This window comes from Camellia sinensis, chromosome 11 (genome assembly GCF_055761805.1).
Source record: "Camellia sinensis isolate YWXY chromosome 11, ASM5576180v1, whole genome shotgun sequence".
Taxonomy (NCBI): Eukaryota; Viridiplantae; Streptophyta; class Magnoliopsida; order Ericales; family Theaceae; genus Camellia; species Camellia sinensis.
Genome location: NC_138971.1, coordinates 138952648 through 139024736, shown reverse-complemented (window position 1 = coordinate 139024736; position 72089 = coordinate 138952648). Strand labels below are relative to the sequence as shown.

At 37.0% G+C, this 72089-nt stretch overlaps 1 protein-coding gene and 1 long non-coding RNA gene across 16 annotated transcripts; one reads left to right on the top strand and one right to left on the bottom strand.

Annotated features, from left to right (window-relative positions):
- Nucleotides 1-12490: 12490 nt before the first annotated feature.
- LOC145802903 (putative disease resistance RPP13-like protein 1) lies at nt 12491-15076 on the bottom strand. Of its 3 annotated transcripts, none has more exons than XM_082895719.1 (2): nt 13600-15076; nt 12491-12940 (listed from the first exon to the last, which is right to left on the bottom strand). In XM_082895719.1, exon 1 carries the CDS (start codon nt 14998-15000, stop codon nt 14011-14013), a length of 990 nt encoding a protein of 329 aa, XP_082751845.1. In that variant the 5' UTR covers nt 15001-15076; the 3' UTR covers nt 12491-12940; nt 13600-14010. The 3 variants fall into 3 exon arrangements, with proteins under 3 accessions (XP_082751845.1, XP_082751847.1, XP_082751846.1); XM_082895721.1 differs by having other exon boundaries at nt 13628-15076; XM_082895720.1 differs by lacking the exon at nt 12491-12940 and adding an exon at nt 13210-13536 and having other exon boundaries at nt 13628-15076.
- A 3621-nt stretch (nt 15077-18697) lies between these two features.
- Nucleotides 18698-43029, top strand: LOC114303914 (uncharacterized). Of its 13 annotated transcripts, XR_003643885.2 has the most exons (7): nt 18698-18747; nt 18875-19084; nt 22150-22210; nt 22362-22443; nt 30362-30505; nt 31082-31132; nt 32404-33382. It is a non-coding gene; the product is annotated as an uncharacterized LOC114303914 (long non-coding RNA). The 13 variants fall into 13 exon arrangements; XR_014344667.1 differs by lacking the exons at nt 31082-31132; nt 32404-33382 and adding an exon at nt 42720-43029; XR_014344668.1 differs by lacking the exons at nt 31082-31132; nt 32404-33382 and adding an exon at nt 40160-40559.
- Nucleotides 43030-72089: the final 29060 nt, after the last annotated feature.

The window sequence follows — 72089 nt, the reverse complement described above, 5'->3', positions numbered from 1 at the left end:
TTACCTAGTTGGGTATAAACCTTTAAAACTTGTCTTCAAGAACTCACACATTAGGATGATTGGAATTAGTTTATGACATTGGTCATGAACCGGTGGCTTATTATACTTAATCACATTAATAAGAAGATGCATGGATGTTTTGAGTAGGCCCTCTTGGGCCCACTAGCTTGTGACATCCTATTCTCATATGAATGTATAACTTTGTTCGTAATGGTTGCGCACAAGTAAGTAGGAAAGTCGTAGAAGGTCATTTGTATTGACGCATTTAGTCCACTATGATATTTGTGACTAGATATGTATAAGGGTATGATAGCTAAGCCTCAATCTCAACACATTTATAGATTACGATACACATCTAAGTCAATATTATTTGATCTCCCATAAGTCAAAAGTTTTAAAGATGATTTTTGACATTGCATATATGAGATCTAGATCAATTAGATAAAAGCTTTCGTGCTTTTAGTTTTGACCAAGGTGGCGAGTATCTATTTGAGTTATTTTTTAGAAAGCTCTGTGAAGAGAAATGGATACTTAGAAAATTGATTATTCCTAGTACAAAACAACACAATGGTGTAGTAGAGATAAGGAATTAAATATTGTTAATGTTAGGTAGATAATGGCTCAAAATGTTTCCCAATTGGGAATTGCACTAGTTTGTTGCCTATATCCCTAAGTGCCCTCCATATCAGATTTTACACTCTATTTGGGTAATGGATTAGTGGAGAGTCATCTATGGGTGATCTGTAACCGTTAAGCAGCTTATCTTTATTTTACTTCTCATAGGGTTGTGAAGTTAAGACCTAGGTTCTATAGCGCATTATTGTATGCTGTCTTGTAAACACATAGGGTCATGTGGAGCATTATTGTATGTGGTCATGTAAACCCTCCGGGTCATGTGCATATAGGTAAGCAGCTTTGTGGTAGTGTAACTAAGTCACATAAAGTTTTCTTAGTAAATGTGACGTGAATAGAGTTTTGAAACTCCATAAGATAGAGAATTCTAATCATAGCGCTTTATGTAGCCTAGTTGAGAATGGAGAGAAATTTCTAATCCTAGGGACAGTGGGAGTGATGTGCCTACCAGTGGATTACTCCATTAGAGAAGAAAACTCTACATTCTTTGTTGCGTGGTAGCAAATGTGAAAATTTTTCACGTCATCACTCGGTGATTGAGAGGGAAACATTCATGATTGCTCCGCTAGATGATAAAGAGCCTAAGCTAATGCCAAATGCTTTAGTCCCCTGTTTTTAGAAAGTGGATTAATGTTGCGCAGTTTAAGATAAAGTCTTTGAGGATTAGCCATTTCTATAATTTGGTTGACTTTCCATTATGACGCGAAATTGTTCTAAAGTTATGTGTAATTTGGATAGTCATTGTTGAGGCATAAGGCTCGCTAGATACCGAAAAGTCGCACCATTGAGGAAGGTGTAAACCATGAGAAGACTTCCTCCTGGGGAGTGAAGTTATTTCGACTTAGGCTATGATTGACATAAGTTCGGAACATTGATTTATGGACGTTGTGACCTAACTTCTCGTTGGAGAATTGGATAAGTAGATCCGTAGGAATTTACATTCTGTTTTTATGGGGAAAAGTTAGGAGCGCAAAAAGGTTGCTAGTTCCAATAAATCTTTTATAGCCTAAAACAGTTATCCAAATAGTGGTTCTTAGATTTCGTCAAGCCATGATAGGCCAATGATGATCAATGAAGACCACTGAGGCATGATCAATGGTCCAAAAGAAGTTTTTCCTTACTTAGTCATTATGAGGCAGGAATTTATAAGGTTGTCGCCACCTAGGGTGGGCAGTCCTCTATTTTAGAAATGATGGACATGGTGATATAATTTATATGCTCGGATGTACGATCCTTAGGGATTGTTTTGGGAGAATTCCTGGTTTGTCTTTGATGACTTACATAAGGAATATCCTAGAATGATTCTAGATGCAAAATTGCAAACCTATTGACTTACCTATTGGTAAAAGTCAAAGCCTTAGCTATTGAGTAAATCCTCAGATTGTCTTTGGGAGAAACAGATGACCTATATTCCTTGATCTTTTCTTGTTGTGGGAGTCTAAAGTACACTATGTGGGCGTATTCGGCATGATAAGTGTTATCCTTGGTAAATGATCAATTGAGTTGTTTAGATATTGACCTTGCTCATTAGACTGTGGATATAATGCTTTCCTAGTAGTATATCAATTTGCCCATTGTAAGATTCAATGCGCTAGTTGGGCGCATCTGGAATGGAAGCAGATTAGTCACCAAAATATCTTTAGAGAGGTAATTGCGCAAGAAGTAGTAATCTTGAACCACTTCATGTGAGGCGCAAATGGTGGATTCCCTTGTATATGCTTATCGCAAGAGGTGCTGATAAGGCTTATGCTTGGAATCTAGAATTACGCAGATTGTGGTCGTAAAATCGATCACTTATTTGTTATGAGATGATGGGATGTTGACACTATTATGATTTGTGTCATAATGATTAGCAAATGATGATGTCAACAGGCAAGATTGGCTCACTCACACGAGCAATCGCCCTTGGCGCTTGGGAGCGAGCAAGGATGAGACTAGTTGTTTATTTTTATTGGGAGCCAAGAGGGGTTTAAATTATCCACTATGTATGTCACCTTGGTTATAACCAAGATGAGGTCATGTTAAGGACCAAACATGGATATTATTACCCACTTTCCATGTTATGCCTATTATGATTAGCCAGATGCGAGATCTCATTTAGCGCCTGGAAGGCGAGCAAATAGAGAATTCGGGTTAGGCGCTAGAAAGCGACTAGACTAAGATCTGTACGGTGTATTGAGTATGACGTCACTCTTTTGGAAGAGTTACTCCACCGTAACATGTATTCATACTACATGTGTTTGGCGACCGAGTAATGAGGTGAGAGAATGGATCTCTGTTTCCTTACCGTGTGAGTCTTACGTGTCATTATTGATACGACTTTCATTTATGTACCTTTTTGTGACTTTTGACTATGTCATAAGGTAAGGGGTTGATGTTCTACTACTTTGGTATGTTGCCTGCTGTCATGTATGATTCGGCCTTAAGGGACATCACTGGGAAAACGGTCAATCCTAAACTAAATGGCATGAGGGCAAAGGGAAGATCATCTAGTATTACACCACTATTGTATATTCACTGCTGGCAACTCACATCGCTCTGTATGAGACGCGGAATGAGTGTGAATATATTGCAAGAATGAGAGGGTCGAACATGCTCTTTTTTTTTTTGAGGGATTAGAGATATTTTTTGGACCGGTGTAATTAGATGGGTCTAGGGTATATGAGACACTATTTCTGTTCTTTTTGGGTTGATGTCTTTATGCTGGCTCATTTTGAGTTTCTAGTATAGAGCTCCCACATGCAAATGTTCTCATCAGTCGCATGGTGCATTTGCTAGTATGAGATTGTTTATTTTTTGGGAGATTGAGATAGAGATGTGACAGTATCATGCCAACTCATGTGCGAGTGGGAGATGTTAGAATTTGGGTGCCCATGTGGCATGACCCTTTAAACCTGAACCTTTTGAACCTTATCCATGTAAGTTTGAATTTGAATTCAAAACTTATTTGGATAATCATTCAGGATATCTATATCTATCATATCAATAGATATGGATAGATGAATAGATAGATATTGGTTGATATATATTTAATAATATACATCTGATATGATGAGAGATGCGTATATCAGATACGTTATGTGGTTTTTTACCCATAACCTTTTTTCCCAGACTCTCTCTCTCTAACTCTCTCCCATATTAGAACAATCCAGCCTCTGCACTGTGACTTGTGTGGGTGATACTCATATTGTAGTATCACTCTACAGCTGGGTTTGTTGTTCGCATTTTAGAAGCACGTGATTTACCCACGAGATTCTTCTCTAAAAGGTACGATTCTGATATTTTATCCGCTGCATTATAATACTTTATGATTTACATATATAAATAGAGAGAGAGAGAGAGAGAGAGAGAGAGTTATAGAGATAGGATAGACGTCGCCTTTAGTGCCAAAGGCCATGAAGAGAGCCACCGGTTGAGTCCTCCTGGTACTCTCGCTCTTCATCTCCATAACTCTCATTCCCTTCAACAATTTCGTTTGTGATATATTGGTGTGGGAGTTGAGAGACCTTAGACATTACAAAATAATATTGTGGATTTTTTTCATTATTAAACATGGGAGAGAGATTTTAGACTAATTTTCCCAAATAAAAAAGGTGAGAAGTGTTTTTTAGAAATCAAAACCAAACAAGCTGAATATTATCTTAATTAACAAAAATATGTTAATCTTTTAAGGAGCAATGACACAGTTCTTAGAAAATCTCTTTATTTGCTTATTTTTGATTTAACAATTAGGTGTTCGGGTCAGCTTACACACGTCTTGATTAATTTCTCCATTTTTTGAGTAATAGGGCTATTCATGGACATTTGATTAATCTCTCTATCCATCATATTTTTTCTAAATCTCAAAAGAAATTAGTGTAATTTACCCTTTAAAATTTGTGGCATTTGTTCAGAAATCACCTACTTATGTTTCACTTAGTCTAAATTATTTTCTTATATTTTTATAAATCCTATAGGTGATATAGTTACCAAAATACCCCTAATAATAATATTTACATTGACAATGTAAATATTAACATATTCCGTGATGTGAACATTCACGCTGTCAATGTGAATGTTCACACCGTTAATGTGAACATTCACACGTCAATGTGTCACACTGTAAAATATGAATATTCATATTACCAAGTTGCTAACCGTTCTAAAAATATTTGTAAAGATAAAATTGTTTATAAAATCTTTTAATTATGAGAATTAGGATTTTGTGGATCAAATGTCCAAATAATAGGACTTATTGGAATACAAGAATATGTTATGACTAATTAGGATATAAGTACTTGAAAAAGAATTTCCTAATACATCTTTATAGCAGAATCCTACAATACACATCCCATATCATATACACCTTCAGTTATGTTATTTTTTTCTTTAATTATGATATTATTTTGTGATATTTAGTTATGCCTCATGTAGTATTTGGTTATGATTTTTTTTTTATTATTATTATAATTATCACTCAGAAAATATGAAATTGTATCATTTTCTTCTTTAGCTATAAGGTGCATATGGTACAATACACCATTTGAAGGGTGTGTACCACCATATTTCTCATTTTTATATTTATTTACTAGGGAGAGGCTTCTCTCCAGTTTATTGTGTGAACTAAAGCATACTGTTAGGTCTGTAGGGCCCACCACGGGTCTTATTTCAATGATCCAAACCGTGCAATGTGTAAAACTCATCAAGTAATTCATGGTTGTAAAAATCACGTTGATTCGATATTGGTAGCCCTTTCATTGCAACACATTTTGTTAATAATTTATTTTTAAAATCATATTTACCATTGACAAAAATGTGTTTCGATCAGCGAGCTACCGATATCTGATCAATATTATTTCTAAATATAAAATATTCGATGAATTCTATACATCGAACAATTCAAATTATTAAAACAAAACTTATAATATACCTTACAAACCTAAGAATACGTTCCAATTTAGGCAATAAACTAGAGCGAAGCCTCCCCAATTTATTAAGATGACATTAAAGTGTCATACACCTCAAATCACATAAAAGATTGCAAACATAAATATCTGAGGTTATAAAATAATAATAATAATAAAAAAAAAAGGAGATCACGCGCAGAATAAAGAACTAAGCAACTTGTTTTAACGGTTCCCCATTCATTCTCATGATTTGCATGCCATGTGTATGTAATCTTTAACACCCCCACATCAAGCGCACGTGCTGTTACTGTATATCCACGCCTACCCCTCTCCCCTCACTTTCATCACTTCTCAAAATTTTCCAGTCTATTATATGAATTTTGTAAATAAATAAAAAAAATTAAGAATAAATTATTAATACACTTTTTAAAATTTATTTAAAATACAAATTACTCATTTTTACCCGTTAAAATTTTTAATCTCATAACAAATAGTTCATTTTATAAATAATTTTTAAAGTCAATTAACAGTTTTTAATAATGTCTTAAATATATTTTAATTAATAATTCAAGTAATTTTATTATCGTATAGAAAAACAGTTGGAAATTTAATTTTTTTAGTTAATTCTATTAAATGAAGAATTCCAACAAGGGAGTATTTGTAATTTTTTGAATCACATAGAACAATTCGTATTTTAAGTAAATCTCAAAGGTGTATTTGTAATTTATCATTTTTTAAAAAGTAAATTACACTTTTAACTCTTATAGTTTGATTTAAATTTCACTTTTAATTTTTATTATTTTAAATTGAGCAATTTGTTTTTTACACTTTAAAGTTTAATTTTAATTTTGTCATTCTGTTTAAATTAGACATTAAATTTAATTGTTTTGTAACACGTGTTGATCTCCATCAATGTGCGCATAGAAAAAAAATGATTGTGATTTAGACGAAATGACTAAATTGAAACTGATCTTAAAGTGAAACAATAGGAATTAAAAGTAAAATTTAAATCAAATTATAGGAGTGATAATTGTAATTTACACTCTTTTTTCCCACTTAATGATGTACATTAGAATAAAAGTATACATTTAATTAAGAATAAATTTTTAAAAATAAATTAATAACATTTATTTAACATATATATATATATATATATCATTCTTATATTAAAAAGAATGCAAGAGAAAATTTAATTTTGTTTTATTTTAAAAATTTCCACTGCTTTCATTGACCACTCTTGAGCTCTAAAAAAATGTAATTAATTTTATAAATTTGATATAATTATTGATTTGCAAATAATATGACACACACAGATATACAAAGTAAAATATATAATTTTATATAAAAAATTTATTTTTACATTCATACAATTCATGAATTAATTTTTTTAAAATTTAATATAATATATTAAATTTGTCATATTGATTATATTATTTTTTTAACTTTCAAACTTCAAGTGAGTTTATAGTAATTTACTCAAAATAGTTATACATACAAATAAATTTAACAGCAGTGTCATATCTACACAAAATTTTTCCCACAAATTTCCCGAATGACGTGATAAGGTTGGCCGGAAGATTTTGAGAAAATAGAAGACTGTAGGAGTCATTAATTTGCTTTTTTTTTTTCTTTTTTTTTTTTTGGTCACATCATTCAAAGGGATTTGTGGTGAAAAATTGTGTGGATGAAATATTTTTCTAAATTTAATAAAGAGAATTTTATTAATGAAATAATGCTAGAGACCCACATTTAAGACCCTCAAAATACACCTCCAATTAGGAGTGTGCGCAGTACTATTTGAACGGTTTGAGAGTAAAATTACAAATTAAATGACAAATTGCGATTTGAATGATTTTGGACAAATTGACGGATTGAAGAATATTTTAACAAATTATCAAGTCTTTGCATAATATATAACACTAATTTGCATTATATTTTTCATATATAACACAAACTAATTTTATATAATATTTTTCATATATATAACTATTAATTTCTAATAAATTTCAAATATTAAATCTCTCTCACACTCATTTTTACTTTGATATTTCATTATAGGTTAAAAAATATATATGTATTAACTGTAGTGAAGTAGAACGGTTTCGAATGCGAATTAGAAATTTTAAAGTTTGTAAGAGGGGCTAATTTGAGCCCACTAAATTATTTAGGCCCAATAGCCCAAGATTAGTGGGCCCGAATTTATCGCAAGTCCAAGAATCGGTGGGCCCAGATTTATCGCCATCAAACGGATTGAATCGCTCTAAGCCTCGAAAGGGTTCGGATCCACGAACCTAGAGACTTACTCGGGCCCGGACTCGAAAAGGTATTAAGCAAGCCTAGAGATCCGAGGCACTCGGACTCGAAAGGATTCGGATCCACGAATCTAGAGATCCGAAGTACTTGGCTTCGAACGGATTCAAACGCAATCTAGAAGTCGCTCCGTTAATGAGTCCCAGAACACTTGCGGGCTCGGAGCTTTCCGGGATCTACGCACCAGAACCATGGGCGTAATGGAGTTCGAACAAAGGACCCGATCCCGAGGACGGTGAGTGGAGATAAATTCACTCTTCGGTTAAACTAGCCTATACCCGGGTCGAGGTGGCACGACCCCGGGGGGTCCATGAGACTCGGCAATATTTTGCGGCAGGACGTCCTCTGGGACTACCCCTGACCCTTTGGGATGATTGGGGATCATTGGTTAGGTGTGGCTAAGAAGAAGGGTTCGCCGAGGGATTGATCTCCTCTTCGGGGTTTTCTCATCCTCGGAGAAGTCACCTACTCGGAGAGGTCACCTCCTCGGACAAGGTGGTTAGAGAGAATATCCCCCATGTGCCTTGCACATGGGCTCCATCCTACATCATGAGGTGCCTATAAATAGCACCCACCCATAGCTTTACAAAAAATGGATTTTGGAGATTTTTGAACTCTTGGGAAAGAACTAATTTCCCTTCTCCATTATCAACCTTGAGAGTGAAAGTGGGAGATCAATGGGAGAGCCTTGCCATTATTCTATTCTCTAGCCATTTTGCCTTCTTCTTCACCCAATCTCTTATCTCCATCATCTCCTTTGTTGTTGTGTTCCTAAGTTGAGATTATTGAAGAATCTAAGCCTCTCATCATATTCTAGAGAATTCGAAATTGTTCTTCAAGGATCTTCGAAGATCTTCGAATTTTCCAACTCCTTTCTTGAACCCTCTCCTACATTTTGGCGACTCCACTGGGGAGGCGGATTGGTTAATGGTCTCAACGAGATCTGGAATCCACACAACTCCAACAAGGATGGCGGGAGAAGATGAAGTTCACCAACAAGGATCCTCTAATGGTGGTGATGACAGAACCATGACTCCAGATCAACCACTTTTGCTTGAAGCCATTCAAGGACTTCAGGATACTCAGCAAGAGATTCTTACCACCCTTCAGAATCTCACTCACACCATGTTGGTGATGAGTTCTAACTTTGCACCGGCGCCAAACGGGAATCAAACTGGTGGTGGAGTTATTCTCGCCGGAGCGCAAAATCAAATCCAAGGAGAAGTAGGCCCCAATCAGCCTATGGCTCATGGCAACACGGCCACAGTAACACATGCTCAAACCACAGTAGGCGGCGGCAGTTTGCCCATACCCGGGCTCCATGGCGTGCCAAGCCAAGATCCAATGGTGACTAGGGGAGTTTCTAGTGTAATGAATGGTGCTCCGGCGACTGTTGGTGTCCAGGAAAACATAAGGAGCGTGATGGCGCAAAAGGGAGCTCTGCCCGTACCTAATCTTGTCACGCCACCAGTAAATGTTACCCAAACACCAAGCGGGCCTCCTTTGGTGCCGACAACAAATCTGCAAGCACAACCCGGTATAGCGGCGCCGTACGGTGGACTTTACGGGCCTCAATTCAATATCCCATCACCAACTGGCTTGTCTATAGGCGCTGATGGCCAGTATCGTCAAATGTCCTCACCAATGATGAATTCGCAGCACCAGAATGGCCAAGACGCCCCTAGCTCAGTCTTCGGGTACATAAGCCAAGTCCCGGGAATACCACCATCAAACTCTCTCCCTCAACAGTTTCTCACTCTCGCCGATGTGCAGGCCATGTTCGATCTCGAACGGGGCAAGAGGACCTTACCTTCCTTGCCTGATCCAGACATCAAGCCGCCTTACCCCATTGAGATGCTGAGCTATCCATACCCTGAGGGGTATACAGTGCCGAAGTTCATCAAGTTCGACGGCAAACAAGGAAATGCCCGAGAACATGTTGTGCGATTCATCGAGACTCTGGGTATTCATGGTTCAAACCACGTCCTCCGACTGAGAGAATTCTCTAAGTCCCTCACCGACCGAGCATATAGTTGGTATGTTAATTTGGCCCCAAACTCTGTCCGAAGTTGGGAGGAAATGGTTAACAAATTCCACTCCAAGTTCTTTCAAGTGGTGGAGAAGGTGACCACACTTACATTGTGTAAAGAGAAGCAACAAGAAAGTGAAGACATCATTGACTACGTCAAAAGGTTTCAGGACAAGGCCGTGGATTGTCATGAAGCAGTTGAGGAGAGTTATCTGGTTCAAATTTGTCTAGAAGGGGCATTGAGCAGGTACAAAATGTTTCTAGTTAATCACAAGCTACCCACCTTCTCGGCATTAATAGAAGCAGCTCGGAACATTAGCATTCCTCAGGCTCAGGAGTCCGGATTTAAAGCCAGTTACAAGACTAGTTTCAAATCGTCTCGTGGACCTATTGTTGCTGCTGCCTCTGCCCCAGATACCCGAAATTCACAAGGAGGAGGTCATAGAGGCCAGAAGAGAAAGCAATATAATGGTGAAAAGGGGAATGTTTCTTATCCATGTGGAGTCGAGGAAGTGAAAGCTCTAGTTAAGGAATGGGTGGCTGACGGAGAGTTAAAATTGCCTTATGTTGAAGAAATGCCATCAAAAAAGGACCGTGAGAGCCCTGAATTCTGTGTCTACCATCGTACATTGAAACATCCGACAGAGAAGTGTTGGACTCTCAGGAAAATCTTCAGAGATAAAGTCGAGGCAGACGAATTAAGGTTCAAAAAGCAAGGGACTCAAGACATCCGAGAACAACCATATCCTCAACACCGAGGCAAGGGCAAGAATGTTGCTATGATAGCTTATGAAGGCCCGATGATCGAGGCTATCGCCAATCTCGATGACGATGATTGTTATCTGGACGACATCCTCGAGCCAGAGGGTGAGCAAGTTTGCTATGGAAGTGCTCTCGATCCAGAGGGCAGAACATTTACGACTCATGGCGAAGATCCCTTTGATCCAGAAGGAGGAGCAGAGTACTACGGAAGAGGAGGACACCATGTTTATGTGGCATCTTATTTTGAAGAGACCGAGGAGATGGTTAACTACGAGCCTCCAAGAGTGGAAAAAGATCCGGATCACTATGCCAAAACCTTGCAAGACTGTGTAAAGTTCAAGCAGTTCTTTGACCAGCTTGGACTTTCCAAGGTGGCAAGAACAGAAATCACCAAGTCTATCATTAATATAGCCGAGGCACACCATGAGGAATGCATGTCGACTGAGGGATCTATCCCGAGGAAGGCAAAAGAGCAATCTAGTGCCATTACTTTCTCCGAGGTTGATCGAAAGTATCCTTTTTCTCACAATCGCCCGCTTTATGTGACTGCTTTTATTAACGGGGTTGAGTTCAAAAGGGCCTTTCTAGATAGTGGAGCCTCTATCAACATTATGACTCGCGCTACTCTAGAAAAGGCCGGAATCTCTGAAGAACGCATTGTGAAGCAGCCGATAGTCATCACTGGCTTCGGTGGAGAAAGGAGAGTTACTATCGGATGCGTAACAGTTGATTTAGCCGTTGGAGAGATTCGCTCGGTCACCAAGTTCCATATTATCGATTCTGAGACAAATTATCACATCATTCTAGGGAGGACCTGGATGCATAGATATGGGGCTGTACCATCGAGTTATCATCAGTGTGTTAAGGCAAAATGGGGAAAGAAGACGGTGACGATTCAGGCTACAGAAAGGCCTTTCGAGATCCATGAAGCTCATTATTCTGATGCCATCTACTTCACCGAACTGGCTGTCGAAGAAGCTCCCACCACCTCTAGGCCTCGAGGGGTCAAAATTCCTCGTTGGGAGGATATCAAAGATGACAAGGAGCTGATGGCAGAGTCAAGTAAGCGGGCAATGTCTAGACCAGAAAGTCCGCCTATTCCTCGGAAGGTGATGAAAGTTCGAGAAGGAGGCAAGATGGTGTACTATTTATGATGGTGCATGATGGCCACAACCCGAGCAGCTGGTGAAAGCTTTCCAAATGATCTTGCAACTCTAGGGGCAAATTTCAACATTCCGTAGAAGAAGTCTATCTATGACATTTACAGTTTGCATTTACTACATTGTCCAAGAAGTTCTATCTTTCTTATGTCATGAAGAAATTTATTTCCTCCATATTATGTATCTCCATTAGAAGTTATTTTCTCTACATTGTATATCTTCATTGTGTTATGTTGCTTGAAACAGTTTTCAATTTTTGTTGCCCCTCAAAGAAGAAAGAGAAATAGTAGACTCAGTTACCAACCTGAAGGGAGTTTTCTTGACATAATAGAAGTACACTTCCACTCGGACTTCCGAGAGATAGACTTGTTTCTGCTCGGACTTCTGAGGGAGAGCCTTCCGAGGGACAACTCTTGCTCTCATTAGTGCGGGTCCGAAGAACAGCCCTTGATTTCATCAATACGAGCTCCGAGGATCTTTCTTTTCAAAGTAGAGTGGACTCTTACTCGAACTCCCGAGGGATAGCCTTTGCTTCCATTAGCTGCCGAAGTAGAAGTGCACATCCACTCGGACTTCCGAGGGACAGCCTCGTTTCTGCTCGGACTTCTAAAGGAGAGCCTTGTCTCCTGCTCGAACTCCCGAGGGATAGCCTTTGCTTCCATTAGCTGCCGAAGTAGAAGTGCGCATCCACTCGGACTCCCGAGGGACAGCCTCGTTTCTGCTCGGACTTCTAAAGGAGAGCCTTGTCTCCTGCTCGAACTCCCGAGGGATAGCCTTTGCTTCCATTAGCTGCCGAAGTAGAAGTGCGCATCCACTCGGACTCCCGAGGGACAGCCTTGTTTCTGCTCGGACTTCCGAGGGACAGCCTTGTTTCTGCTTGGACTTCCGAGGGACAGCCTTGTTTCTGCTCGGACTTCTGAGAGACAGTCTTTACTTCTGTTGGTAGAAGCTTGGTAGACTCGGTTATCTTCCAGAGGAATCTTTCTTGCCAAAGTAGGGTGTGTGCTACTTTCGGACTCCCGAGGGACAGTCTTGCTTCTGTTCGGACTTCCGAGGGACAGTCTTGCTTCTGTTCGGACTTCCGAGGAACAGCCCTTGCTCTCATTAGTGTGGGTTCTAAGGGCCCCGAGGTCGTGGATCTCAATCAAGAATTTATTTGCCTGAAATAGTAAAACCGACAAATGAGATGAGCAATATCAATTTCATATCCTGATTCAGGCATTATCAGAATGAGGCAATATCAACAAGTCCTACGATGAATTCTACATCAGGAGGTCGAGCATGATATCTAATATTCTCGGGGTTGCAACAATCAGTCATTTTTTTTATAATTAGATTTACATGATGGGTTTATCAACAGATTCAACCCCAGAAGTCATCAACAATTCTTTTTCTCGGGTATTCTTCAGGTTCAACAAATAGCAATATCAATGTGGATATCATCAACAACAACGGCACATTTGTTCCTTTCTCTTCAACAGAGCAAAGTGTCATTTTGTCTACATTCAAACCAAGCTTCTCAGCAAAGTTTCAATTTCCGGAATTACAATATTCAAACATGCAATATTGTGATTTTAGCAACATCAGATTTTGAGTCAACCAAAAGTGCTTCAAGCCTTGTTTCTATTTTAGAACAAGTTCAACAATAGGAGTTCAGAATCCAGATCTGGGATCGAAATATAAAATTAAAATTATACAAATCCTGTATTATCTACCTCAAGCTGAAATTGCAAATTCTCAGTGTATAAATCAAGTTCTGCAAGCGTCAAAAAAAAAAAAAAAATCAAGAGAAGAAGATTTTGAGCTTATATTTACAAACCTGAGGCAGAGGAATTTCAGAAGCTTACCCACAGATCCAAAAATATAAGAAGAATGAGAAGAGGGTTTCAGCGAGCACTTGTCAATCTGAAATAGCAACACAAAGAGGATGGGCCGATGACCGATGCCGCGTTGAGAGGGCGGCATGATCGGCATTGGCTAGAGGCAGTGGCAAGGCCGCAAGTGTGAGACGCACAAGCACGGGCTGTAGATATGAAACAAGCACACTCGAGGCCAACGACAAGCTGTGCAGTGCTAGGCAAGACCACACACGTCGCGTTGAGTGGGCGGACGTGTGTGGTCAATGTCGGACAATCCGAAGCCGGAGGCAACAGTGGTGTCGCAGAGGAGTTGGCAACCACACGCGTCACGTTGAATGGGCAACGGTGTGGTCGGCTCTGGGCAGTCGGGATCAATGGCGAAGTTGCAGCAGAGAGGCCAACAGTGGTTGAGCTCGGCTGTCGAAGGCCAGAGTTGTCACCACAACTTTACTCCCTGGGGCTCCATCATTGAAAAGGCTCTTCAGAACATTCCAATCACTGTATTTTTTGTTCCAAACATCATCTAAAACAATTAAGAACTTCTTTCTAGCCAAAATCTGCTTTAGTTGAACTTGAACATCATCTAAGTTCTTAAAATTACATGTCTGGGAAGTCACTGACTTGATAATTGCTTTTATTATCATCACAACATCGAACTCATCGGACACACAAACCAAGGCTTTCAGATCAAAATGTTCCTTCACGGTTTTATCATTGTATATCATCTGAACAAGGGTGGTCTTACCAATCCCACCCATACCCACAATGGGAATTACATCAACATTGTTGCGAATTGATTCATTCCCCCTTACAAGCAACTCAATTATCTTACTCTGATCATGTTCTCGGCCATAAACGCAAGGTTCATATAACAAAGATGTAGAGTGTGGTCTTTGCCAAGTGTTAACAGATGTGGTTCCAACAATCTTTACCAAACCAAGTTTTGAACATTGTTCTAAACTATTGTGCAATCTGATAGTGATCTCGTCAATATAGGACCTCATTTTGAAATTAAACTTAACATCTTTTGGCTTGAAATTAGGGACGGGATTCCATACCTTGCTGGAACTAGCTTGGGGCAGCTTTGACTTGAGACTCTGTGGCCAAGCTTCGGTAGCGAACTCATCCACGACATCATCCAAATCATATATCAGATCCTGGAGATCGTCAAGCCATAGGCGCACGGCTCGATCTGTCAGTTGCTTCTCCTCCGCGTCAATCAGAACAGCTTGAATTTCGCCCATCATTTCGGTCCAATTGGTAATAATATCTTCAAAGGCGGGTAATTTGGAGGACGCAAGAGAGGACAGCTTCTCAAACAGCACCTGGACGAAGGCAGCGAGAAAGATCTCTAGAACCATTGTTTCCGATTACAACAGTGGGTAGTGAACAAACAGCGATGGTCCTCCGGAATTGCAGAAGCAGAACTTTGTTGAAGAAGATGTCGATCTGGGTCTGGTCTCTTAGTTTAGAGAGGAAGAGCGCCGCAACAGCTGCACAACAAAAAATAAAAATAATAAGAAGCTATGCATTAGGGTTTTTGAGCCTTTCTTTAATAAAAAAAAAAGGTTTGATGCTTAGAATATTCTTTCATATTCTGGATATATTATATATATACATATATACAAGGGCTTGCCGTATTTCCAAAAAAAAAAAAAAAAAAAAAAAAAAAAAAAAAAAAAAAAAAAAAAAAAAAAAAAAAAAAAAAGAGTACAAAAAAATAAAATTTTTGCTTGTTAATTTTTTCTGTAAATTGAAGTGCGTCATCAATTTTATCCATAGGCTCTGTCGTGACAACATGTTTTTTTTTTTTTTTTTGGAAAACGTGACGCGAAGCAGGGTCGAAGAAATGACAGTATGCGTGTCTGAGAAATTTAAAATTTCTCATACACGCAAGGGGCAAATGTAAGAGGGGCTAATTTGAGCCCACTAAATTATTTAGGCCCAATAGCCCAAGATTAGTGGGCCCGAATTTATCGCAAGTCCAAGAATCGGTGGGCCCAGATTTATCGCCATCAAACGGATTGAATCGCTCTAAGCCTCGAAAGGGTTCGGATCCACGAACCTAGAGACTTACTCGGGCCCGGACTCGAAAAGGTATTAAGCAAGCCTAGAGATCCGAGGCACTCGGACTCGAAAGGATTCGGATCCACGAATCTAGAGATCCGAAGTACTTGGCTTCGAACGGATTCAAACGCAATCTAGAAGTCGCTCCGTTAATGAGTCCCAGAACACTTGCGGGCTCGGAGCTTTCCGGGATCTACGCACCAGAACCATGGGCGTAATGGAGTTCGAACAAAGGACCCGATCCCGAGGACGGTGAGTGGAGATAAATTCACTCTTCGGTTAAACTAGCCTATACCCGGGTCGAGGTGGCACGACCCCGGGGGGTCCATGAGACTCGGCAATATTTTGCGGCAGGACGTCCTCTGGGACTACCCCTGACCCTTTGGGATGATTGGGGATCATTGGTTAGGTGTGGCTAAGAAGAAGGGTTCGCCGAGGGATTGATCTCCTCTTCGGGGTTTTCTCATCCTCGGAGAAGTCACCTACTCGGAGAGGTCACCTCCTCGGACAAGGTGGTTAGAGAGAATATCCCCCATGTGCCTTGCACATGGGCTCCATCCTACATCATGAGGTGCCTATAAATAGCACCCACCCATAGCTTTACAAAAAATGGATTTTGGAGATTTTTGAACTCTTGGGAAAGAACTAATTTCCCTTCTCCATTATCAACCTTGAGAGTGAAAGTGGGAGATCAATGGGAGAGCCTTGCCATTATTCTATTCTCTAGCCATTTTGCCTTCTTCTTCACCCAATCTCTTATCTCCATCATCTCCTTTGTTGTTGTGTTCCTAAGTTGAGATTATTGAAGAATCTAAGCCTCTCATCATATTCTAGAGAATTCGAAATTGTTCTTCAAGGATCTTCGAAGATCTTCGAATTTTCCAACTCCTTTCTTGAACCCTCTCCTACAAAGTTTAAACCGCAGTTAGCGGATAGAGCAGTACAAATTGATACGGATCAGTGCGGTTTTAGTGGATTGAGCGTTATTTTACACAGCTCTACCTCCAATGATGTAACAAGGAAGTAAAGTCCCACATAAGAATAATGGTGGTGCTACATGCACAATTAGTGTACCAACAAATGCTATGACATTATTACTGATCTCACCCATTAAACAAATTATAAATACTCAAAACTTCTAAAATTATGTCACAACATCTATTAATACACTAATTAATATATCAATTAATACATATAACATTATTCTAATAATAATGCTTCATCCAGTCTGTCTTTAAAAAAAAAAATGCTTCATCCACACAAAATTAGCCTTACGAACCCCCCAAAACGAAGTGGCCACACAGTAACATAAAAAAAAATGACCATTGCGCCAGTAGTTTTTCCTTTATCTCAAACTCTCTATCTCTTTCTCTCTCTCTCTTTTTGGCCATCATATCCTTCACCAACAAGCTGTGCAAAACCCATAACCCCAACGGCGGCCAAGCCTTTTTGACCATCATATCCTTCACCTACAAGCCGTGCAAAACCCATAACCCCAACGGCGGCCAAGCCAATGTCGACATCGAATCTGATTTCCCTCCTTTGTCTAGTCTCAAAATCATGAATCTTTCACTCAACAATTTCAATAACCACGTGGATCGAAATTGGAAAACTTTGCTTTTCGTTATCTAACAACTTCAATTTTAATACTTCAAATACCCAAAATTTCATAAACCCACCTTACAAAAAGCACCCAAAAAACAAAAACCCACACACAAACAAAAACACAGATAAAAAAAATAAAGTTTTAGTTTCGGTTTTGTCAATTTCATCATCATCAACTATTGTTTTGGCCGTGGTTGTATGTACTGCATATGTACAAAAAAGACAAAGATGACTTGAATGAAGAACAAATGGTTAATCTCGGTATACCTATTTAATTACCTTTCAAGATAGACAAATTAGGGTCGTTTAGTTTCGAGTTCGAGTTAGGACCATCACGGGTTGTGGATATTTAGATAATCATTATCAGCACCAATCACAGGTGAAACTAGAAGCTCCGGTGCAATATATTTCCTTGGAGGAAAAAAAAGAAGAAGAGTTGTGGGTCAAATTGAGCATCTGGTGACGATAATGGTGAAAGGTAATTGTCGATGGTGGTTAAAGATGATCATTGGTGGGTGATTGCCGCTTTGAAGAAAGAGAAGAATTGTCATTTGAGAGAGAGAGGAGTCGTCATTTGTGTGAATGGAAGAGACAAAAGTTTAGATTTTATTTTACGTATTTTATTTTACGTATGTTTCACATACAACATATAGTAATTGACGCTGAGGAGTAGTTTAGGATGTTTTAAATAATTGTATTTTTTGAATTTTTATTAAAAAAATTGTGTAGAAAAAATAGAAAGAAAATGTTAATAAATATTGATTGATATGATCTATATAAATGTATATATATAATAAAAAAATAAAAAATAAAAAATAATAATATATGCCAACAAACACTCAATTTGTAATAAGCGTCGACACCTCATTCGGTGTTTGGAGGGTCTTATTTTGTGTAAATGTATCACTTCCCATATAATTAAGCCTATGTTTGGGAAGTGAGTTGACTTTTTGATTTTTTAGCTATTTTAGCTTGGGGTTAAAAAGCCTAGTTTGAGAATGATTTTTTGACTTTTTGACTTTTTTGATTTTTTTTGTGGGAGAGAAGTGTAATGATTATGAATTAGATTTGATGTATTATTTTTTGTGACTAAAATAACTTATTTTGTTATTTGTGACTATTTTAACCCCTAACCCACCAAAATCAACTTCCCAAACTATGCCTAAATAAGTAATAAATTAAAAATTATCGTAAGTAATCCATCAATACGACGGATTGCGAGTGTTTTAGGGGAATATCCAACATTTTCCTTTATTAACGGCCTTACGGGTGAATTTTGAATTCCCACTTTGGATCGTTGGCAAATATCGGTGACCAAGCCTACGTGTCAGTATCAGGTTCGTCTGTGTCGTCTATAAATAACCCTCACCTCCCCAAACCTTCCCCTCTCTCTCTTATATATATATATATATATATCAGGTTAACAACCAGATAGGGTTCTCTCTCACTCTCTCTCCTTCGCATTACAACATGCAAACATTAGATCTCTTTCTCTCTCTACATATTTATATATATGTGTATGTATAGTTGATGTTGCGGCGGACTCTAATTCGCTTGGTGCAGGTCGGGAACTACTTCGCCGGCGGCGACGATTGATTCTGATTGATTCGGGGGCGAATCGGGTCCCGCCTTGCATCAACTGAATCGGAGACCGCCGTGAATTTGGTCCGTGGGGACTCGGTTATGAGGACGTTTCAAATCGTTGAATTTTATTGAATTGTTGCCGCTTTGTTGATTTGTGGTTCAAGATCAACTGGATTCGTTCATTTCTAGGTTTGATTTTCATTCTTTGGGATTTAAATTCGCTTCTGTAACTATAGATTTGAACAATTCTATGGAGTTATTCATTTTTCCTTTAATTCTGAATTGAGTTTACATGATCAGCTAGTGTTTTATGGGTCTGGATCTGGGTCTTTTCTTGATTTCATGGTAATTGACTAGAAAATGAGAATTTCATTGTCTTAGCTCTCAATATTTTAGCTTAAAATTTAAAATGTCAAAAAAAAATTTAAAAAGTAAACGACTTATACCAAAAAATAAAAAAGTTCTCTCTATTTTGTACAACTTTCGTAAAATATTAAAAAATTATTCAAAATGTATTTATTCTTTTACTTTATATTTTAATAAAAAAATCAAAAAAAATTAAAATAACTTATTCCTTAAAAGTTTATTTATTTATTTATTTATCTATTTGTGCATTTTTTTTTTGTTTTTATAGATGAGTTTTTGAATTGATCCGTTAGGTAATACTTAATTGGCTTAGTTATGTGATTGCCAAGGAACCCAGTTGCTGCAACTGTGTTATATTCTTTTCTTTCTCCCATATATTTTTATTCTAGGATTGCCAAAAGGTTTACAAAACAATAAGTTGAAATTTGCGGTTAACTCTGTACTTATTCCATAGTTGATCCTTTAGCTATTGGTTGAAAATTGAGTATGTCAGAAGCCAAATTTTCTTAGCTTTGATTATATTTCTGTGTTTTTGAATGAGCTAGCAGCCTAGCACATAATTTGGGATGTGTCTTTGAAAACCCCATTAATTATTGAAATTCATGGAAAGTATATGATGTGATTTGGTTATGCTGATTAGACGGAAACTGCAATTATTGCTTTATTGTACTACTTCATGTGCCTCAGCGTCAGCACCTGTAGGATCTGATAAGTAGGGTTCAATTTGGAGGTGATTCTACATCCCCATGTCGGCCACTTTGTTATTTCATTATCACCAGAAGAAATTTTATTCTCACTATGTTCTTTATCTTTTGGTTTGGTCCATGGGACAATCATTGTGTATAATGTTGTATGGAATGCTATACTGTTCGCAAGTAGAACAGAATTGGTTTCAAACTGTAATTGGTTTTCTAATTTGAACATCATAACTCTTGATCATGCTAAGCTTCATTACATCGGTTGTTCAAACCTGAACACCTGTGCAATTCTGAAAATTCACAAATGTTGCTTTCCGATGTCTTTCTCTTGTATTCTGAATTAAGCAATTTGTATGTGCATCCCTCCTCCCCCCACTTTCTCCTCTTTCCCTTTTTTGCACTTCTCCTACAAAATTTTAAGATGAAACAGCTGCTTTGGATTTTTACTTTTCTTTTCTTCCTTTCATATCTACTGTTTCCTTTTGATTGCTGCAGTGAATTTGGAGAGCCGCCAGCATCTGGCTGACTCAAGTGCAGTTTTTACTTGGCATTAAGTGTAGTGAAACAGAGCTGCAAAACAATTATCCCCAACCCTGAAAAATAGAAAGGGAAAACTGCAAAAACATGGGATGAGGTAGAATAATTGCAAAATATGGAGTATCAAAAATAATTGCCATAGAGGTGGAAACTTAAAAATTTCCAAAACATAGTAAATTTTACAATTTTCCCCTAACTTTTGCCCTGTTCTCTTTCTTCCTCCCCCCCTCCCCTTCCCAGCTGGGTGGGGAGGGGCGGAGGGTTGGGGGGTGTCTGGGAAGCAAGGGTTGAGGGAGGGGGTCGGGGAGGGTGGAGGAGTGGCCAGCAACTGGGAAGGGTGGGTGAGGGGTGGCTGGTGGTTGGAGAAAGTTGGGGAAGGAGGACAGGGAGAGAAGAGAGGGAGGGAAGAGAGGGGCAAAAATGTAATTTTACTATGTTTTAAAAATTAATTTTCAAATTGCATTTACATTTCAATTATTTTTATTGTTCCACATTTTTGCAATTGTTTCAATTTTTTCCATTTTATTGCAATTTTTCCAAAAGGCACAAAAAATTACAATTCTTGGAGATTTAAGGTTTTTTTATTTATTCATTTTCTTATATATATATATATATATATATTTTAATCAAATGCCAGCTGCAAGATGCAAGTATTTGTTTTGATTCATGCCATGGATATTGGTTAGAGTTTTATTACTTTGGATTCTCATACTTCAGTTGTGCTTGGTAAGAAGAAAAGGTTTAGTTAGGGTTCTTCAACATTAACCAAATGACAACAACTGTATACTATTGTTGTTCAGGTTTATCTTTTAACTTGACATCTGTGAATCAAAATTCAGGTATCTTGTAGTGGTAAAATTTGTGAAGATTGTGAATGGAGGTATCTTATTTGTCCAGTGCAGTTTTGGACTCAAGTAGCTCATATTGTAGCTAGTGAACATAATAGTCAAGTGAGGGTTCTAAAGAAAAACACGGTGATACTGGAACCTCATGGCTGCAAAATTATGCAATTGTTGTTGTATCGGAGCTTTTGCAGAAGTTTCATGAATTGAACCTTAGATATGTGTTGGTGCAGAAATTATGAAGATATTGTATTGTGGCACCAATTTATCTGGTGCAGTTTATTTACCATATTGTTTGTAGTTATTGCCAAAGATTCTTGTTATATATTAATTCAATTTATTAGGTTTATTTGATCAAGCCTTGCATGAACTGAATCTGTATCATATGGAAATTGCGTTGATGTTATTTTTCTTTCAAGGTTCAGTTCAGATCACTATACTTTGCGTGCCTTATTTGTTGAAATTATGGCAATTTGTATGATGTCAAAGTTTGTTGAGCATTTTTTAGCTCTTGAAATCTGGAAAGCATTATTTTTTTGATAAGCAGCTCTTGAAAAACATTCTTAAGGCATGGATTTATTTGCTATCGAGTTTGTTGAGTACATTTTTTCCTTTTCTTTTTGTCTTTCTTTAGTTCTATTTTCAACTATTGCATGTTAGATAGGATGCAACTCATTTGATGTTATTAGATTCTCAGTGTTGAAGAGATATCATGGACCATGTCATTTCGTTTATTTGCCAAGAGTTAAAGACGTTTTTTTGAGTTGATTTTGCATTTCTAAATATTGTTTTATCTAAATTTTGGGTGTAGGTTTCCCTTTGCATCAACTGAATAAGAGGCTGCTGCTAATGTTGTACAGATAATGTTTCAGGTTTTGAACTGCCTGATTTGAATTTGTTGATGCCTATATAGTGGTTTTTTTTAATGCTATATTCTTATCAGAAACAAACATATAGTTCAATCATTGAAGTTTTAAAATGTTCAAATTTTGTTCCTTTGTGCATACACATTTTGGTTTTTAGGTTGACAATTTGAAGTGGTCAATTTGCCGAATGTTTAAGAAATTACAGAGAAGGCAAAAGAACTATGCACAGTAAAATCCAGGTTAGTTCCTTTGGCACGTTTAAGTGAGTGTTGGTTTATCTTTGAGTTATATCTATGTGCAACTTGCCTTAATTAGAAATCAAGCTGCTAAGTTTTTAAGTGTGTGGCTGTCAATGTGTGCAAACATCCTACTGGTTTTCTGTTTAGGGTTGATTTCCCTTCTCATGGCAGTAGGAATGGCAACGGGGCGGGGCGGGGCGGGGCCGGGGATCACACTCCCCGTCCCCGATCCTCGACGGTTAAAGTCCCCCCGTCCCCGGCCCCGATCCCCGACGGGGGCCCTAAATCCACCCCTACCCGTCCCCTATCGGGGATCGGGCTTCCCCGACCCCGAAAATTCCCCGAACAAAAAAAAAAAGTTAGATCCAACCCATTAACAGATCTGACGAGCTCAAATGTATAAAAAAAAAAAAAAAAAAAATTCAGATCTAGCAAATCTGTTCTTCATCATCATCATCATCAACAACAACAACAACATAGAAAGATAGACAGATCTAAATGTGATGCTCAAATTATTTCGAAAGATATACCAGATATGCTCAAACAACAAAAACATTGAGTCAAATATAATATATATATACATATATATATGTATATGTAACAAATCGAAAGAGAGAGAGCGAGAGAGAGAGAGAGAGAGAGAGAGAGAGAGAGAGAATATTCCAGATCTGGTCGGTGATGGTGGCTGTGATTCGGCAAGCTTGGCCTCCGCCGTTGGAGAAGAAAAAGAGATGGTGGAGTTGTGGGAGGATGAAGTTCGGCGGTGGGAGAGACGGTGGAGTTGTGGGAGGATGGAGATCGGCGGTGGGAGGAGGGAGATCGGCGGTGGGAGATGAAGATCGGCGGAAGGTTTTAGAGAGAGGGAGACCGAGAGAGATGAGAGGCGTTGATGAGGAGTGAGGTTCAGCAGCCTCTGTACTGTGTGTGAGAAAGCGTTGATTTATATATATGTATAGAGGGGCAGAATGGTAATTTTGCTTCGGGGAAAATTCGGGGCCAGGGACGGGCCGGGGCTTGAACACTGATCACCGTCCTCGACCCGAAACTGATCGGGGTTTTAATTTTGAATACCATTCCCGTCCCCACGGGGCATTTTTCGGGAAAAAACCATTCTCATCGAAGTCGGGGGATCGGGTCCCCGTCGAGCCGGGTATAAATTGCCATCCCTACATGGCAGTTGTGTTCAACTATTGCATTTTGCTTAAATTGAGCACATGCTTATTCAATTGATCTTTTAAGTGATCTTTCTGCTAGTTATACATCCTTTATCTGTAACTGTTCTTTTGGTGTCTTTTTTACATCCATTTTGGAATCAATTTGACAAGCAGTTATTTTGGGAGGCTTACACAGTGGATGATTAATTTTAACTTGAACTAAAACATAAGTGTGAGGAAAGAAAGTAAATATATATATACACTAAGGGAATTAAAGATAAGGTTACTGTTATTGATATTCAGAGATGCGTAGTAGTTACCATAAAATGGGTTAAGGAGTGATAATGCACTGCAATAAAATACACGACATATTGCATGTTTGAAAAAAACACAGTGATTCCAAAGGAAAAACTTACGCAAAAGGTTGCATAACAGTACCAAGTGTAAAAACAACTTGTGGGCAAACAGGAGAAAAAGCATTGTAGCCAAATTTGTAAGTATCACGTGAAAGACCCACGGAAGAATGGGAAAAATGAGTTTTAAAGTGGAAGAAAAAGGTACTAACTTAGAAGCACGGACAATTCTAACAAGATAGCATGCCGTGTTCGACACCAACACGATATGAATCAAGCACTTCCCAACACTTAGACACAGATGAAACATATTATATGTATGAATAAAATAACTTGGAATCCAAAAGACAAAAACAATGTAAATTAATATCTTTGACTTTAATATTCACATGTATGGCATATAACAATTATTTATCCACAAATATGACGTATAATAAATAGGGTAAATTATACTGACCTCCCTGAGGTTTGGATACAATAAGCCCTATAGTTTTGGCATAATTATATTGGGCTCTCTTAAAGTTTTATGTCACACAACACTTGGCTCCCTTTTTATCAATAATTTGCTAGTCATATGGATGAAAAATGATGTTATCATCTCTTTTACATTGAATTATATATATATTTTTTTGTTTATCCTTGTTCATACTATTTGCATTAGTTTCAGTCACTTTAGCCTTATGAAAAGGGAGGTCAGCGTACTTATGGCAAAACTATGAGACTTACTTGTATTTTTTCCAAAACCTCAATGGAGGTCAGTGTAATTTACCCTAATAAGTATATAAAATTATATTTGTATGTATCCGTCATGTGTTTTGTCTTATATTTTTTGAAAGTTTTCATGTCAGTGTATCTGTGTCGTGTCACGTGTCTGTGTTCATGCTTCTTAGGGTACTAAATGAAAAAGAGGGAAACTCCTATTTGCATCTATATAGGACTAGCAAATGAAATAATTATAATACAAACAATGATGCTTTCATAATTTTGAACATATCAATGACAGGGTAAATAACATCATTAATCCCCGTAGTTTAAGCGAAGTGTCACTTTAGCCCCTATAATTTTAATTTGAATCCCATACTTTAATTTTATTGCAATGTTTTGCACATGGTCTTTTTCCGTTCAAAATTCTAGCAATAAGTAACCGACCACATTGCAACAAAATTGAAAGTATAATGTTCAAATTGAAACCATGACGACCAAAGTGAAACTTCGTTTAAACTAGAAGGACCAATGGGGGTATTACTCATATCAAAGTTAAAAACTTTTTTCCTTAATTATTCAGAATATTAGAGAATTGTATTGCTGGGTTATTTTCAGGAATTCTATGTTCTCTAGTTTCTATTTTGGTTAGGGAGTCACATTTCAAGATTTGTACTTTGAGGTGGGCAGGAATCCTCTTGAGCTATGATCCAACCTATTACTTCTCCGGGAATTTCCTGTTCTGCTGGAATCTGAGTTTTACCTGGTAATTTGTACTCAACACGGCAAGATTATTATACTTAACTAGGGAATTTTTAGAAGGTTGTATGTCTTTAGGGTCTTCTAAGTTAAACATATAGGGTGCCTTGCTGTAAAATGGGATTAAATTTGAATAGTTTATACGTGGTTATAGAATGAGCACAAACTTCGTCCATTAGTTTGGGTGCGGCTCTCAAACGAACCCCTGTAGAGCATGGTTTTAAATAACTGTATCGGGATATGAATCGGTATCGGCGATATGGTCAAATATCAGCCAACATCAGGCAATATTAGCTGATATATCAATGAATAACAGTATCAAAAATCTAAAATTCCAATATGTAATGGGCAATAGGATACGTGATGACCAATATTGGGTACTCTAACTCTCACTTCATTAACAGAGTATTCCTGAACTAACCCATTAATATAGACTCAATTGGACAAGAATGGATGAACAAAAACATCAAGTTTAAAAAATAAAAATAAATAAAAAGAAAAAAAAAAGAAGAAAAACACCAGTGATATGAATTGGTAGAGCCAAAGGACAGGAGGTGAACATCTACTGCAGGAAGATATGACCATGTGATGCAGGACGGCCGGAAAGAGAACCATCATATTAAAGAAAAGAACAAACCACGCCCAAAGAAAATAAAATAAACCCTAATTCTTAATCTTAATAATAAAACTCTCAATTCAATTCATAATCAAAGTTGAATAACCCTGCTACATAATGGCCTATTTATAGGCATCCCAAAAAGCCCTAATTAAAAGTTCTCCTAAAAATAAAACATTCCAAATACTTAAATCCTACCTAGTATTCTAATATTGATATAATTTCTAAAAATTTAAATTTTCAAATGTGCTGGATTCTTTCCTTATCTGACACCTTTTTTACCTGCATCATTTATTCTCAGTTGTTAAAAAACTCTCCCCCGGAGAGTTATAAGAGTAGAAGTCATCCAGGAAATGAAGCTCATCTATGAGAACGATATTGTGACCCTTGATGCCATCCGGATCTACCAGAGGACTGACAAGAAGCTATTATGTAAGCTGGCAGTGGAAATGCATCAACTCCTGCAGAAATACGATCAAACAAAACAAGAGACTGCGAGGTGCCTTGATCAAGTAGTACCATATTTTCCACATGAAATATGGGACCAATACTTCAAGTCAAAGAAAACTTAGTAAATTGTACATGCGGCCCATATTCAAGAATGGCTAAAATATTCTCATGAGAATTCAGTGTGAAATATTTGAATGACTTAGACATGATGGGCTTCATCATGACAGTCCCATTACCTCTAGTTCATGTCGTACTTTGGGGTATAAGCCGTCTAGGCTCTTCAACAACTTTCACATTGTAAGTTGTTTATGGGATCTGCCGTGGGGAGTAGGTCATAACCTTTCGATTCTTTTCATCGAAACCGAAACCGCAATTTGCATGTAAGCCCTGATGTTGAAATAATTTAAAATAGGGGGAATTACTTAACAGTGGGAGAGAAAAAAAATTACAAAAACATAAAAACATTGGGGGTGCAAATGATTCTGTGATGGGATCAAGTGAAAAACTGTGGGGGTGCAAGTGAGACTTGCACCTCTGTCCAACTGGTAAGTAATTCTCCTTGTAAAATATCATCTAATGTGTTGCTAACATCAGGATTAGAAAGGGGCAAACTAACAAAATAAATGAATTGAGTGGAATGATCCACACTGAAATCAAGTGAATCATCATGAGCAATGGGCAAGGACAAGGACACAAAACCAACAAATTGTCCTTAAAATGTCACAATATGTGATGATGCAATTTTAGTCTCTGCATATGTGGTTACTTTATGACAGTTGTTAAGTTAATTCTCTTGCTCCAAATAAATTTCAACTTCTGTAGCATCTCCATAGGCATCTTTGAGACTATCATAAAAGGGTAACATCTCTCTACTAATCTTAGGTTTTAACCCAAACATGAATTGATCAGCAAGAATACATGGGTCATGACTAGGTTAGATTTTAAGGGGGATTTAAACTTAACAAAATCATCATGAACCCAGAGCCTTGTTGCCTACAATTTTGAAGACTAATGTTGGCAATGAACCGATGCATCAACATCTTAAGAGCATCCAAGTTATTTTTTATGTTGGCTAGCATAACCTCAAAAGTGTTTGTGAGGGCTTGAATAGTATTCATGTTTTCATGAAAAGATGCTTCTTTTTTTTTCCCTCCCCTTTTTTGAACTAAGAAAACACAAAGAAACAAGAAACAAGTGGTGGGCCCTAGATGCCTCAGTTGGAAGTGAGGTGGGTGGGTAGGCATTGTGGACCGAGCAAATATTGCAGTGAAGAGTTCATGTGGCAAAAGGATGCGAGCTTTGCACAGGGTGGGACATGCAGGGAGGACAAATTGGCTAGAGGGCGGTCAAGGGTTGGCCTGAGAAAATGAAAGAAGAAGAAAAATGACACTTTAACTATTTTAAAGAGTTACAAACAAGGGTGCTTTTGTCTTAAAAAAATTGTTGTGTCGTACCCACTCTCGACAGAGGTGTGTGGTGATGTACACCCTCTAGTTAGTTTGGATGGAAATTGTGACTTGCATTTTGGTCTACATACCACAAGGGGTTTAAGTGGTTGTTTCAAGAACAATTTTCTTTTTTCCCATGCATCGCACAGTTCAACTACTAATGTTCTAATGATATAATTTATAAAAATCTAAATTTCAACAGCCATGCCATCACAACAGCCATGCCACCACTACCACCACCATCCCACCTTCGTTGCATCTGCCACCACCATCACTACCACATAGCTACTAACCCCCTGCCACAATATAAAAAGTAGAAGAGAAATTTAAAATATTAATAAATTTTGAATTTTAGTTTCGTGTACATACATATATATATATATATATATATAATAAAATTAAATTAAAATAAATATTTAAAAAATGATAAAATTTAGCACTTAAATTTAAGTACATATCAAACAATTTTTTGATTAAAAAATTCGGTATTCAGTATTCAGTATTCAATTTTCAATTATTAATTTTAAGTTTTCAAGTTTCAATTCTATCAAAGAGAGCCTATGCACAGTGATTCATTAAAAAAAAAATAGTACGCCCAGTTTAGGACCCATTGGATGGGGGTTTATAAAAAAATTGTGACTGTGTTTGCCATTGTACATATGTGTATTGTCTTCATCTTTGTCCGTAATCTCAACTATTTTTGTCCTTAATCACCAATATAAGTCATGCCCTTGGTTTTATATATATACTATATGTCTATATCAGTGCACAATTATTTCTAATTATGATAATGACATTGAATGGCCCATTAGGTATATCTGTACTGTCCCTTTCTAGCTAAATTTGTCTACTTTGAAAATGTAATTAGTATTAGTAAAATGTCATTAAATGCGTTTACATATATTTTACATTGTTCAATTCATCCTTATTATTAAAAGTTGAGAAATTGTACTTAGTATTAGTAAAATGCCATCAAATGCGTTTACATATATTTTACATTGTTCAATTCATCCTTATTATTGACCATTTAAAAGTTGAGAAATTGTACTTAGTATTAGTAAAATGCCATTAAATGCGCTTACATATATTTTACATTGTTCAATTCATCCTTATTATTGACCATGTAAAAGTTGAGAAATTGTACTTAGGCTCGTTTGGGACAACATATTTTAGCCAAAAAGTCACTATAAGTTATCACATCAGTCTCTCCACTTTTCTGCACATCTTTTCGTAAAAAATCAAAAAGTTACTAAAATAGTCTGGTAGTATTAGTAAAATGCCATTAAATGCGTTTACATTGTTGAATTCATCCTTATTATTGACCATTTAAAAGTTGAGAAACTGTAACTAGTATCTTGACGTATTGTATAATAGAAAATCCATTGAAAACTACTCATTAATTGTAGACTAATGTTTGGGAAATCTAGAGAAGAAAATATGGACTATTCTTATGAAAATAAGAATGTGCCTTCATTTTTGTCCATATAATTAGTTGGTAATTCAAATAATGGTATTGCCTGTATCCCTACTGTAACAGCTGTTATACTTTATTTCCATTTTCACCCTCATTTTCAATGTTGACCATCGTTCAACACCTTACACTTCTTTCCATTTTTGCCTTTGAAACAATTAGTAATATGATTTTGAATAATTAAAAAAAAAAACCTTGTAAATTAATTGACAATGGTGGTAATGACATTTTCTAAAATATTAGCTAATTCTACTAATTTCATTATGCATTTAAAAGCTTTATTTTGTTATATTTCCTTTCTCATTCACGGGCTATTCATAAAACTTGGGGGCTTTAACATAAATGCTTTTTTAATAATGTAAATATGTTCATCTCTAATTCAGTTTTATTGGCACATGCATCCTAATGACGTCATGAAAGTTGCAGAACATGTGTATTTACAGTTAGCGTAGCTCTATACAAATACGACCACCTATGTCATTTTTAGTCAACTTTAATGCTTACCACCACCAATATCATTCAACCCAAATCAAGGTTCTAATTTCCAAAATTAACATCATCTTCTTTTGAATACGGCATACTAATCTACCCACTTCATGCACTTGACTAGTGTTCTTATACAGTGGCAAAAACCATTTATGACCTGTCCAATGTGTCAGCATTAAGATTGTGTGGGCCACCTATAAAAAAGGCCTCATATCATATCTTACCTTCTGTCATAAGCTTTCTAGGCCTCTTGAACAGCAGATAGGGTTCTTTCTTTGCTGCAAGAGAATGAAAACACTTCAATTCATTCTCTCTTTTGAGCACAACATGCAATTACGAGACCTACACACACGCAGACACAGAGGCATATATATAACTTGTTTGCTGGAGAATTTCTTGCAGCAGTCTCTAACTTGCCTGGTGCAGGTTGGGATCTGTTTTGCCAGTGTATCTTATCTATGTTTCTGCTGGTGAGTTAGGTCCTGTGTTGCACCAAGCAAGTCGGAAACTGCAGTGCATGTGGTGGCTAGAACTGAAAATGTTTGAGATCTTAGATTGTCGAATTTGAGTTGTTGGTGTTTTCTTGCTTTGGTACAAGATCAAGCAGATGATTCTATTTTCAGGTCTGATTTCATCTTTGTTATTGTTTTTGTGTAGAAAATAATTTTCTTTAGACCTGTAACTACAGAATTTGGGAAACCTAAGGAGCTGTGTTCACTTGTTGATCCCATTGTTCTTCAATTCTGTATATGAAAAAGCTTGGACTCTATTTTATTAATTGTGTTGCACGATCTGATATAAATTGTCATCTGCATCTTTGTTTTTTCTTGATTCTGTTTGTTTTTTACTATGAACTTAGATATTTGGTATGTTTCAAAAAGTTTTAAATCCTTTTATCTTTGTGCATATTCCTTGCTGAATGAATATTGGAACTGATCAACTTGGCATGCAGTTGGGGGAAATATGTGAAGGAATAAAAAACTTGGTGCAGTAATTCAGGGCTAGTTCTTTTAGTTAATGTCGAATTTTGTTGAAATATTATATTAATGCGAGCAGTTGCTTTAGTTAAACCATTGCCAATTATATTAATGCGAGCAGTTGCTTTAGTAAAACTATGTGCTTTTGCATGAGCACATAGTTCTGCAGGTATTTACTAATTTATATTCTTTTTTCCTTGGCCATTGTATATGGAAATATAGTTAATTAAATCCAAGGGCGAGGTTTCTTGTGTTCATTGCCAGGGTCGTAAGGTAAACAATAGTTTCTGCTATACATGATTATTTTCACTTTGTACATCTCTTCAGTTTTGTCGTGTGCAGGATTGCATCAATTTAATCTTTTGCATTCCAACATTTTCTCACCGTCGTGCTTTCCTGTTGCCCAAAGTGACCACTATTACCTTAGCAGCATATTTCTACCTGCATAGATTAAGATAGAAAAACTACCTAGTAGACAAGATTGATTGCCTTTTCAACACTGCCAGAACTACCCAGTCCCCAAACCCTAAATTGATTGGTTTTCTTTTCAACAGTTATTGAACAACTACCTAGTCCCCAAACACTACATTGTTCACTTTGAGTGGGAGGTTTAACATCTTATACTTCCTGCCCTGGATGGGGCAAGCTTTCAGTCCTTTTATGCTTTGCTTAAGAGATTAAATTACTTTAAAACTCCACTCCTACTTATTTATAACTTGTGAGGAGATATTAAGAGCCTCAGGAAAAAAATGAAATTTAGTTAATATCCAAAAGGAGCTACACGAAAGAGATCAGAGTAACAGTAGTACTGCTTACTCCAACAAGGCAATGAAAATGAGAACATTTGAACGCTAAGCAACCTTCAGCTTGGCACATCATAATTTGCAGTTTTATATTTATCAACTTCAGATTTTCTCTCTTTTTCGTTTTTTAATTAACTAGTTTGGTATCGAAATCTCTATTATTCCTTTTACGTTAAGTATGTGAGTGAATGTATGTTTTTTTATTAGGCTTGACAAAAACGATGACTGAAATCTGGGTGGGTATTGGTTAATGTTTCCATGACTAAGAGGTTAAGTTGGTTTGTGATATCTTGCAATATTTCAATAGTCTGGTTAAACTATTAGGAATTTCTCATGAAACAGTAAACTGGCTAGTTTCCAGGATACTGAAAGCACCAGACTCATAGATGACATGATCAAACCAACATGTGAAATATCTATATGTACTTCTTATAGAATTTGCATGAATAAATTATTGGGAAATAATTAATAACCTTCTTGGTTTGTTTAGTCTTTCCACTATTTTCCCCCATTTCAGCTTAGCTATGGTTTTCATGTTGTGGTTGTGTAGTGTGTGGTGTTTCTGGCACAACAATCGTGTCTGTGAACTGCCACCTTTCACAGGGTGCTAGTGTCTAACTTAAGTAGAATAGCATGATGGTGTGGTCTTTAGTCAAAAAATACAATTCAATTTTAAGTCAAAGCATGGAGATTTTTCATTATTGCATAAATGCTGAAAAGAGTTCCTTTGGTCTGTTGTAGCCAAATTGGTAGAATCCATATCAGATCAGGCATGAGTCAAAGCCAGGTTTTAGTCAGCATTGGTGCGACGACACAGAATTGCATGGGTCCTGGCTACTGTCTAGTATTATTTTGGTTTTTTATTGCGGAGTTGGTGAGCAACATATCACATCAGGTTTGTGGGTGCCTCGCAGCTGTAGCTGTGTGGACAAAATGGTTGGTCAGGGTTCTGCTGCAGTAAAACAGTGATTACCATCCAAATGACAACAAAGCTTGCAATTACTGTGTTTTTACATATGGGATCTCTCTCAACCAGACTTTAGATATTCCCCCCGTCCCATTTTGTTTGTCCACCTTTCCATTTTAGTTTCTCTGAAAATGTTTGTCCACTTGCTATTTTGGGATACTAAATTTTGTTAAATTTCCAAAATTGCCCTCTATAAATTATTATAAACACATTTTGAAATTCAAGTAGAAGCGCAATGCTGGGAAAAACATTTCAAAATTTGAATTAAAATGTAATTATTTCATGTCTCCTTAATAAGTTGGTTTTTTCTATAATGGACTAACAAATTGGGACAGAGGGAGTAATTTTCAATGGGAAAGGTCTGAAGATTCTGTTACAAAGGCCTGTAATTTGTCCAGTGCAATTCAGGAACCACCATACTTGTGTTGCTTTACTGGCAATTCATTATATTCGTCAATTCAGTTCATAAGTGATTTGGATCATGTGTTGCATCTGCTGAATCTAAATGGAAGTTAGGTTGCATTGTCTTTGTAACAGTTGTATTACTATTCTCTATCTTGGTAGTATTTTTCTATTATAAAGGTGGTTTTGTACTTGGACTATTATTAGGGTTTAGTCTTGATATCTATATATCAGTGGTTGTAAGTGTGATTAAATAATACAATACTTATTTACCTTTGTTAACATGGTATCAGAGCTTTGATTAAGAGAGGCCTTGAACTTGGGTTCAAGTCTCTTCATTGGTATTTGGTATTCGGTCGCTGGTTGGTTCTTCTGCTTATGGTTGTTTGCTTCTCGTTTTGTTTGGGTTTTTGTTTATCTCCACGTGCAAGACGGGTTGTCTGTGAGGGAGGGTGTAGGATAGCTTAATATTCATTGTTGGGTCAGCCCATTTTCTAACAGCTTAAGCTTTTGGGGGCAATTGGTGACTTAACACTCTTGTGTGTCTCTAGGGTTTAAATATAGATTGTTGATATGTGTAATTTTCTTTTCATGCCTTAAATGGTGAAGATTAGGTCAATTACTTCATAACCAGGTTTGGATCTCTTTTTGGTAATTATTTATGGTTGAATTGAATGAATGCTGTCAGTCTGTCAATAGTGGAATTTGTAAGATGTTAATGGCTTGTTCCTACAGCTCTGGATTTGACAATTGGTTTCATAATCCTATTGATGTTTCTGCTGAAACTGAAGAACAATAGGCAGAACCACACCATACACACGAACATATTTATTTGTATGTTATCGATTTCATTGGGGTTGCTTTAGTTTTTTTGAGATTTTCTTTTGTGTCCAATCCATTTATTTGGCCTTGTATTCATGTTTGTTTCCCTTGTGCATTTTAGTGATTCTTTATTAGCTGCTGGTGTTGCGGTTTTGTAACTGCATGTAAATTTTTCGTGCCACTAAGATTCCGTTTTTAACTTTTGCTTCTTCTTTCTTTTTTTTCTCTTGGGTGGTTTCAGCTTCCATTAATGTGCATAAAGAAACCAAATGTAATTGGAGTATTCGTATTGAAGTGTTGTCTTGAGCCAGATAGTCTATGAAGCATGGACACCTCTCCGAAGGCTACGCTTTAGTGTTGGACACGTGTTGGACATGGACACGCGTCAGACATGTGTCCAACACGTCCCAGAAGGTGTCCCTTTTTTTTCTTTTTTTTTCCAGCCAGACACACTCTGACACGTTTCGGACACCATGGGGCCAAAAACATAATTTTTGAAACTTCAATTGGGGTCAATTTGTAAAAAAACAAAAATTGAAGCAAGTAAACCAAGCCCTAACTTGGATGTCGAACAGAAAGAGGAGAAAAGGCCAAGAGAAGACTGCTCGCTGCTCATTGCTCTTGCGAAGGTATGTTCGTTGATCATTTTCTTCTTCTTTCGATCTTCTTCTTCTGTTTTTTGATCTCTCTCTCTCTCTCTCTCTCTCACAGTTGCTCTCTGTCTCTTTCTTCTTCTTTCAATCTTCTTCGTTCAACTTCTCTCTTAGAGCATCTCCAACCCATCCTTCATATCTTCAAATATGGAGGATCCTCTCCTAAAAACAATTCCAACCCATCCTCTATATCCTCCTCCTAAATGGAGGAGGATGAATTGATCCTCTAAATATAGAGGGAGGATGAAAAAATGGAGGAGACTCTAAAACACTATTCATTCTATATTTCTTAATTATATTCGAAATAACTTTTAATGTGTAAATTTAATTTTTATAAAAATGACATCAATAAAAAGTATAAAATCATACCTTTAAAATGAGTATAATATTAAATATGTTTTACAAAAATTTTAAAATTAAATATTTATTAATGAACAAAAATTACTTTTTGATTGGAGTTTGAATGAAGGAAATTAAGGTTTGTGGTTGGAGTTTGAATGAATAGTGACCTCCTCTATATTTACTTTTTGAATAAAAAATATTATTTCCATCTTCTTGAGAAGAGGATGTGGTTGGAGATGCTTTTAGTCGCTCTCTCTGTTTCTCTCTGTCGCTCCTCTTTGTCTCTTAATCTATCTTTCTTTATTTTTTTTTTCTTCTTTTTATGGTGAATGACTCTCTCTTTCTCTCTGCAATTTTTATTTTTTATATTGTTCTTTTCTTTTTCTTTTTCTTTTTTTGACTTTTCTTGTCTTTATCTGTTATTTATAATTAGGTAAATTACAAACACACCCTGAGGTTTCTTTAAATTATAAATTATCTCTTGAAATTACATTCTGCCCCCTAAGGTTTTTAATTTCATAACAAATAGGTTCTTTTATTAATAAATCATCAAATTAATTAATAGTTTTTAATAATGTTAAAATTTTATTTCAATTAATAATTCAGATAATTTTATTATTATATAGGTAGATAGTTAGAAATTTCACTTTTTCAATTAATTTTGTTAAATAAAAAATTCTGACAGGGAGATATTTATAATTTTCGAAACCACATGGGGCAATTCATTCTTTAAGCAAACCTCAAGGGGTGTATTTGTAATTTACCCTTTATTATTTATTTATATATATATATATTTTTTGTTGATTACTTTATAAGAACAAATTAGTTTTTGTTAATTTTAATGATATGTGTTTATTAATTTTATTATAGGAACCAATTTTTATTAATAGTGTTTTTTGTATTTTTTATTACCTTTTAATATATTTTTTAATAATTTTATGACATGTAATAAATAAATTTGATTATATATATTGAACGTGTCTCCAACGTGTCGTGTCGTGTCCCTCATTTTTTGAAAATTTGCGTGTCCACGTGTCGTGTCATGTCATGTGTCTGTGTCCGTGTCCGTGCTTCATAGTGTAGACACCCCATTTTTGACCGTCCTCAAGACTTGGACGTCACCGTTTGAACACTCGGTGATCATCCATGTTTGTGTTCGTTTGGAGTTCCCGGAGGTCTCGGCTACGCGCGCCTTGCCTCAAGATCTCCGAACTTGACCGTTTTGTGTCTGGTTTTGCACCAAACACTTGTGTTTTGCCTTGGAGGGGCAAGGAATGCTTTGTGAGGCATCCCCACACACCACCGGCAGCGGCTAGAGGTCACCGGCTGGTTTTTGCTGCCATCGGCAATGTATATTGCCGGTCGGCACTCTTTGTTGCCGGTCGGCACTCAATTTTGTCAAAATGACATCTTTGGCCGGTCGACTACTGTGCATCTGCTTTTGCAGATATTTTATCACAGCTGTCTTGCTTTTGGCTCCCCCCCATACACGTGTATGGAGGGATCTCTCTCTTGGAAGCTTGTCTTGTAAGCTTTACAAGACAAAAAGACTCTATAAGAGAGAGCCTTGTCTTTTGGCCTTAGGGTTAGACACTTGAGAGACTTGAGATATTTTTAGACAACCATTTTTAGGGTTTTGAGTTCTAGGGTTAGAAACCATACACTTTCTATCTCTATATCTCCCTCTTGTGTGTGTTTAAGTGCATTTGTGTCTTACTATTGCACATAAACACATAGTGTTTCACCTTCACTTAGCTACTGAGGTTCTAAGAAGTTGGTTTTGAAGTTTTGGAGTTGTTTTCAAGCCAAGGAGGGTTGTTGGAGCACCATTTGTAAAGGGGTCTTCAAGGGTAACAATTTTGCCTCTTTATTCCCCAATCTTGCATTGTATTTCTACCTATCTTGAAATCGTTTTTGAGCTTAGTGTATAATACAAAAAAGTTCTGTTTTTAGGCCCTCTAAATTGTTTGTTTAGAGTGTTTTGTGGTTTGGAGGTGTTTGACCCCTCTTAGGCCTTGAAAGGCCCCATTTTGTGCTGTTTTGAGTGAGATTCGAGACTTTGGTGTTTGGGCCTCTTCACCACTAAAATCTTGAGGGATTTCAGTGGTGGAGATGGTGCCTTGAAGTCTCCAAAAGGGGAGGGCCACCCCCTCTCCTTGTTGTCCTTGAAAGGGACCTTTTTTGGCCTCTTGAGAGAGCATCATGTTAGAGTGTGTATTGATCATGTCTTGGTTGTTTTCCATGCTTATTATGCCATGATATAACCTTGTTGTGTGTTGGTTTTGGTACACCATGCATGCTTAGCATACCTACCATGTAATGCCTTGTTATTGCCTTAATATGCCTTAGATTGTTAGCCTTTGCTCGAGCATATTTTAGGTCTCGTTTTGTGAAGCTTGTGTGCTTATTTTGTCATGCTAGAGGTCTGTCCATAGTTGTTTGGGTCGGCCATGGCACGCATTATATGCCCCCTTTGCATTTTGGCTTGTTGGCCTCAAGTGTGTGAGTTTGTAGCATGCACTATTTGCTTTATTCTAATGATTTGGCATCATTTTTAGCATAATTTCAGACCTTATAGCATGCTTGTATGTTTGCTTTGGACACCTCTTTGAAGCTTTGGAAGCTTGACTTGCATGCCCCATGTTTTGGCCTTTGCGTATGCTCTTGATTTTTAGCCACTTAGATGCCATCTAGGGGATCCCTTTGCATGGTCTAGGTCTGCCTTGAACCTATTTTAATTCCCCTTAGCCTTGTAAGGCTTGGTTGGCTTGGTTGGCTTGGTCGGCTTGGTCATGGTTCAAGCCCCTTTGACTTGCTTCAAGCACTTAGGCCATTTGTTGCATGTTTAGCTTGATTTGTTGCTTGGTTTGGCACCATGTTTTCACATGATTTTCAAAGCTTACCTTGCATGCCATGTGTCCATGATATCCCTTTTCAAGTGTGCTTGAGTGTTGTCCCCTTTGTGCCTAAGTGTTGGCCTTTAATCATGTGTATGTGTGCATGTGTATTTGGTCCCTTATTATACCACTTTGGCCATTGTTTTAGGCTTAATTAGAGTTGCCTAAATCATGTATAAGTCCATCTTTTCATCAATTTGCATTGCCTCATGTTTGCTTGTATGCTTACATAAGTGTCTTGCCATGCCATGTTGCATCCTTAGCTTACATGTCTAGGTTGCATTGCGTCTTGCATGCATGCTTTATTCCTTGACTTGGTGATAGGAATTGGGCCTTGGTTTGTTTGTTTGGTTTGCATTTCATTTGACATGAAAGTTGCACACTTGATTCTTCGGGCCGTCATGCATGGAAATGCGTGATTGGCGGTCCGAGAATCAAGACACATGCCCCTTTGAGTTACAAACATGATAGAGGGCATGATTGGTGCATACATTGTTTGAATTGTATTGCCATGCAAGTTCTGTCCTCTGCTGCTGTGAGTTGCAGGTTCTGCAGGCATTCTTTGCCGACCGGCAGTATACATTACCGACCGGCAATTATTCTTCTGTCGATAGCTTCATTTTGTGCCGGTGACCACATACCACTGCCGGTGGTAATTCTACTCAGCCGGTGGTGATTTCCAGTATCCAGAGAAACATCCCTGAGGTTTTGGTAGCCTCCAGAGGAGCAGAGCAGGGAAAACAGAGGCAGACTATGCATGGCGGTGCACTTCCGAGCAAGACCCGAGCACGCGCTGCATCTGGCTCTCCTCCCGAGGCGGTTTACTGCTTTTCCTAGCTTAATTAGTTTGTTAGCTGATTAGGTAATTTGTAATATTTAATTAGCTTGCGTAGTTAATTAATTTGTATTATTTATTTGGTCCCTCCGGGCGAGGGCAAATCTGTAATAAGTGTGTGTGAGTGGTGTGCATGTCTTCCAATCTCCACTTCTTTCTTCCCTTTTATTTACCTACTTTGATGGTAGATTAGGGCACGTTTAAATTAGCATACCTTATGCAATGCATGAGTGCATTCATTCATTTGTTTTACATGCACCGGGCTCGGTACATCACGCTAACTGCATTTGTACTTCAATTCCAAATTGAATACGTGCATCAATTGACTGCATTTCACATGCCATGCTTAGGTTAGCCGAGCCTACTCTAATTGCATTTTGCATGCGTTGCATTAGCCACTCTAACATGAACTAGGATCATACATGTTTGCTAACTAGTTTATTATTTTGGCACGGAGTACTATGTAAGTGTTTTCCTGCTTTAGCATACTGCATGCGTGCGAGTGTTGCCATGACAGTATGCCTGCCATGCGGCTAAATGCTTACGTGATATAATTGTTTGAATGCCCGTAGGTGAAGGTTGGATTGTTTGAGTTGGAAAAACTCGTTGAAATCCGTGTTTTAGCCTACTTGCGAGTAGTAAATTCCAAAGCGCTTTTCAAAACAAACGGATATGCAATGCTTGTTTCCAAATTAGACAATCTAGTCTATACTTGTTTGCTGTGCGCATAACATAGTAATTCTAGGCTAACAAATGGAATAAGAACACATAACGTTTTCAAAATTGGGTATCATGGTTAGTAGAGGCCGGTCTTCGGACCGGGCGAAAGGGGGTGCTCATAGCTGACCTTCCCCGATCGTACCCAAGCTCCCGAGCCGAGACAACTCCGGTGATGACGGACATGTGGCCTTCGGCACCGAGTCAGGGTTTCCTAAATTTCCCCATTTTAAAATATTTAGGTGGCGACTCTGTATCTGGCAAAGCAGTCCATGTTTGGCACTTCTTTTAAAAAATCTGTTTTCTCAAAACAATTTGCCAGATTTGGACTCTTTGGTTCAAGATTAAGAACCGCGACACAAATCGAGTCCAAACTGTAGCGAAACCCCATAAACGAACTGAACGGGAGCTCATCCCTCCCGGGGCGTTCGGGGACGTCTACACATAGTAAATAGTAATTTTAATTTGAAAAAAGCCACAACCATATTTGAAATGATGATAGGTTCCTTTAACATCCCTTTGTATCCAATGTCATGCGGATTGGTGCCATCAACTGAGTTGTAGACACCATGATTCACGTAGGTAGATTGGTGATGTATTAGATCTTGTACATTTGATTCCAATCTGTTGTTGATTCTTTCGCTTTCATCAATCTATTAGGAGAGTTGCTCAATTACAACGTTTAGATTTGATTATTTCATATTCTTTGGTAAAGTTGAATTTTGATGCTTCTACCCTGCAGATTTGAGATAATCTTTGTAGTTCTTTTAATTAATCTTTCTTATTGCTGTTCTGTGGTTCTCTTTGGATTTTTTTCCCCTGAAATTTTCAACTTATAATTTAAAGTTTCTTTTTTCTGCAGATTAGAATGAGGGATTGGAAGTGACTAATTTGGTGACTAATGTTTCATTTTGCTTAGAATTGATCTTGTATACTTCTGAATGCTAAAATTGAGTACTCTTTTTTCAAAGATACGGTGATTGTTCCACTGACGCATTGAATTAGTGTTCTTCTACAAGATTTGATGAATGCTGATTCTCATAGATTCATTTTAATTTTCACGATGCTAGAGAAATAAGCTTTTGACTGAAGTAGTGCTATTCATCAATACTGGAATAGAAATAAGCTCTTGAAAAAAGCTTAGAAGGACTTGTTTTCATTCATTTTCCATTTAAATAAGTTTGTTATGTATGGCGATCTCAATTTTGACCCAACTCTTGTGGTATCTCGGACTCGGGTTTAATGCTTTCATATTGTTGTTTACATCTTGCTTCCCTTGTATCTCTTTGAAATTGGCTTTTGAGTTGTTGTGGTTGTGTTTGGGCAGGTTAGTTGCTTGTTTTTCAAATCTTGTGTTACCCAGTATTTTGGTTCTCCGTTGGAGCAGCATTTCTTGTGCTCGAGCGGGCTTTGCAAACTCTTAGTATTTTTGCAGATCTGCAACACTACTGGCAAAGTGATTTTTGCGCTCGAGCGGCGTTTCCTACGTTCGATCAGGTGGGCGCTCGAGCGGTCTTTCTTGCGCTCGAGCGTTAGTCTGTTGTCTGAAAACTACTGGATGCGTGTTTTTTACGCTCGAGCATCACTTCTTGCGTTCGAGCGATGAGCGTCTTGTTCATTGTGTTTAGGTGCTCGAGCGGCCTTTCTTGCGCTCGAGCGGAACAACTTATTATGTCTGACGCTCGAGCGTCAGATCTTGTGCTCGAGTGGACCGTGCGTATATCAGATCGCGAAAATAACTTTTTATATCACTTTTTTAGATATTTTCTCCCTAAAACCTAAAGTTGAGACTTTCTTTCTCTAAACCACTATCTCTCTACATTGTCATATAGTTTTAGTGATTTCTTCACCCTAATCCCTTTGATAAAAAGGTAGACTATCTCAAGATCTCCATTTGATCCGAATAGAATTGGATATGGGCATCTTTGAAGTTTCACTCTTGTTTGGCTCGTCTTCTCTCCTTGAGGTAGGGATTTTCTACACTTTCATATGGTTTTTAGATTAGTTATTTGTCGTTGTATAACAATGGTGGGATTTGAGAGTATTTTGAACAACCCTAGGGTTTGGATATGAAATAAAAAAAGGGGTTTCTAAATGAGTGTGAGATAAATGGTTATGGGATTTGAATATGAGGTTCTATGGTGGCAAAATAGTTAATTTTGGCATTTGGGTTGATATATGGAAAAATGGAGTTTTGCCCTAAATGGGTCAAATTGTTATTTTGAATAAATAACCAAAATTGATGATGATAATATGCAATTGGATGATTGTTGATGTAAATAGTGGAGTTGGAGACGCGTTGTCTCCTATCTATGGAAATTTGAATAAATTATCCATTGAAAAGACTGTATATTTATTTAGAAATATCTGTATTAGGCTATCGGTGGAGGATATTTATGATTGTTGTAGAAAAAGTATGAAGATTAAGTAAATTAAAACTAATCTAATGTTGGTTGTCATTGAATATGACTGTTTTAAATACATTGTATATGTATGATGTTTGGGAAGAGAAAGGGGATGTACTCCATTGTGTGGGAGAAGAAAGGGGATGTACTCCATTATTTTGGAGGAGATAGGGGATGGATTCCATTGAAATTATGTTGGCCGGGGTGTCTAGGGTGAAAGTCCCAAAATCGTGTATATACATGGGTGTCGATCCTGCGGATGAAATTTTCGTAAAATGGTAAATTTGAAGTGTTTGTGTGGTAGTGTATTGAATTGGAAAAATCACTGAGTTGTAGTCTCAGTTGGGTCGTTGAAAGACAACGAAATTGACTCATGAATTAAGAAGAATAAATGAACTTGAAATGAATTGAAAGAAAATGAATTGAAATATGAACTTTGGGCCCCGTTTGTTTTCAGAGGTAGACTGGAGGGAATTCATAGTGAGGGGATTAATAGTAAGGGGATTGATAGTGAGGGGATTAAGTAAAATTTTGTTTGTTTTGATGATAGTTGTTAGTATAGGAATTGTTAAATTATTTTTATATAAAATAATAAAACAAATAAAAAAATAAAAAAAATTAAACATTAATATTTAAAAAAAAATCCCAATATATAAAAAATAAAAAAAAATAAAAAAATTTATAATCCCCTCACTATTTGTCTAATACCATCTCTACCTCCTCCTTCCCAATCCCCCTTCCAAGGCCTTTATTGATACCAAGGGATTAGGAGTCGCCTCCCCATCTCTCAAAACAAATACCCCATATAGTAGTCCCACATCACTATCAAACTCAATCCCCTCCCTATAATCCCAAACAAACGGGGCATTGGTGTTTTACAGTTATATAAAATGTGGATATTTTGTCACCGGCATTGTATATGCACATTATACTTATATTTTTGTTAAATTTCATCTATTGTGTTAGATTGTTTCTACTGGGTTTTGGCTCACCCTATTTGGAAAAAATCATTTTCAGGTGCTGGTGACATGTCTCTGCCAAGGCAATAGCTTGGAGGGACTTTTGGGAACAAGAGCTTCTTTATTTTGTTATATTCTTTTGTATAGTCAAGAGCTTAAATTATATTGAGTTAGGCTCACTTTTGTATAACCAAGCAATGACTTTGAAAAGATGTAAATCTATAGGGCATATGACTATATGTTTAATTTTAATTCTCTTAACATTGCAACACATGTTGTAGATTCAGGATAAACATTTGTGAATGTATATCGCATGTGTTAACTTTTGTAAATGAATTCTGATGAATGAAAGCATATCATTTTTATTATTCTTCTGCTCATGAGTTGGTTTTATCGTATTATTTTGGAGGTGTTACATTGTATATGAGAGATCATTTGCAACATCTAGTATTCTAAAATAATAATTTGAGGGTCTGTTTGATTAGCAAGATTAATAATGAGGGGATTAATAATCCATCAGATTAGTGTAGAATTGGTTATCCAACTAGATTAGTGAAATACACAATTCCCTCTTGTCCACGTTTGTTTTGCAATAAATATTAAAACATATAATCTCAATTATATATATGTTTTGTGTTATTAGTTGTAGGATTAAAAAAATGGGTCAATTTTGTTGGATAGAATGGCCATTGGAATATAATCTAAATTCTAAAATTTGCAACCAAACAATGGAATGTGAATCACATAAATTAACAATCTCAATCCTATGCTCCAATCTGCCCAATCAAACAAACCCTGAGGGTTTTGATACACTAATTTTTCTTTCTCAAGTATACAAATATATATGGAAGGACCATGGAGACAATTGTTTGATAGAAGTTTCGGTTAAAGCCTGTGGTGTGTGTTGTACTAAACAGGTAACATGGTTGGATTTTGTGGCACTTCACAGCAAGGATTTTCTTGGCCAGTTGTATCTTGTCAACATGTTTTGTGCATCCAAACATTAGAAAGGTTAGAAAATTTAATCTGCATGCAAGAGCATTAGATCTGCTATAGTAGTTGTATATGTACAATAAATTTCAACCCATGTTTATTATGAACACTACAGTTCACAACATGCAAAACTTTTGTGAAAGCAATGTTTACATTTTCTTGTGCATTTTCCTTATCTGGAATGTACAGTGTTCTGTGGTTTATGTTCTTGATGTGGATATGCATATCTCTCTCCCTTTCACTCTCTCTGCCTGCATTATTCTTGTTGGCTATGATTTTCATTTTCATTTTTATTTTCCATTGCTTTTAGTCAAGGATCAAAATGTCATTTTGTTTCCATACTTCCAACAAAACAGTTGTTCCTGTTTCCCAATGATTTTTTTACAAGATATAGGTAAAAAAAGGTAACTTAGCGCACAAGACTTCCATTAAAGTAGGGTCTAGGGAGGACAAGATGTACACAACCTTATCTTTATTTTTGGAATTGATGCTAAATATGAGATGGAATGAAAAAAAATCATAAGAAGACAAGGGACACTTGGTGCTTTTATTGAGTGTTATTTCCTTTTGAAGATTTAAATCCTTATATCCTTTCGCTGAATAGTTAGTTATACAAGCAGTTGACGTAGTTATATTACTACCAACTTTGGTGAAATCTCTTGATGACTTTAGATTGTAGTTTCTTTTCTGGGTTTTGCAACACTTTGGAGTTGTCATCTGTGTGCATTTGTTTTGAATATACCATGTTCCTCGCATCAATGCATTTTCTGAGTTTTTTTTTTTATACTATTTGTCAGGGAATATTTTTTTTTTCATCATTTATTTCTTTCAGGGATCAAATACAATAGTAAGGTGTGACATTTTGTTGAATGTGGAAGGAAGTAAGTTGACTCTGAATATGTCTTGTACGATGCAGTTATGTTGGCTTGGAAAGGAGTTCAACCATTGCCTTTACTGTAAGAGTTATTATTATAACACCTTGTATTAAAGTAAATTTGAAATTTGATCGGTATTGTTGAATTTTGAGAATATTTATGCATCAGAGCATTTTCAATTTTAAAAAACTGTGAATAAATATTAGAATAGAAAAGAAACAAATTAACCAAACTCCATATGACAATGAAGAAACAAACTCCGTATCCTTATGACACATACAACATCAATTAACCAAGACCTGTCAATGCCCAATAAGATTGTCAATGGTGAGAATCATATCCAATGCTGCTGCCCACAAGAAGAAAGTTTACCTTTGAAGGGCCATCAGCAATCGAATTTGACACTTGAACACCAGCATCTAATCTCCAACTGAAACTTAGGTTTAGGTTTAGGTTTAGGTTTTTAGGAAGATCCGACACTTGGATACGTACCCATGCCCTATACACATACCTGAGCCCATGTAACAGACTGAACCTTAAGGAGGATGCATCCAATCTTACAAGGAACTGAGAAAGTGAAGTTGAACATTTGAGGTTAGAGAAACTAATGCTAAGAACTTTTTGTCAGCTTCAAGTTTAGCCAAGTCGTCTTCTCTTTCAATGCCATCACCAGATCTTGTGGGGTAGAAAACAACTAGATTCTTGATTTGTTATGTACTCATGGTCATTTAAACAGGTCTTCCCCACCCAAAATCAGCCTCATAGATAGAATACTTGGAAACACTAGAAAAGGTAAAAACAACCTTACTTCTCATCCACCACCTCCTTTGATGAATCTGTCATCAACGTTGTTGGAGTTTCTTCACATAATCATTATCAACTTTCTTTATCGCATCCCTCATTTAGGTTACCAAGCTGTTGGGGATCTGGGATCCTACCCAAGACTTTCGAGAAATCATACCAAGTAAAAAAACTATACAAACACATAAAGGAAATACAATATTTAACGTGGTTCGGCCCAATGCTCATGTTCACGGGAGAGAAATCATTTACACTAAATCAATGGAGATGAAATACAAAGAGAATTACACAATGAAGGAGGAGACTCTCTTACTCAACTCCCACATAACTTCCTTTCTCACACCGAGGGAGCTCACTCTCTACCACAACGAGAATTTGTTTTCTCTCTACATTTTCTCACTAGTTTTCTCACACTATGAGCTCACCCCCTAGCTTCTTTATTTATATACCAAGGAAGGAAGAATGCTGGCCAACACTATCCCACAAATCACTTCAAATTTGTTGTACCAAATCTGGCGCCACTGACAGCTTCCCGAATGCGTCGTACTCCGCCAAATTTGGTGTCGCCATTCTTGACTTCTTCATCCTTCGCATACACCACTGCTCATATGGAGCTGAACAGATCACCCCTCACATGGGGTGATATCCAACACAAGCTACAACCATCTCATACATTAGTCTTGTCCATCGATACTATCACAATCACAAATCGACTCAGATTACCAAAAGAAGACTGGCGACAATGGTGGATTCATCCTCGGATGTAGGTTCAGAGCCTAAATCAATTTACAACGACCACCACGACAATCACTCTTATTTCCTTGATTCGTTGCAGCCATAAATGTAATAACCCGACCTCCGATTAATGCTAAACCATGATTATTTATGCCTAACAGTAATTTAGAAGGAATCCGGAATTAAATTGCATATGTATTGCATTATCTTTGTGTTTTTATCTGTTTGCCATAAAATGATCTGTTCACGTTTTAGTTTCGGTTTGCGAATTGGAAGCCTCATCGGCGTTCGAATCAGAAATTGACTTGATTTATGTGCTAGTTAAGATTTATAGAATTTTATGGTAGGTTTAATTAAAATTCGGTTTGGAGCGATTAAATTAGATTAAATCATGTTAATTTACACTTGTTTGAGTTATTACAAGTTTGCCACTTAGTGGCTTGAGCCTAGACAACCTTTATTTTGCTTTATTACATATTGGATGCATCTTTGCTCATCTTCTTGTGGCAAGCCGTGAGAAAGAGGGAGAGTGAGAGAAACTTGGTTTCATTAAGAATTTGGCTTGGAAATTGAGGATTTGTAGAAGAACTACACAATTGAGCTAGCACACCTTGAACTTAAAGACTTAAGGTAGGAGATTCCCCTTTCAATTGTGAATTTAAGATTAATTTTTACATGGTTCATGGAAGATTAGAGTTTAAAGTCTAGAATTGGTTTTAAGAGTTGGATTTGAGAGTGAATTCATGCATGCATGCACATATTCTTGGATTTTGGAGTTGTTATTCATGAATTTTCACATGTATGTCCACATTTTTGTTATAGTCCATGAATTCATCCTATTCTTGAGCTTAATCTTGCTTTAGATCATGTTTTGGAGCATTAGAATTCATGAGAATTCATGCATGCTACATTTAAGTTTTGTTCTTGAAGTTTTATTTGAAATTGTGTTTAATTGACTCACCTTTGGGCTTGATTTTACAAATTGATCTTTGAAACATCTTATACTATGAGTTCACAAGTGTATTCCAGAAAATGGGCCCAAGAGGTCGAGTTTTGAGGTGTTGAATGCTTGGTTTGAGCTTGGGAGGCAAATCTGGAAATTCCAGTATTTGGCTTCCTCGCTCGAGCGAAGGATTCCACACTCGAGCGACCATCGTTTGTTCAGAGCTTCGTTCGAGCGAAGGAATGGTGGCTCGAGTGTAAATTGCAAGCTCTCAGGTTTTTGGTGCACGCAGACGCACGCTGGAGCGATGAGACCTACGCTCAAGCGAAGAGCTGTGTCTCACGCTCGAGCGAGCATCGAGCGTAAAATTTCAACAACCCGTACTTTTGCATTTTTTACAGACCGCTCGAGGGAAGGAGTCTACGCTCGAGCGACCCCTCTGTTTTGACAAGCTCGCTCGAGCGACGGAAGCTACGCTCGAGCGAGACCCCTGTTTTCAGCAAGTTTTGAAAAATATTTTCCAAGACATCTTTGCATCCTCATTCCATCCTAAGCATTCCTAGGCCATGTTTAAGACTCTATAGTGAGGATTTAAGGTTAGAAACACACTAAGAACCATCGACATAAGTTTTGTGCAATTAGAATGTGTGTTTCAAGCGTGTGTCTGTTATGTGTTATATAGGTCACGTGCCGCGTACCGTGTGATCAATCTGCTCCGTCTGTCTGTTTCAAGGCCAACTGTGAGTAATAATTTAGTATAGTTATGTTCAAACTGTATCTACTTTCTGTGTGATAAAATAAGATCTGTTTTTCCGAAATGATATGTTCTATACAATGAATGATTGTTCAATTTCTGATATGTATTCGTGACATCCTTAGCATCATGTGATATCTGTTAGCTGTTACCCGGTATCGGAGGTTCCTTTATGGAACTTATTTCTCTCTGCACTCTGTTACCTGTACCGGAGGCCCTGTCACGGGGGCTCAGCTTCTGTTCTGTTCTGTTGCCCGGATCCGGAGGTTCCTTTATGGAACTAGTTATTCGTAACCTCACGTGCATACGTTCTGTTCTGTTCTATTCTATTAATGCTAATGGATGTATCACGTAAACTTAATCATGACTTATGATTTCTGTCTGTATATGATCTGGATAAACTATGATTTTGATATGAAACTGAATTATGATTTCTGAATCTGTATGAACTCATTCATTGAAACCCTTTACTTTATTATTATTCACTGGGCTTTCGCTCACAGTTTATATTATGTATGTAGGTGAGCCGGCACATGACCAGGGCTAGAGTTGACGGCCTTCTGTTCTGTTTTTGTCAGCCAACTGTTGTGCCTCCCGAGGAGGTTTCGAACGAAGCCCAAAGCCATGGCTGTTTTTGTATTCATGCTAGTCTTGTGTATGTTCTGTAAAGTCAGGTCTTGGGAAGTACAATCTGTGAATACCTTGTAAATATTGTGTATCTGGACTGGCATGTTTATGTATATATAAATAAGTTTTGAAATCTTCTGTCCCATGTACGTTATCACAGCTCATTGGACCTTGTCTATTTTGTATTATTGCTTCCGTAGCCCCTTATTATTTGCTAATCTGTTCAGAGGCCTTTGGTAATCCACGGATTACTGGCCGGTTACAGTGCTAAACCTACAGGGACGGGTTTGGGTCGTGACAGAGTGGTATCAGAGCACGTGTTCTACCGCACACACAGGTCCGTATGAGCTTAGGATGTCCTAGTAAGAGTTAGGGGCATTTCATCTGCATGTGTGAGTATGTGGTAATGCAACTGAATATGAAAACTGGATATACCTTTGAATCAAATGAATTGAAGGAAACGAATAATATTATGCTTGTGTTTATTATCATTTGATGTCTGTATAGTAAGATGGAGAATGCAAGGAGAAGTGGTGAAAGTGAATCTTCAGAGGCTCGCATGGGCCGAATAGAACAGATGTTAGCAGCATTGACTGAAACCTTGACAGAACAACAGAGACAACAACCTTTGCCCCCTCCGCCTCTGCGCGGCACAAGCTGAGGCGGATAATAATGACATCATCAATCTGACACAGAAATTCATGAAAATGAAACCACCAACGTTCTATGGTGGAATTGAACCTTTGAAAGCTGAGACGTGGTTGCTTGAGATGGAAAAATTGTATGAAGTATTTCCTTGTTTTGAAACTCAGAAAGTCCTCCTAGCCACCTACACTATGAAAGATAAAGCCCGCAAGTGGTGGTTACTGATCCGAAGTGGTAATGGAAATATGACATGGGCACAGTTTAATGCTATCTTCTACGACAAGTATTTTCCCCAATGTTTCAGGGATCGGAAAGTGTCTGAATTTCAAGAACACAAATAGGGAAGCATATCTGTGGCAGAATATGAAGCTAAATTCACCGAACTGGCACGGTTTGCTCCACATATGGTGGATACTGATTACAAGAAAGCACGAAAGTTTGAAGGAGGATTGGATCTAGACGTGTTTGATCGAGTGGGCGTCTTGAAATTGCCTACTTATGTGGAAGTTCTAGACAGAGCCTTAATGGTATAGGCCACCCTAGCCGCCATGAAACAAAGCAAAGCCCCAGCAACTACAGCAACTGAGTGGAGAGGAAAAAGATCCGGGTTTGGTTTTAAAAGAGGCCAGTCCTTTGTTAGTAAGAAGCAAAACACAGGGACTTCGAACAGCTCGAGTCAGAGTAGTGGGTCTATTCCGGTCTGTTCTGATTATGGTAAAAGGCACAGGGATGTGTGCTACCGAGTGTCCGGTGCTTGTTTCCGGTGTGGCCAGCCAGGTCATGTAGTGAAAGATTGCCCGCTCAGGTTTGAGACTACTAGCTGTCCTGCAGCAAGTTCAGCGGGATCCGCTTCTGTGGCCAAAACCAATGCCAAAGCCAATACTGGGAAAGAACCTCTGAGATAAGGCCGAGTTTTTGCCTTAGTGCCCGGTGACGTACCGAACACCTATACTGTGGTATCAGGTACACTCCCTATATGTTCTCAAAATGCATGTATATTGATAGATTCTAGTTCTACACATTCCTTTGTATCGCATGCTTTTTCTCAAAAATTGACTAGACCATTAGAACTTATGACCTATGTGTTATCTGTGTCTACGCCGTTTGGAGATTCTATGATGTGTGCTCATGTTTATCCTGCATGTGATGTTATGATTGGCGATATGATGTTATATGTGGACTTATTACCCTTGGACATTAATCATTTTGATTATATTTTGGGGATGGACTGGTTGACTAAATACTGTGCTACCATTGACTATGCAAATAAAACTGTTGTGTTTAGACCACTGGGTATGCCTGAATTTACTTTTATTGGGAATGGGATAGTTCCTCCCCCATATTTGATTTCGGCTGTGAAAGCTGTAAAACTCCTTAGGAAGGGATGTAGGGGTTATCTGTGTTGTATATTGACTGCACCATCTGACAGTATTACTGTTAAAACAATCCATGTTGCTTGTGAATTTCCCGATGTGTTTTTGAATGACTTACCTGGGGACTTAGTTGATAGAGAAATTGAATTCACTGTTGAAGTGTTTTCGGGGACACAACCTATTTCCAAGACTCCTTATAGAATGTCTATCTCTGAATTGAAAGAATTGAAAACCCAACTTCAGGAACTGTTAAATAAGAAATTTATCCATCCGAGCACTTCACCTTAGGGTGCTCCAGTTTTGTTTGTCAAAAAGAAGGATGGATCTTTGAGATTGTGTATAGACTACTGAGAACTGAACAAAGTGACTATCAAGAACAAGTACCCTCTGCCCCGAATAAATGACTTGTTTGATCAACTTCAGGGTGCCCAAGTGTCTTCCAAAATTGACCTGAGGTCCGCGTATCATCAATTAAAGGTTAGAGCTGAGGACATAGAGAAAACCACATTCCGAACTAGATATGGACATTATGAATTTTTAGTAATGCCGTTTGGGATGACCAATGCACCTGCAGCTTTCATGGATCTTATGAATAGGGTGTTTAAATCATATATGGATGACTTCATTGTTGTATTTATTGATGACATTTTGATTTATTCTAAAGACAGGGAAGAACATGAGAACCATCTGAGAACCACTTTGCAGATTTTGAGAGAAAAGAAATTGTATGCTAATTTGTCCAAGTGTGAATTCTGACTTGACAGTGTGGCCTTTTTGGGACATGTAATCAACAAGGATGGTGTTTTTGTTGACCCTCAGAAAATTGAAGCTGTCGTGGATTGGCCTAGACCGACAAATGTGACAGAAGTCCGAACTTTTCTGGGACTTGCAGGTTACTACCAGAGGTTTGTGAAAGACTTTTTCAAGCTTGCCATGCCATTGACTCAGTTAACTCAGAAAAATGTGCCATTTGACTGGAATAAACAAAGAGAGGCAGCTTTCCAAGAGTTGAAAACCAAGTTGGTGACTGCACCAATCTTAACCTTGCCTAATGGTACTGATGGGTTTCAAGTGTACAGTGATTCTTCTTATAAAGGCTTGGGATGTGTACTAATGCAAAACGGAATGGTGATTGCCTATGCTTCTAGACAACTTCGACCTCATGAAAAGAATTACCAAACACATGGTCTTGAATTAGCGGCTGTGGTGTTTGCTTTGAAAATATGGCGCCACTATTTGTATGGGGTAACTTGCGAGGTGTATACAGACCATAAAAGTTTGAAATATTTCTTCACCCAAAAGGAATTGAACATGAGACAGAGACAATGGTTAGAACTAATCAAGGATTATGATTTGTAAATCTTGTATCATCCAGGAAAGGCTAATACCGTAGCAGATGCCTTGAGCCGAAAATCCAGTGCAAATTTGTCATGTTTGCTATCCAACCGAAAAGAATTGTTGACTGACCTAGAACAAGATGGGCTATTAACTGCTATTGCCGCTCAACCTACAATTCTTGACGAGATCAAACAGAAACAGTGTGAGGATGAATACTTGAAAAAGATCACGGAGGAATTTGATTCAAAGCCGAGGCCAGGATTTGTGTTTGAGAATGATGTGCTGAAGTTTCAGAACCGTCCTTGTGTGCCCGATTGTTATGATTTAAGGAAACGTGTTATGACCGAAGCCCACAGTAGTAAATTTGCTATGCATCCGGAGAACACGAAGATGTATCATAATTTGAAACAGAATTTTTGGTGGCCTGGAATGAAACAGAGTATTGCAGACTTTGTGGCTAGATGTCTACATTGCCAACAGGTTAAAGCTAAACATCAACGACCCGTTGGTTTGCTACAACCACTCCCAATACCGAAATGAAAATGAGAGCACATTACCATGGACTTCATTGTGGGATTGCCTCGTTCTTCTCGAGGTATGGACTCTATCTGGGTTATAGTTGACTATTTAACTAAGTCTACCCATTTTCTGCCTGTCAAAACTATTTATAACGCTGATAAATTGGCCAATATCTATATGACCGAAATTGTGAGATTGCATGGAGTGCCAGTATCTATTGTGTCTGACAAGGACTCAAAGTTTGTATTGAGATTTTGGCAGAGTTTGCAACAGGCTTTGGGGACTGAATTGAGACCGAGCAGTGCCTATCACCCACAGACAGATAGCCAAACTGAACGAACGAACCAAACTCTGGAGGATATGCTCAGAATGTGTGTGTTAGACTTCCAAGGAAATTGGGAGACCTACTTGCCATTAGCTGAATTTGTGTACAACAACAGTTACCATTCAAGCGTTGGAATGGCTCCTTACAAAGCTTTGTATGGAAGAAAATGCTGTTCTCCGATATGTTGGGCTGAAGTAGGTGATAGACCTTTGTTGGGACCGGAACTTGTACAAGAAACAACCGAGAAAGTGCAACTAATACAGCAGCGTCTAAAAACTGCACAAAGTCGGCAGAAGAGCTATGCCGATGTTCGAAGAAGAGAGAGGGAATATGAAGTTGGGGACCATGTGTTCATAAAGGTGACCCCGATGAAGGGTCAAACTCAGTTTGGTGTTAAGGGAAAATTGGCGCCAAGATATGTAGGACCTAATGAAGTCCTCGAAAAGATCAATTCGGTATCGTATCGGGTAGCCTTACCTCTAGTAATGGAACACATGCATAACGTCTTTCATGTATCGATGCTACGAGAATATTCGAGGGATCCACTCCACGTCATCGAATCGACACATGTGCTTTTGAAAGATGACTACACTTATGGGGAAAGGCCCATCCAAATTGTGAATCGCCGAATCAAAAAGTTGAGAAATAAAGAAATACCGTTGGTAAAAGTTGATTGGCAAAACCACGGAGGAACCTATGCAACTTGGGAAACCGAGGAAGACATGATGAAGAGATATCCGGATTTGTTCCCATTGGACCCAATGTTGATTCTGAATGATGGTAATTCGAGTTTAGAGGACCAAACTATTTTAAGAGGGGAAGACTGTAATAACCCCGACCTCCGATTAATGCTAAACCATGATTATTTATGCCTAACAGTAATTTAGAAGGAATCTAGAATTAAATTACATATGTATTGCATTATCTTTGTATTTTTATCTGTTTGCCATAAAATGATATGTTCACGTTTTAGTTTCGGTTTGCGAATTGGAAGCCTTATCGGCGTTCGAATCAGAAATTGACTTGATTTATGTACTAGTTAGGATTTATAGAATTTTATGGTAGGTTTAATTAAAATTCGGTTCGGAGCGATTAAATTAGATTAAATCATGTTAATTTACACTTGTTTGAGTTATTACAAGTTTGCCACTTAGTGGCTTGAGTCTAGACAACCTTTATTTTGCTTTATTACATATTGGATGCATCTTTGCTCATCTTCTTGTGGCAAGCCGTGAGAAAGAGAGAGAGTGAGAGAAACTTGGTTTCATCAAGAATTTCGCTTGGAAATTGAGGATTTGTAGAAGAACTACACAATTGAGCTAGTACACCTTGAACTTAAAGACTTAAGGTAGGAGATTCGCTTTTCAATTGTGAATTTAAGATTAATTTTTACATGGTTCATAGAAGATTAGAGTTTAAAGTCTAGAATTGGTTTTAAGAGTTGGATTTGAGAGTAAATTCATGCATGCATGCACATATTCTTGGATTTTGGAGTTGTTCTTCATGAATTTTCACATGCATGTCCATATTTTTGTTATAGTCCATGAATTCATCCTATTCTTGAGCTTAATCTTGCTTTGGATCATGTTTTGGAGCATTAGAATTCATGAGAATTCATGCATGTTACATTTAAGTTTTGTTCTTGAAGTTTTATTTGAAATTGTGTTTAATTGACTCACCTTTGGGCTTGATTTTACAAATTGATCTTTGAAACATCTTATACTATGAGTTTACAAGTGTTTTCCAGAAAATGGGCCCAAGAGGTTGAGTTTTGAGGTGTTGAATGCTTGGTTTGAGCTTGGGAGGCAAATCTAGAAATTCCAGAATTTGGCTTCCTCGCTCGAGCGAAGGATTCCACACTCAAGCGACCATCGTTTGTTCAGAGCTTTGCTCGAGTGAAGGAATGGTGGCTCGAGCGTAAATTGCAAGCTCTCAGGTTTTTGGTGCACGCAGATGCACGCTCAAGCGATGAGACCTACGTTCAAGCGAAGAGCTGTGTCTCACGCTCGAGCGAGCATCGAGCATAAAATTTCAACAACAGTACTTTTGTATTTTTTACAAACCACTCGAGGGAAGGAGTCTACGCTCGAGCGACCCTTCTGTTTTGACAAGCTCGCTCGAGCAACGGTAGCTACGCTCGAGCGAGACCCCTGTGTTCAGCAAGTTTTGAAAAATATTTTCCAAGACATCTTTGCATCCTCATTCCATCCTAGGCATTCCTAAGCCATGCTTAAGACTCTATAGTGAGGATTTAAGGTTAGAAACACACTAAGAACCATCGACATAAGTTTTGTGCAATTAGAATGTGTGTTTCAAGTCTGTGTCTGTTATGTGTTATGTAGGTCACGTGCCGCGTACCGTGTGATCAATCTGCTCCGTCTGTCTGTTTCAAGACTAACTGTGAGTAATAATTTAGTAAAGTTATGTTCAAACTGTATCTACTTTCTGTGTGATAAAACAAGATCTGTTTTCCGAAATGATATGTTCTGTACAAGGAATGATTATTCAATTTCTGATATGTATTCATGACATCCTTAGCATCATGTAATATCTGTTAGTTGTTACCCGGTATCGGAGGTTCCTTTATGGAACTTATTTCTCTCTGCACTCTGTTACCTGTACCGGAGGCCCTGTCACGGGGGCTCAGCTTCTGTTCTGTTCTGTTGCCCGGATCTGGAGGTTCCTTTATGAAACTGGTTATTCGTAACCTCACATGTATACGTTTTGTTCTATTCTGTTATGTTAATGCTAATGGATGTATCCCGTAAACTTAATCATGACTTATGATTTCTGTCTGTATATGATCTGGATAAACTATGATTTTGATATGAAACTGAATTATGATTTCTGAATCTGTACGAACTCATTCATTGAAACCCTTTACTCTATTATTATTCACTGGGCTTTCGCTCACAGTTTATATTATGTATGTAGGTGAGCTGGCACATGACCAAGGCTAGAGTTGACGGCCTTCTGTTCTGTTTTTGTCAGCCAACTGTTGTGCCTCCCGAGGAGGTTCCGAACGAAGCCTAAGGCCATGGCTGTTTTTGTATTCATGCTAGTCTTGTGTATGTTCTGTAAAGTCAGGTCTTGGGAAGTACAATCTATGAATACTTTGTAAATATTGTGTATCTAGACTGGCATGTTTATGTATATATAAATAAGTTTTGAAATCTTCTGTCTCATGTACGTTATCACAGCTCATTGGACCTTGTCTATTTTGTATTATTGCTTCTGCAGCCCCTTATTATTTGCTAATCTGTTCAGAAGCCTTTGGTAATCCACGGATTACTGGCCGATTACGGTGCTAAACCTACAGGGGCAGGTTTGGGTCGTGACAATAAATCTACTTCATATGAAAATTGGAAGTGCCTAAACCGTACTCAGATGAGTATGTGGTGTGTCATATTTGGTTCTAAGACTAGCTATGGCAGAGCTTGTAAACACAAACCTCCTTGTTACAATCCTCTCTCTAGTAGTGACAATAGTTTTTGTTTTAGAACCAGGTATTGACATGTCTATTATTTGAGGGAAGAGCTTGGCGATATCAAATTTGGGTAATACCATATTGTTGTTTTTTGATCCCCATGAGCCAGAGCAACCCATCGGTTGATGAAGATAAACATAGACAATCCATCAAAAAACATGCAAGAAAAGCAGACTGATAGCACTATCACCGCAGTCGAAGATGTTGACTTGGATTGCTAACAGGAGATTGCCAGCATTGTCCTCTAGCTGAGCACGATCACATGGAAGCAACTTGTTGAGCTCTGCATAGCTGACATTTGGTTGTGCAATGAGTTTCAAAAGCTGGCAGTTGGCTAGTAGCTTCCAAGTAGGGGACACCCTCATCGTTGCAATCTATATAGAGGTCGTCTTCTCTAAGACATCCGGCTAGTGGGTAGAACTCTGAAAGTCTCCGACAAAGTTTCTTTAGGTGCTTGTGTTTTTCTTCAAAGTTTGTGGCTCTGATGATAGCATCCTTATTAAAACTTGAATACGAGTCTGAGTCTGAGCGTGAGCGTAAAAATAATTGAGAGACGAGAGAACACGTTAATTTAGCTGATCAAGATAGGATAATTACAAAAGGCTAAGGTGGTTTGGAGTTGGACGAGATGGCTTGACGGTTTGCTTAGAGGTCACCACAACCTTCATTGTTGATCTTTTTTTATTTGAAGTTTTTTTTTATTTTTTTTTTTTGCCTACTTGATGGTGTTTTATCTATCTCTATAATTAGTGTGAATGACACTGTATAATTGAAAGAAAGAAAGTAAAGGTTGAAGAAAAGGCAACCTTGCATTGTAAGAAACAGTGGAAGACTTAATAATTAATTAAGATATTAAAATCAATACTCTCTCTCATATCTTCTTTAATTATCAATTAATCATATAATTTACACATCATTGAGTTTAGAAAATGAGTTCGTATATCATTTTCCATTTTGTAATTCTATTTTTAATCTTTAAAGTATGAGTATTGTGTCATTTTGATCATTCATATTTAAATTGTGTCAATTTAATGGCTGTATGGGAATCTCCCAAATAAACCACATTTTTTTTATTTAATATATTTTTTTAATTATATCAACATTTTTTTTTCCGATTCATCTTGTGCAAATGAATCTAAAAAGTAAAAAAATTAATTTTTTTTTTTTTTGAAAAAGCTGAAATAAGTTCAAAAAGTTCACTATTTTTGGCTTATTTTTGTTTTTTTAGAATTTTTTTAAAATAAAAAATATATATATAATTTTTTGGTTTGTCTTGTCGAGGAGAATTTAGAAGTCTAAAGTTTTTAAATTTTTTTTTAACAAATTCACTAAAAACAAAAAAAAAAAAAACAAAAAAATCACTAAAAATCCAAAACTTAAACACTTATTAGTTCATAATGTATAAAAAGTATTGCGGGTTGATATCTAATGTTTGACAATTTAGTTCTCACAGTATAAAAGTATTTTAATTTAGTCTCTCCAATCTAACTTTGTTAACAGATACAATTTTAATATTGTGAGACTAAATTGAAACACTTTTTACTCATTGGGGATCAAAATGACACAAGGCTTATATTTTGAGAATAAAAAATATAAAAGAGCTTTGCATTTTGGGCATTTCAAAATTTATATAATTTTATTCCAGTCCTTCCAAAATTTGAAATACTTTTTCGTTTACTATCCAACTTTTTTTTTAATTTTTCATTTATTTTCAAGCATTTTTTAGTAATTATAGAATGAAGAAAAATTTACCCATAATTTCATATGGTGGAATGTTGATCCATTTACTTCTAAGAGTTTTCTTATAAAACCAATAGTCCTTTTATTGTGGAAAGTTGTATTTATTTGATTTGGTGTCATTTGAGTTTAAGTGAATAACCTTTTATGATTCATTTTTTCAATTTTCTAATTCGTTTTGGGGATGGGAATGGACATGTGATGTGTGGAAGATTCTTATTAGTGGTTGAAGTGTTAGTTGTTGAGCGTTTAAATCTACATTTCTGTTAGTGTGATTTTATGGTGTTACATTGGAGTATTATATTAGAGTACTCCGTTTGAAAAAAAAAAAAATACACTAAGAAATGTTCGTGTATTACATTGATTGGAATGTTACATTTGGAAAAAAGTACGGTAAAACTCTTTTTTGGAATGTTACGTTGTTACGTTTGAGAAAAGTACACTATGGAGTTTTTTAGTGTATTATATTGGAGTGTTACGTTTGAAAAAAAGTACACTAATTAGTTTTTTTTTTTAATTTTTAAAATGTTACGTTGTTACGTTTGATAAAAGTATACTAAGGAGTTTTTTGGTATGTTACATTGAAGTCTTACATTTGGACAAAAGGGTTCGTTTGGGAAGTGGGTTGGCTTTTTGGCTATTTTAGCCTGGGGCTAAAAAGCCGGATTTGGGAAGGACTTTTGACTTTTTTGGCTTTTTTGAATTTTTTGTGAGAGAAAGAATGTAATGATTATGAGTTGGATGTGATATTTTGCTTTATTGGGCTAAAAAACCTATTTTGTTTTTTGTGGCTATTTTAGCCAAAAAAGCCCAAAAGCTGGCTTCCCAAACGAAGCCTAGGAGTTTTTGTATATATGTTACATTGATTGGAGTGTTACGTTTGAGAAATGTAAACTAAGGAGGTTTTTTTTTTTTGTTTTTTGAAATGTTACGTTATTACGTTTGAGAAAAATACACTAAGGAATTTTTTAATGTGTTACATTGAAGTGTTATATTTTTTGAATATTATATTCAGGTGTTACATTTCAAAAAATTATAGTAAATAGTTTTTTTTAAGTGTTACATTTAGTAATTTCAATATTATGAGAAAATTCACATTTATCTCTCAACACATAACACACATACATTTATATTTGACCCTTTATGTAATTCACACTAAAATGAGACCTTTGAATTCAAAAGAAAAAAAAGAAAGACCAAACAATTCATAAGATCACTATTTAATATTTAGGCTGGGGCTTGCCTTCAATCCACCATCTGGACTAGAGGGTCCAGTTTGGCCAATTGGACCCACTTTTGGCTCCCTTTTTCGATAATATGAACCATTCACATTTTAGGGTTTGTTGAGTATATTATCCTTGTAAAAAATCACATCGATTGGGTAATAGATATTATGTATTCGGATCACTTTTTTATGAACTGTTAATTTTCTAACCGTCTATTTTTTTTCCCTAAACAAAAGTGATCTAAATACATAGTATTCATTATCCGATCGACGTGATTTTTTACAGAAATAATGTACTTAACAAGTCCTAAAATGTGAACAATTATGATTATCGAAAAAGGGCCCAAAAGTAGGCCCAATGGGCCGAATTGGACCGAACTGTCCCAGATCTGGATTGAAGACAGTCCGGACCCTAAGATTTATTGGTATTTCATCCTAAAATAAATTAGTATTTTGGCAACCAAAAACTATATAATTTTATTTCAATTTTTTTTAAATTAAAATAATTTTTCTTTGACTACTTTTTTGCACAATTTCTAACTCCCTCACTGAAGATTGTGATCCAGAAAAAATTACTTACACCTCATAATTTTATAACTATTTGTTCGTTTGCCATAGATTTATAACAATTAAAGTGTAATATTAAAACTTACCGGAACTTAAAATCGGATTTGACAAATAAGTAGAGTATCAATGTTATATAAATATTAAGGGTCTGATTGAGTGGTAAAAACTTGAGTATAAGATCTAAAATTTTGAATTTGAGTCACTTTAAGAAATCAGTAGAGGTTTATCTGACTGTTAACTTGGAGATTTTAAGATTAGTTAAGGTGTGCGGAAATTGATCTCGATACGTAGTTACTAAAATGATAAAATGGTTATTTTGAACTGTTTAACTTGAATAGAGCCGATAAACAATTTGATTTGATTAAAAATATGTAGACGAGTAATGCCAGAGTCCTACATTTGAGACTTTCAAATACATTCTTAAAATGCGGCAAAAAAGTAAAATTGCACATAATTAAATATGTGATAAATCAAAAGTTAATATATATTTGTTGGCTACATATTTTGTAAAAGCTAATCACTGTTTGACATGTGGTACATAAGGGGCAATTTGGGGAGTCAATACAAGTCTCCAATCAAAGATAGACACGTGGCATGTCATATTGGTTATAATGAATCTGTGCATCACTAGGAAGCTAGAAGGCACAAGATGACGTTACTCACAAATTCAAATTCAAATTCAAAATCCAAGAGGGAAGCCTAACTGCAAGAATGACGTAGTGGGACTGACTGTGAGAGAGCATGATCAGCGATCATGGGAGGACATTTTGATAGTTGGAAGCCCACTTCGACGGTTACCCTTGGAGAGTATAAATAGCAGGGAAGGCCCCAAATTGAAGGACCCAGACTCAAATCCAGAATCCAGTTTATTTACTTCATATTTCTTTCCAGTTCTTTACATTTCAACATTTCAATTCCTATATTCCACTTCATTTCCTAGGAGTAGTTTTAAAGTAGTTGTTGTAGATTTTTTCAAGACTAGGTCATTTTATTGTGAGTTCTTATTCACTCAATAAAATTCAGTTTCTAAATTGTTCTGTACTTGTTATTTATTATAAATTTCTCCTAAAACAAGCCACCAGTAAAAGTCATCTTCATTGAGTCTGAAAGAACTTCAACACAATCTTTTGATAATTGGTTATCAATTATAAATTCTGTAAGGACTGATTGATCTTTATTGGTACATTTAAAATTACACAATTAACCTTCGAAAACCAAAAAAACCAACATATATTTATGTTTTTCTTGTCATTTATATTTCTTGCATTTTATTTTACGTACTTCGTTTTTGAAACATTTATTTTCAGCATTTCATTTTCAAAGAATAGGAGTAAAGGTAAGTAATTGTTACTTTGATTGTTCACTCAATTACGTCAATTGTTCACTTAATCATCTTTCTCCGTCTCCCTCCTTCTTCTGTTAATTTTTCTTTTCTCTACACTTGGCAATTTTGAAGTCCTCTTCATTGAAGCAAAAGAACCATCAACACAATCGCTTAATAATTGGCTTGAATTTAATCTGTATTTTGGCTTTCGAAGGTTTATTGTGTAATTTTAAGCGTGCCAACAAATATCAATCAGTCCTTACAAAATTTATAATTGCCAACCAATTATCAGACGATTGTGTTGAAGTTCTTTCAGCCTCAATGAAGAGGACTTTTACTGGTGGCTTGTTTTAGGAGAAATTTATAAGAAATAACAAGTACAGAACAATTTAGAAACTGAATTTCATTGAGTGAATAAGAACTTACAATGAAATGACCTAGTCGTGAAAAGATCTACAATAACTACTTGAAACTACTCCTAGGAAATGAAGTGCAGTACAAGAATTGAAATGCTTAAATGTAAAGAACTGGAAATGTAAAACTAGAAAGAAATATGAAGTAAATAAATTGGTTTATGGATCTGAGTCTGGATTCTTCAATTTGGGGCCTTCCCTGCTATTTATACTCTCCAAGGGTAATCATCGAAGTGGGCTTCCAACCATCGAAATGTCCTCCCATGATTGTTAATCATGCTCTCTCACAATCAGTCCCACTACGCCATTCTTGCAGTTCGGCTTTCCTCTTGGATTTTGAATTTGAATTCATGAGTAACCGTTGGGCCACGTCATCTTGAACCTTCTAGCTTTCCCAGCGCTGCGTAGATTCATTATAACCAATATGAGCTGCCACGTGTCTGTCTTTGATTGGAGACTTGTATTAACTCCCCGAATTGCCACTTATATACCATGTGTCAACCTGCAATTAGCTTTTACAAAATATGTAGCCAACATTACCCTCCGCACTAATATACCCAATACTTGGTGATATTAGTGGACTCAATGCACTTTGTCTACGTCCTAGGACGTGCATGGACTTTGCATCTTCTTAGAAATGCAACCGTCTTCCATAAATAAAGCCCTTGATCTGCATTAAATTCTTTCCTGTACTTGTACATTTTCCACTATCTGAGTATTCGAAAGGGCTGATACAGTTCCTATGGCCAAACAAACCTTTCTCTTCATCGATCGTACCTACGAAGAGGTATTAGACAATGATGTTTGTCCTCGAAAGAACCTTCATGCATTTATTAGCCATGCTTATCCGCCTCCATTTATTCAAGTCATGGATGCTTTCGCAAACTATTAACCTTTGGACCAAAAATCTGCCAACTATAAACCTTTGGACCAAGAACTTGCAAAAATGGATCTTGGAAGCTCCTCCTCTGCCTCCCAACTTTCTACATGGGATGAAGCTGTCTTCTCTTCCTCTAACAATACTTCTAACAGCACTAGCTAGGGATTTGAGTTTGGGTAGTTGAAAGAAGTTGGTGAGTTGCCAGTGTCATCCCTGGGAAGGCCAATGACCACTGAAGTAGAAGTGGTAATTGGAGTATTCTCAATTGGGAGAGGGGTAGCCAGGACTATAAGAGGAATATATTAGGATGAGACAAAGGATAGATGAGGTAAATATAGAGTTAAGCCCAGACACAAAGAATGTGGAAGACTCTACCTCACAAGAGAAGAGGAAAAAGGCATGGAAGGTGTAGAGCTGGGAAATGGAAATATTGCCTAAATAGGCTCTATCTTCATTAGCACTTCACTATAAGTCTTCATTTCTCCCTCTGAGGCTGCTTCTAGTTCTGTAGAAGTCTGAAAAGACCTTTCATCCACAGATGAAGAGGGAAGGGCCTGTGTTGAAGGAAGAAGGAATGAACTGATTTCTACTGCATAAAAAAAGGGGGGGTGTTAATTCCATGTTGAAACCTGGAAAGGGAAAGTATCACAAGGAATTGAAGGAGGTTACCAGCTTCAGAGGTTGTGATGGTGCTGTTGTTTAAAGAACTGCGACGAGAGTAGTGCTCAACAGTTTGTTACCTCATTGTAGCTTCCTTTTGAATTGCATTAGCAACAACAGCTTCATCCCTTAGTATTTGTTGTTGTCTCCTCTTCTTAAACCTCTGAAATACAATGATTTCCTTGGAGTGCTCTTCTTCCACTGCTTTGGCAGCTGCCTCATGAATAGAGTCCCCAATAAGGTCAGAGGGAGAAATTGTCATTTTCTTCCTTCTCTTCAATGGTATTTTTTTCTCCTTCTCTGCTTCTTTCTCTTCCAAGTGAGCCTCAAGTATCTCCTCCTCAAGATCAAGCAAAAGGCTTCTTTTCCTCTGTTGTTGTTGCTTACCTTTGAGGATATTCAAAGCTTGAACTCTCTGAGGAGAGTTTTCTTGTGAGGCTCTTGCACCAAAGAAAAGTTATAAGTAAATAAGTAAGACATCATAAAAGGAAGAAGAGAAAGGGAAAATAGAAATGCACACCTTTCTTCGAAGCAGCTCTGGTAACTCTTGGAGGAGGTGAGGCAGCAGGAGTAGACACAGAGACAGTAGAGTAAGAGTTGGAATGACAGGGGCAGTAGAGGCAATAGAAGTGGTCCCAGTCTCTTTGGACTTAGCTTGAAAGGGCACATCTAGCCCAACCAACAGATCTCGAGGAGAGATGGCCAAGAGCACCTCTATATTGGTTGTCCACCAATTCTGAAACCTCTTCAATACAATGTTGTATGGGATGAAGGGAGTGAACCTGAATTCGACCAAGTCTTGTATCAACTTGGAAATTGCCTCGTCCAGCCTAGTTCTTGGCGCCTTCAGCTCTCTGGTTACAAGATTGGTGTTAGTTTGGCTACAGAGAGGGACAAGAATTCCTTGAGTAAGCCCAAATTGCCTAGCAAATTGGGCAGGGCAGTAAGGTTCAGCAATGCATTTGTATGCTTGAAAGTTCAAGGTACCAATGTAAAGCTCCCTTGGAATTAAAATCGAGGCCCACATATCCTTATGAATGGGGTTGGAGCAGGTGTTGTCAGCCAGGAAAGTCCTCAGCCATGTTGGCCCCGTGTTAGCCGCAAAAGAATAGAAGAAGATAGGAGAAGGGGAAACTGGAAGTTGATGGAAGAAGGTAAGGTAATAAGCAAAGCTAGAAGGGTAGAGTGAAACTCTAGCATACTTCATTCCATAAGTGGTAGGGTCTTGCACCAAGAATCTCAGGCACCTAGAATGTAAGTTAGTGAAGTACGCGAAAAGCCAGAGTTACAACACCCAGAGTGGTTCTCCTTGGTTGGCATCAAGGGGTTTCTCACAAAACTGAGAGCAAGTTCTGTATACATGACCCAATACATAAGGAGCTAAGGATATCTTCTTAACCGAAGCGAGAGCCTTAGCAAGAGGGACAAATTCAAGCATAATTCTCTGTGAAGAGGTACATAATAAAAACTTGCAGAGCCAATATAAGAGAAAAGAAAAGAACTCCCGATCAGTCACAGAATTTTCCTTTTTATTCTCAGACTTCACAAAATCACTAAAGGAAGAAGTCAGATGGGGAATAGAGAAAGGAACATTAATATCAAGATAATTAGGGCCGAAAGGAGTACCGGCGGGTGTAACTGTAGAAGATGGCATAATTCAAGGACAGTAGGGGCCATCATACCACACCGAAATTAAAAGAAATTAAAAGAAATTGAAAGCTGGGTTCCAAAAACAAAGAGCAGCGGGTATGAGAAAAGGGTCTTCAGGAATGGAAAACCTGGCTAGTCGAAAGGCGTTAAGAAGACAGAGTTCCTAGAGGTCTAGCGTCCAGGCAGGAACAACTCGGTCATACCATTCCTCCCATTCCGGCCTCAAAGTGGGCCAGCAGCAATGGGAACAATTCATCTTCATTGACCTTCTAAGCGCGGATATAAAGTAGGGAGTTGAGTAGGGGCTTCTTTGAAAATTAGACCGAGGACAATCTCCCCTTGAGCATGGTGCCGGGGAAGAAAGATGCGACCATCGATAACACACCGTTCCCCGGTCTTGTTTTTGTCACATTCTTCGTTGATGATTCTCCTCAAAGCTACTGATGGGCTTACACGCTCGACGAATGATATTTTAGAAGAAGAAACCATTAGCAAGGAATTGAAAGAATAAAGTGAACGGAAGGGCAAAGAGCTGCAAATAAGAGCAACATGAGTGAAAAAGAGACTTTGGACAAGCGTATAGATAAAGCGCGAGAAGAAGGAGTTTTAAAACCTTTTTGTCCAAAGTTACCTTTTTAACATAACGAGTTAAAAAGACTCAGGTTCTAACCCATGTGTGATCAAGGCTTTTATTTTAAATCCCCGAGAACACAAAAAAGAAGACTACCTACGAGCCAAAATGTAGATACCTTATGAATGAGGGAAACACATTTCAAATACCCAGCTTAGCTTTGAAAGGTGTTAGGTGGCTTCAAAGCCAGTTTTGAAATACTTAGCTTAACTTTGAAAACAGGTAGTTGGCTTCAAAGCCAGTTTTCAAATACTTAGCTTAACTTTGAAAACAGGTAGTTGACTTCGAAAGGTGTTAGTTGGCTTCGAAGCTAGTTTTCAAATACTTAGCTCAATTTTGAGAATAGGTAGTTGGCTTCGAAGCCAGTCTTATACCTTAAATTCAAGCATATTTAAGATTTTCCTACTTCAAGAATCCTGGAGGTGTGCTTTTAAACTTTCCAACAAATGAAGTTTCCTTCAAAGGGATCTTCGTAATGACCTATAGTTAGAATATGGTTCTTGCTTATTCTTTCAGCATAAATAAGCACTATGAAACCAGTTCTTGGTTAAGCATTATAGAAAGTCCAAAGGACTAATCTTACGCTTTTGCTTATAAAAGATTCTTCGAAGGAAAAATATGGGCCGTTCTTAAGAGAAATTTCATGCTTTGAAATATCTGAGTCAGGCCTCGAGACAAGATTGGTACTGTTATTCACTCAGATTATATTAACCATATGATTGAAGTGTGAAAACCTAAGATAAATACCATTACTCCTATAAAGAATTTTATGATTTGCAACATTTGAAACCAGGCATCAAAGCAAGTTGGTTGCTTCGAAGTTGTCATTCACAGATTACAGAAACAGAGTAAGGTATAAAGCCATATTCGCCATGCAATCGATCATATAATTGGAATATAAAGCCAAATCATTACAAATGATGTTTGAAAAGCTCAGTTTTATTGATATGCAATATTTACATTGGGAACACCCACTTGGTTTCATTCTCAATTTTATAAAAGTAAGGAATGGACAAAGTCACAAGATCATAGAACTTTGTCCAGCAAAATTCAATAAACACATACTCTTTTCCTAAACTATCTTTTATCCTATCTAAATTTAGTTTATCTAACCGATGAGCTCTTAATTGGAAAAAGAGATGCTGGGCTTTTAATTCAAATTTTGTCTGTTTAAAAGCCTTGTATGTTTCATCTATTTTTCTTGCCCCATGTATTTCATCCATTGGGGTATCTTCTCCAAACTCTAAGTCTTGGTTCTTGAAGTTCTCATATTCTTCAAGAAGATTCTCTACCTCATACTGAATTTGAATACGAGCAGAGGTTTCCTCCAGCAACTCATTGGTAATGGAAGCATTTGTGTGCCAGTTGAGTAGAAGAGGAAATTGATCCAAGAAAGTATAAAGCTCTGCCTGGGCTATAGGGTTAAAGATGTGGCTTCGAGAGATAATATCACAAGACCATAATAAGTTCTTGTGAGCAATATCACATCGAAGGACATCAAAGGATAAATGGGAGAAAGCAGCAAGCAGAGTCTGGGTTCTATATTGTTGGTAAGTAGTAGGAAGGACTGGGGCTTGGTAAAGAGCAAAATGATGGCTCTCGAAAAGGGTGAGTTTCAGTTCTTCAATCTAGTTAGGATTGGAAGGCAGGGAAGGAGCAGTTGAGTCCTCTCCAAAGAAAGGTGGGAATTCAGGCATGTTCACACATTCTAGCTAGTCAGAAAAGCAAAGTTTTGCTTTTTTGGTTAAGAGTGAGGGACTGAGTCCTAAGGATTCAACAGGGTGTGGAGTATTTCACATATTCTGGACAGTAAAGTGGAAATATACCATACCGAAAGCAAGTTGTCCTCAAGGCTACGAAGACAGTCAAGGGAGACGTATGGATATACTACGGAGCTGCACATGGAAGGATGGACTGCAATGGGGTCATCAAATTCAGGGAATCGATGGTGGATTCGCTCATTTGTTTGAGGTTGCGTAGGTGTAGGCCAATTTCCCCAGCCAGTGTTGTTAGAAGTGTTATTAGAGGAAGAGAAGGCAGCTTCATCCCATGCAGAAAGTTGAGAGGCAGAAGAGGAGCTTCTAAGATCCATTTTTGCAAGTTCTTGGTCTAAAGGTTTGCAGTTGGCAGATTCTTGGTCTAAAGGTTGATAGTTTACGAAAGCATCCATAACTTGAATAAATGGAGGCAGATAAGTGTGGCCAATAAATGCATAAAGGTTCTTTCGAAGACGAACATCATTGTTTAATACCTCTTCGTAGGTAAGATCGATGAAGAGAAAGGTTTGTTTGGCCATGGGAACTGTATCAGCCCTTTCGAATACTCAGATGGTGGAAAATGTTCAAGCACAGCTAAGAATTTAATGCAGATTAAGGGCTTCATTTATGGAAGACAGTTGCATTTCTAAAAAGATGCAAAGTCCATGCACGTCCTAGGACATGGACAAAGTGCATTGAGTCCACTAATATCACAAAGTATTAGGTATAATATTATTTTACATATGATAGGAATTGTATTAGGAGTTTCAAACATTTTTCTTATGTAGACTATGGAAATCGATCCAACATATGGAAGTAAGGTCATTTCAATGATAAATTAGATCACTTTGAAATGTGATCGAACTTACTAGTGTGGGCTTGGCTTTGATATTTGAGGCCATGTTTCGGGTAGACTTGGGCTTGAGATTGATTCATGTCAACACTTTTTTCTTTTTGGGCCAGATTCATGTCAACACTGGACTAGGGGGATTTATTTACATCTAAAAAATTATTAAGTATTCTTAATTTTTAAGTATGTCTTGTTTAATTATTTAAAATTTTATTTTACTCTCGTTACACTCTATTGTTTTTCCCAAATTACCCTCAAGGTAAACCCAAATAATAAATAATAAACAAACTAAAAAAATAAATTATTTCAAAAAAATTTCAATACAAAAAATAATTCTCAAATACAAAAAAGATAAAATAAAATAAAACCAAATTTATAAGCACATATGCATTATAAATACAGAAAAAATCAAACTTTTACATAAGCATTATAAAACTTTTTAATACAGAAAAAAAAAACTTTTACATTATAAATTATTCACAAGAATGCTCCTGGAAAAATCAAAACCAAACTTATAAGCACATAATCATTAGACACTAATAAGAAATAGTAGTTCTCAAATAATATATTATTTAAATGACAAAATAAAAACAACTCCAATAATATGTTATTGTTAATTTAACTACTGGGCCCTTTAATTTTTGTCAAAAAAATGATATAGAAAATAATTGATGGTGCTTTACAAAAATTGACCCCTTTATATGAATACTTACCTCATTTTTGATAGGTTACTTCAAAAAACTATTTTGATTATTACTATCATCCATTATTTGATTTTGTTTAAACTTTCTTCTAGTGTTTAGGGTTTGAAAATAATAAAAAAATAATGATGTTGATGATGATGATAAGTTTTGGTAGAGTTGATTGGAGTTTTGAAGGGAAGAAGAAGAAGAAGAAGAAGAAGAAGAAATAACTTTGATCTTTTGAGAAAGAAAATATAGAGATTTGAATAGGAATAACTGATTAAGGTATACCATGAAAAAAAAAATTATTTTAGGATTTAATATGTGTTATCTTTATTAGTAAATTTAAATTAGACATACTAAGACATTTTAAGTTCGAATAGAATCCCCCTTGACTGGTCTCCTCTGTTGCCTTAGGCTTCTTTACCAGCCCCATTCTTTTTTGTCTTGGCACATGGGACTTGCGTTTTTGGCATTCGGTTAAAAAATTATGATTGTATTTGGTTGGTCTTTAGAATCGTGATTTCAAAAACATAGTTTTCTTTGAATTTTTTGTTTGTAACAGGTTTTTTCAAAATTATGTTAAGATTTTACTTTTTAGGTCGGTCTTGTATAGAAAAATTTATAAAGTAAAAATAAAAATATATCAGCAAAAAAGTCAAATGGCCAATTATTTTGACCTTTTTTTGTCCTTTCTATATTTTTAAAAAAAATTAAAATTTTCTACTCAAGTAGAACTCAAAAGTATAAAACTTTTTAAAATTAAAAAAAGAAAAAAAAATACTATAAGAGAGCTCTGCATAGTTCAAAAAACATACTATTTCCCTTACAATGGGTAAGAGAGCATGGCCACACAAGGTTGTTTCCAACGTTCCATTCCTCATAGAAGCCAACAAATGAGGAGGACAATAGCAACCATATTCTGAGAGCATCTCCAATGGAGCTACTATATCACTTGCCAAAGCTAAAAAATGACATGAATGGCAAAAAGTTCTCTCCAACGATCTGCTATTTCACTTGTCAAAGATGGCAGATGCCATATGTGTTCTCAAATTTGACAAATGAAATAGCATATGCCAAGCTTGCCAGATCAGTAAAAATCAACTGGAATTTGGCACCAAATTCAGTTGAAAATAACGAAATTAATCCAGTAATGAACCCATTTTTCAGAATCAAACCCAATTTTCAGAATCAAGCAAATTCCATAATGAAATTGACAAACCCAAATTCGATTTCTCAATTTTTTTTTAAATTCATTTATCACCAAATCAATCAATCCAAATCAGATGGTATGCATTCACAATAAACCAAACGAAATCAGATAATCCAGTATCATAATAAAATGATCAAAAGTGAAGAGGGTTTTCACAAATCTCATAACAGATTTCAGAACTAATTTAAGTGAATAACAAATCTGAAACAAATTTACTTGGATTTAAAGGGTTTAGGGCTTGTTTGTGCAGTGAAGAGGGTTTTGTGAAATGCGAATAGGTACATTGATGGAGATGGAGGTTCGGCGATCGCCACCATCAGAAGCATCGACCTCAACGGTGGAGGGAATCCGACCGCGGTGGTGGATCTAACAAACCCACTAGTACCCCTCTCTCTCTCTCTATAGATATATATTCATGTTTATATATGGATTGCATTTGTTGTAGGTATGGAGGTGGGGGGTCTGAAAATAAAGGAAGCTTATAGAAGGAGACAGATGAAAATGGAAAAAATGAGAGAGCCTTGGGTCGAAATGTATGTGTGTGTGTGTGTGTGTGTGTGTGTGAGAGAGAGAGAGAGAGAGAGAGAGAGAGATGATGAGAGAGAGAGAGAGAAGATGAAATCAACCTTGAAGATTTCAGAGGCTGAATCTCAACCATGGATTAGGAAATCATCCAATAGTTTAGATGGTGTCCTGAAATCATCCAATGGTTAGTATAATTTTGTAGTGGTATGTGTTTTTGGTAGGGTGAATTATATATATATATATATATATATTTAATTTTTAAATTTTAAATTTTTTTCTTATTTTTTATATTTGTCTAGTTAAGAATAATGTAAATATATATATATATTTTTAAATAGTTAAAAAAAGTCACAAAAGACAAAAAAAAAAATTACTAAAAACCCTATATCCAAACAACATCTACAAATTTGGAGGGAAAGTTGGTTGAGATTTGCTAAAAGAGCATGTAAACCATTGGAGCATCATTGCTATAATTTGGCAAAATAACACTATTTATTGTCAAATTATAACAATGGCAATGCTATTTTAGCAAACACCATTGGAGATGCTCTGAGAGGCCCTTTTTATCTTTGCCAAATGATGTATTTGTTTTGTATTGAAGAGGGTTCAGTATTTTTGGAATAGTGCTCTATTTCATTTGCATGGCCCATAAAAGGTCGGAGCCTCTCTCTCTCTCTCATTTGACTCTCTTTAAAATTTTGAATAAATAAAGTGTTTAACTTTGTAGTTTTGGAAATAATATATTTTTTTTTAAACTTGATTGTGCATACAAAAATTTTGAAAACAAATAAAACAAAAATAGAGAAAAATGTTTAGCAAGTTATCAGAGGTGGTAGGAGCAGCTAGAGGTGACTGTTGAAATTGGTGGTTGAAGTGTCATATCATACAGCTACAACTTTCTTACTCTCATCTTAGGCTTCTTAATATAACGCGAAATATTCTGAACGTACCGTCGGCGAATGTACGCCGCCTTAAAAGGTACACGACCACGGTAACTCCGCTTATATCCACTGACCGCCGGTGTCCTTGACCTCCGGTACGCAAGGGGGGTCCGATATTGGCTGCTTCCTATTCCTTCCATTTTTTATAAAACACTCCAAATCTTTTATCCTACAAATTCTGCAGATTCTCTTACCTCTGCTAACCCTTCTGTTCAGACACCTTAGCTTTGATATATTTGCCCTCTGCTCCTCGTACACCAGAACAAACTTCGTCAGAGCTGACCGCCGGCTCTCTTCCCACAGTCTTATTTGCCATGTCAAAAAGCGATTTACACACATTTGAGTGAACTGCCCGTAATTCTCGGGATACTCTTCTAAAGAATACAACATTGTATACCAAATAAATCAACAAAAAAGACCAAAAGAAAACGAGGGACGAAACAAGGTACCAGAAAACAACTTCACCACAATAGCTATCCCACTACAAAAGCATATTCCTCTATGCCATAAAATATTTTCTGGTACCAAATATATAGCAAAACTGGCCCGCATGTAAGGACAAAAATTCCTCATTCAAAATAATTCAAACACATTTATTTTCCTGCCTTTGCTTTATGTCTATCATTTTGTAAAAATATTTGCTTTACTGCCACGCAAACTACCAGAAAAAGCGACATATGTATAGCACTATCTGGCAAATGAATCAAAAGTACTCATACCATTCACTAGGGATGTAATCGGTTCGGTACGGTCGGTATATAGGTAAAAAATTACACCAAACTGATAATGTCAGTTTTATTATTTTAAACACCGATACAAACCGCTTCTCCCATCAAACCAAACCGAACTGAACCGAATAGATTGAAACAGTTCGGTTTGGTGCGATTTAATCGGTTTAGGAATTTTCAAACTTTAGTCACTTTTAAATATAATCATTAATCTATATAAAAATATTAA

Excerpts from the sequence above, each read along its gene's own strand:
- LOC145802903 (XM_082895719.1), bottom strand. The coding sequence starts at position 15,000 with ATGGTTCTAGAGATCTTTCTCGCTGCCTTCGTCCAGGTGCTGTTTGAG.